At 45.2% G+C, this 72,089-nt stretch overlaps 3 protein-coding genes and 1 long non-coding RNA gene across 4 annotated transcripts; 3 read left to right on the top strand and 1 right to left on the bottom strand.

The window, feature by feature from the left end:
• Window positions 1–18,787: 18,787 nt before the first annotated feature.
• LOC141041552 (uncharacterized) lies at window positions 18,788–22,289 on the top strand. The gene is made up of 3 exons (XR_012201904.1): window positions 18,788–19,208; window positions 20,284–20,357; window positions 21,973–22,289. It is a non-coding gene; the product is annotated as an uncharacterized lncRNA (long non-coding RNA).
• A 6,066-nt stretch (window positions 22,290–28,355) lies between these two features.
• LOC109760474 (uncharacterized) lies at window positions 28,356–30,431 on the top strand. Its single transcript, XM_020319291.4, has 2 exons — window positions 28,356–28,712; window positions 28,861–30,431. The coding sequence occupies exon 2, from the start codon at window positions 28,878–28,880 to the stop codon at window positions 29,763–29,765; it is 888 nt and encodes a 295-aa protein (XP_020174880.1). The 5' UTR covers window positions 28,356–28,712; window positions 28,861–28,877; the 3' UTR covers window positions 29,766–30,431.
• Window positions 30,432–46,079: 15,648 nt separating this feature from the next.
• LOC109760468 (uncharacterized) lies at window positions 46,080–50,357 on the top strand. The gene is made up of 4 exons (XM_020319286.4): window positions 46,080–46,440; window positions 46,531–46,611; window positions 46,793–49,544; window positions 50,092–50,357. Exons 1-3 carry the CDS (start codon window positions 46,237–46,239, stop codon window positions 47,570–47,572), a joined length of 1,065 nt encoding a protein of 354 aa, XP_020174875.2. The 5' UTR covers window positions 46,080–46,236; the 3' UTR covers window positions 47,573–49,544; window positions 50,092–50,357.
• Window positions 50,358–55,028: 4,671 nt separating this feature from the next.
• LOC109760473 (putative F-box/kelch-repeat protein At5g24040) lies at window positions 55,029–57,726 on the bottom strand. The gene is made up of 2 exons (XM_020319461.4): window positions 57,495–57,726; window positions 55,029–56,362 (listed from the first exon to the last, which is right to left on the bottom strand). Exons 1-2 carry the CDS (start codon window positions 57,536–57,538, stop codon window positions 55,180–55,182), a joined length of 1,227 nt encoding a protein of 408 aa, XP_020175050.1. The 5' UTR covers window positions 57,539–57,726; the 3' UTR covers window positions 55,029–55,179.
• Window positions 57,727–72,089: the final 14,363 nt, after the last annotated feature.

Below are 72,089 nucleotides of genomic sequence, written 5' to 3'. Positions count from 1 at the left end.
CCACAAATGCGTCTAGATGAACGATCTCGTTGGTTGCTCTCGTCCGCTCTCTGGCCCACAAATCAATGACCGCATGCCTCGCTCGCTGTGACACCCTGGATTTTGCCCTTTTTCTTTTTCTTGGATTTATTTGATATTTGGATTTGCATTTAAATTTGCACTCAATTCTTTTGGACTTACCACTTGGAAATTCTTTTGGTTTTCTTCCAAGTGGGTCCTATCATCTCTAACACTCTCTTGACCTCATCCCTCTCAAAGTTATGCCATGAAATAATTTTATGTAATGGCATAATATTCATTTTCATTCTGAAAATGAAGGTTTTCTCAATCTGCTATGAAGCAACCCTCATTTTTCTTCCTCGGAATTTTCGCAATAAATTCCCAAATATTCTTTGGATCATGACTCACCTTCCCATGCAAAAATATGCCATAGTCATTTGGAGAATTTGAGCTCAAGAAATTATTTTGACTTCTGGACAGTAAGGGCACTTTGTGAAGCAAGTGCATTTTTTACTTAATCCTCTTGGGCTGAAATTTTTACCACATGACTACCTTCCTACCAGAAGCTTAACCACCCAATTTCACTATCTAACTCCCAGTAATTTTCTCTCCACTTCCATCACAAGTTTCTGCCCAGAAACTTATCTGCTTGCTCAAGTCTTGTATAGTAGCGAGGTGGAAAGCCAAGGGCACTCTGCAGCACCGCGTTGAAGGGACAACACCCTAGACACGGTTTGTCAGCCCTAGCATGCCTCATGCGCTAGTGCACGCGGTGAACGCGCATGAACGCGGTATTCGACAGTCGGTCGGCGCATGATAACCCACAAGTATAGGGGGTCGCAACAGTTTTCGAGGGTAGAGTATTCAACCCAAATTTATTGATTCGACACAAGGGGAGCCAAAGAATATTCTCAAGTATTAGCAGTTGAGTTGTCAATTCAACCACACCTGAAAGACTTAATATCTGTAGCAAAGTATTTAGTAGCAAAGTAGTATGAAAGTAACGGTAACGGTGGCAAAAGTAAGAGTAGTAGTTAGTAATTGTAACAGTGGCAACGGAAAAGTAACTAAGCAAATAGCAATATGTGAAAAGCTCGTAGGCATTGGATCAATGATGGATAATTATCTCGGATGTGATTCCTCATGCAACAGTTATAACATAGAGTGACACAGAACTAGCTCCAGTTCATCAATGTAATGTAGGCATGTATTCCGAATATAGTCATACGTGCTTATGGAAAAGAACTTGCATGACATCTTTTGTCCTACCCTCCCGTGGCAGCGGGGTCCTATTGGAAACTAAGGGATATTAAGGCCTCCTTTTAATAGAGTACCGGACCAAAGCATTAACACTTAGTGAATACATGAACTCCTCAAACTACGGTCATTGATACGTCTCCAACGTATCTATAATTTATGAAGTACTCATGCTATTATATTATCCATCTTGGATGTTTAATGGGCTTTACTATGCACTTTTATATTATTTTCGGGACTAACTTATTAACCCAGAGCCTAGTGCCAGTTTCTGTTTTTCTCCTTGTTTCAGTGTTTCGCAGAAAAGGAATATCAAACGGAGTCCAAACGGAATGAAACCTTCAGGAAAGTTATTTTTGGAACGGAAGCAATCCACATGACTTGGACTATACGTAAGGGAAGCAACGAGGAAGGCACGAGGCAGGGGGTGCGCCCTCCACCCTCGTGGGCCCCTCGTGGCTCCCCTGACCGACTTCTTTCGCCTATACATATCCATATACCCTAAAACCATCGGGGAACAGAATAGATCGGGAGTTCCGTCGCCGCAAGCCTCTGTAGCCACCAAAAACCAATCGGGACCCTGTTCCGGCACCCTGCCGGAGGGGGATCCCTCTCCGGTGGCCATCTTCATCATCCCGGCGCTCTCCATGATGAGGAGAGAGTAGTTCACCCTCGGGGCTGAGGGTATGTACCAGTAGCTATGTGTTTGATCTCTCTCTCTCTCGTGTTCTTGAGGTGGTACGATCTTGATGTATCGCGAGCTTTGCTATTATAGTTGGATCTTATGATGTTTCTCCCCCTCTACTCTATTGTAATGGATTGAGTTTTCCCTTTGAAGTGATCTTATCGGATTGAGTATTTAAGGATTTGAGAACACTTGATGTATGTCTTGTCGTGCTTATCTGTGGTGACAGTGGGATATCACGTGATCCACTTGATGTATGTTTTGGTGATCAACTTGCGGGTTCCGCCCATGAACCTGTGCATAGGGGTTGGCACACATTTTCGTCTTGACTCTCCGGTAGAAACTTTGGGGCACTCTTTGAAGTTCTTTGTGTTGGTTGAATAGATGAATCTGAGATTGTGTGATGCATATCGTATAATCATACCCACGGATACTTGAGGTGACATTGGAGTATCTAGGTGACATTAGAGTTTTGGTTGATTTGTGTCTTAAGGTGTTATTCTAGTACGAACTCTAGGATAGATTGAACGGAAAGAATAGCTTCGTGTTATTTTACTACGGACTCTTGAATAGATCGATCAGAAAGGATAACTTTGAGGTGGTTTCGTACCCTACCATAATCTCTTCGTTTGTTCTCTGCTATCAGTGACTTTGGAGTGACTCTTTGTTGTATGTTGATGGATAGTTATATGATCCAGTTATGTTATTATTGTTGAGAGAACTTGCACTAGTGAAAGTATGAACCCTAGGCCTTGTTTCCTAGCATTTCAATACCGTTTGTACTCACTTTTATCATTAGTTACCTTGCTGTTTTTATATTTTCAGATTACAAAAACCTATATCGACCATCCATATTGCACTTGTATCACTATCTCTTCGCCGAACTAGTGCACCTATACAATTTACCATTGTATTGGGTGTGTTGGGGACACAAGAGACTCTTTGTTATTTGGTTGCAGGGTTGTTCGAGAGAGACCATCTTCATCCTACGCCTCCCACGGATTGATAAACCTTAGGTCATCTACTTGAGGGAAATTTGCTACTGTCCTACAAACCTTTGCACTTGGAGGCCCAACAACGTCTACAAGAAGAAGGTTGTATAGTAGACATCAAGCTCTTTTCTGGCGCCGTTGCCGGGGAGGTGAGTGCTTGATGGTATATCTTTAGATCTTGCAATCGAATCTTTTTGTTTCTTGTTTTATCACTAGTTTAGTTTATAAAAGAAAACTACAAAAAAATGGAATTGAGTTTGTCTCATACACTTCATCTTTTTAATATCTTTCGTAAGTATGATGAAAAGGAAAATTGTGCTCGAGTGCTAGAAGAAGAAGTCTATAAAATTTTTGGCACTAAATCTTTGAATGATGAGCATGATTGCAATGTTGTTAGTAAGAACTCTTTGAATATCCATAGTACTAATGATGATTGCACTAGTCTTGATGGAAATGTCTCTTATAAGCATGTCGCTTTTTTGTGGAGTGCATAGAGTTTGCAAGTACACACCAAATAGGGAAGATAGATTTTGCAAGAGGCATAAGTACTTAGAAACTAAATGGTTGCAAGAAAGGCTAGATGTTTGTGCTGAAAATTTAAATTTTCTTAGCCGTACTTGTGAACTTTGCAATGAACGTGGTCATTTAACTATCCGATGCAAATTGTTTCATGATCTTATCATCTCCAAAAATTGTGATGACTTGATTTCCCTTGCACATCACAATGAACTTAGTTTGCTTATGGGTTATGAAGAAAAGAAACGTATAACTAACTATCTTCCAGTATTTGCCCGTGATAAACTTCTTGATTTTGATCTAGAGGAAATTTATATGTATTGTGCGGTGAATTGCATTGAAAATCCTTATATTGCCAATTACATAAAGACAAGAAAACAAATAGAAGATGAAGAGAACACTAATGAAAGGGAAGAGGCTTCCCAATATCCTCCTATTATTTCTTATGATGAATCAGGTAACGAGGAGGAGCTTTCTATTCAACCAATCTCATCAATAAGGAGCTCAAAAAAGAGGGATAACCCGCACATGATGTGAAGAAGAAAAAGAAAAAACAGAGAAGCAAAGGTAAAAAGGTATCCCTCCCAAATGATGTTGCTCTTACTACTCATTGTGATGATGATAATTGCTATACTATTGGTGCTATCCATACTATTAATGATGAGAGTGATTATGCTTATGATATGAAAAGGCCCAAGCTTGGGGATGCTATGTTTGATGAAGATGATGTTTTTGAGAATATATTTGCTGCAATTAATGTTTGTACCATGCTTGGGGATGCTACGTTTAATGAAGATGATATTTTTAGCCTCCCAAGTTTTGATATGCAAAGTTGTTATGATGATAGCATGGCTTCTACCTATGATGATTATATTGATGAAAGTGGGTTTGGAAGAGTGTCAACTTTACGAAGTAATGATCCCACTATTTTGGAGGATGTTGAATCTTATTTTGATAATTATGAAAGTGGATTTGGAGAGGTCATGACTTTATTTAGTGATGAATCCACTATCTTGGAAGAGGTTTCAATCGATTATGATGAGAACAAAGTCGACACTTATGATGATTATTGTGATGAAACTTATGCTATAAAAAGTAGTGATGATTATATTTATAAAACTTTTCATGATTATGATTACCTTTTTTCTGAACATTACTCTTTTAATGTGGAAACAATTTATAGTATTCAAGTCTCTTATGATACTCCCACTATTCCGAATAAGAAGAATTTTGCTTATGTGGAGAGTAGTAAAAATTCTATGCTTGTAGATCACGATAAGAATGCTTTATGTGCTGGTTATATTGTTGAATTCATTCATAATGCTACTGAAAATTATTATGAGAGAGGATCATATGCTTCTACATATTGCAATAATATCAAGTTTCCTCTCCATGTGTTGAAAATCTTGAAGATTTGCTTGTTTTGCCTTCCTATGCTAGTTGATTATTATTCCCATAAGTTGTTTGCTCACAAAATCCCTATGCATAGGAAGTGGGTTAGACTTAAATGTGCTAGTCATATTCTTCATGATGCTCTCTTTATGTTTTAATTCTTATCTTTTATGTGAGCATCATTGAAATCATCATGCCTAGCTAGGGGCGTTAAACGTTAGCGCTTGTTGGGAGGCAACCCAATTTTATTTTAGTTTCTTGCTTTTTGGTTCTGTTTAGGAATAAATAATCCATCTAGCTTCTGTTTAGATGTGGTTTTGTGTTTTAATTAGTGTTTGTGCCAAGTAAGACCTATAGGATCTTCTTGGATGATAATTATTTGATCTTGCTGAAAATTCCAGAAACTTTCTGTTCACGAAAACAATTGTTTAAAATCACCAGAACGTGATAAAATACTGATTCCAATTGCAGTAGATCAATAAACAAATTATCTAGGTCGTCCTATTTTTGTAGAAGTTTTTGAGTTCCAGAAGTTTGCGTTAGTTACAGATTACTACAGACTGTTCTGTTTTTGACAGATTCTGTTTTCCGCGTGTTGTTTGCTTATTTTGATGAATCTATGGCTAGTAAAAGAGTTTATAAACCATAGAGAAGTTGGAATACAGTAGGTTTAACACAAATACAAATAAAGAATTAGTTCATTACAATACCTTGAAGTGGTGTTTTGTTTTCTTTCGCTAACGGAGCTCACGAGATTTTCTGTTAAGTTTTGTGTTGTGAAGTTTTCAAGTTTTGGGTAAAGAATCGATGGGCTACGGAATAAGGAGTGGCAAGAGCCTAAGCTTGGGGATGCCCAAAGCACCCCAAGGTAATATTCAAGTACAACCAAGAGCCTAAGCTTGGAGATGCCCCGGATGGCATCCCCTCTTTCGTCTTCGTTCATCGGTAACTTTACTTGGAGCTATATTTTTATTCACCACATGATATGTGTTTTGCTTGGAGCGTCATTTTATTTTTATTTAGCTTTGCTTGCTGTTTGAATAAAGTACTTAAGATCTGAAATATTTAAATGAGAGAGAGTCCTCACAAAGCTACATAATTATTTAACTACTCATTGATCTTCACTCATATCTTTTTGGAGTAGTTTGTCATTTACTCGTGTACTTCACTTACATCCTATGAGTAAATGGTTGAATGATTTGAATGTCATAAATCTGAAATTATATATGTTTCATATGCTTATCCCATGGAGAGTAATGACTTCACATATAAGAAGTAGAGGTGGTAAATTTATTGAAGGTTAACAAACATTGTATTGGTCACTTGAACAATTCATGAAAGAATATTGAAGGAAGAGAGATTTCACATATAAATATACTATCTTGGACATCTTTTGTAATTGTGAGCACTCATTAAAATATGACATGTGAAAAGGTTGATGTTGGACAAGGAAGACAACGTAATGGGTTATGTTTTCTTATATCCGAAATAAGGTATATTGTCATGGATCGCCCAACACGTTGAGCTTGCCTTTCCCCCTCATGCTAGCCAAATTCCTTGCACCAAGTAGAGATACTACTTGTGCTTCCAAACATCCCTTAAACCAGTATTGCCATGAGAGTCCACCATACCTACCTATGGATTGATTAAGATCCTTCAAGTAAGTTGTCATCGGTGCATGCAATAAAAATTGCTCTCTAAATATGTATGATCTTTTAGTGTGGAGAAAATAAGCTTTATACGATCTTGTGATATGGAAGCAATAAAAGCGACGGACTGCATAATAAAGGTCCCTATCACAAGTGGCAATATAAAGTGACATTCCCTCGCATTAAGATTTTGTGCATCCAACTATAAAAGCGCATGGCAACCTCCGCTTCCCTTTGTGAAGGGCCTATCTTTTATTCTTGTCTTTTACCTTATGCAAGAGTCATGGTGATCTTCACCTTTCCTTTTTACATTTTATCCTTTGGCAAGCACATTGTGTTGGAAAGATTCTGATATATATATCCAATTGGATGTAAGGCATCATGAGCTATTATTGTTGACATTACCCTTGAGGTAAAAAGTTGGGAGGCAAATCTATAAGCCCCTATCTTTCTCTGTGTCTGATTAAAACTTTGAACCCATAAATATCGCGTGAGTGTTAGCAATTGTGAAAGACTAAATGATTGTTGAGTATGTGGAGTTTGCTAAATCAAAGCTCTGACATAGACTCTTCCTGAAAATAAGATGAATTGTAATTGTTTGATGACTAATAACATGGTTTGTTAGTTTTCAAGAAGGTTTATGATCTATACTTTAACATGTGAATAGCTTGTTACTTGATCATGAGAAGCTTTATGAGTTGAGCTATTGTTATGACATATGATGATGCTAGAAAAGGCGATTGAAATTATCATTGATCAAACTTGTGCACCTGCTAGCATTCACACTTCATAAATTATTTCTTTTATCATTTACCTACTCGAGGACGAGCAGGAATTAAGCTTGGGGATGCTGATACGTCTCCAACGTATCTATAATTTATGACGTATTCATGCTATTATATTATCCATCTTGGATGTTTAATGGGCTTTACTATGCACTTTCCTTATTAACCCAGAGCCCAGCGCCAGTTTCTGTTTTTCTCCTTGTTTCAGTGTTTCGCAGAAAAGGAATACCAAACGGAGTCCAAACGGAATGAAACCTTAGGGAAAGTTATTTTTGGAATGGAAGCAATCCAGATGACTTGGAGTATACGTAAGGGAAGCAACGAGGAAGGCACGAGGCAGGGGGCGCGCCCTCCACCCTCGTGGGCCCCTCGTGGCTCCCCTGGCCGACTTTTTCGCCTATATAAATCCATATACCCTAAAACCATCGGGGAACAGAATAGATCGGGAGTTTCGCCACCGCAAGCCTCTATAGCCACCAAAAACCAATCGGGACCCTGTTCCGGCACCCTTCCGGAGGGGGGATCCCTCTCCGGTGGCCATCTTCATCATCCCGGCGCTCTCCATGACGAGGAGGGAGTAGTTCACCCTCGGGGCTGAGGGTATGTACCAGTAGCTATGTGTTTGATCTGTCTCTCTCTCTCTCTCTCTCGTGTTCTTGAGGTGGTATGATCTTGATGTATCGCGAGCTTTGCTATTATAGTTGGATCTTATGATGTTTCTCCCCCTCTACTCTATTGTAATGGATTGAGTTTTCCCTTTGAAGTGATCTTATCGGATTGAGTCTTTAAGGATTTGAGAACACTTGATGTATGTCTTTCCGTGCTTATTTGTGGTGATGGGATATCACGTGATCCACTTGATGTATGTTTTGGTGATCAACTTGCGGGTTCCGCCCATGAACCTATGTATAGGGGTTGGCACACGTTTTCGTCTTGACTCTCCGGTTGAAACTTTGGGGCACTCTTTGAAGTTCTTTGTGTTGGTTGAATAGATGAATCTGAGATTGTGTGATGCATATCGTATAATCATACCCACGGATACTTGAGGTGACATTGGAGTATCTAGGTGACATTAGGGTTTTGGTTGATTTGTGTCTTAAGGTGTTATTCTAGTACGAACTCTAGGATATATTGAACGGAAAGAATAGCTTCGTGTTATTTTACTACGGACTCTTGAATAGATCGATCAGAAAGGATAACTTTGAGGTGGTTTCGTACCCTACCATAATCTCTTCGTTTGTTCTCCGCTATCAGTGACTTTGGAGTGAATCTTTGTTGCATGTTGATGGATAGTTATATGATCTAGTTATGTTATTATTGTTGAGAGAACTTGCACTAGTGAAAGTATGAACCCTATGCCTTGTTTCCTAGCATTGCAATACCGTTTGTGCTCACTTTTATCATTAGTTACCTTGCTGTTTTTATATTTTCAGATTACAAAAACCTATATCTACCATCCATATTGCACTTGTATCACTATCTCTTCGCCGAACTAGTGCACCTATACAATTTACCATTGTATTGGGTGTGTTGGGGACACAAGAGACTCTTTGTTATTTGGTTGCAGGGTTGTTTGAGAGAGACCATCTTCATCCTACGCCTCCCACGGATTGATAAACCTTAGGTCATCCACTTGAGGGAAATTTGCTACTGTCCTACAAACCTCTGCACTTGGAGGCCCAACAACGTCTACAAGAAGAAGGTTGTGTAGTAGACATCAGTCATCAGCGGGAGTGGTCCCGATTAGTGTCACTTCGGGGTTGCCGGATCATAACACATAGTAGGTGACTATTGACTTGCAAGATAGGATCAAGAACTCACATATATTCATGAAAACATAATAGGGTTAGATCTAAAATCATGGCACTCGGGCCCTAGTGACAAGCATTAAGCATAGCAAAGTCATAGCAACATCAACCTTAGAACATAATGGATACTAGGGATCAAACCCTAACATAACTAACTCGATTACATGGTAAATCTCATCCAACCCATCACCGTCCAGCAAGCCTACGATGGAATTACTCACGCACGGCGGTGAGCATCATGAAATTGGTGATGGAGGAAGGTTGTTGATGACGACGGCGACGGATTCCCCTCTCCGGAGCCCCGAACGGACTCCAGATCAGCCCTCCCGAGAGAGATTAGGGCTTGGCGGCGGCTCCGTATCGTAAAACGCGATGAATCCTTCTCTCTGATTTTTTTCTCCCCAAACGTGAATATATGGAGTTGGAGTTGAGGTCGGTGGAGTCTCAGGGGGCCCATGAGGCAGGGGGCGCGCCCCAGGGGGGATGGGCGTGCCCTGCACCCTCGTGGACAGGGTGTGGGCCCCCTAATGCTGATTCTTTCGCTAGTATTTTTTATTATTTTCAAAATGTGTCTCTGTAGATTTTCAGGTCATTCCGAGAACTTTTATTTCTGCACAAAAATAACACCATGGCAATTCTACTGAAAACAGCATCAGTCCGTGTTAGTTCCATTCAAATCATGCAAGTTAGAGTCCAAAACAAGGGCAAAAGTGTTTGGAAAAATAGATCGTATCAACTCCCCCAAGCTTAAACCTTTGCTTGTCCTCAAGCAATTCAGTTCACAAACTAAAAGTGATAAAGAAAAACTTTTACAAACTCTGTTTGCTCTTGTTGTTGCAAATATGTAAAGCCAGCATTCAAGTTTTCAGCAAAGATTATGAACTAACCATATTCACAGTAACATTTAAATCTCATGTTTACTCATATCAATGGCATAATCAACTAGCGAGCAATAATAGTAAATCTCGGATGACAACACTTTCTCAAAACAATCATAATATGATATAACAAGATGGTATCTCGCTAGCCCTTTCTGAGACCGCAAAACATAAATGCAGAGCACCTCTGAAGATCAAGAATTGACTAGACATTGTAATTCATGGTAAAAGAGATCCAGTCACAGTCATACTCAATGTAAATTAATTGTAATGCATGCAAATAACGGCGGTGCTCTCCAACTGGTGCTTTTTAATAAGAGGATGATGACTCAACATAAAAGTAAATGGATAGGCCCTTCGCAGAGGGAAGCATGGATTTGCAGAGGTGCCAGAGCTCGAGTTTTGAAATAGAGATAAATAATATTTTGGGTGGCATACTTTCATTGTCAACATAACAACCAAGAGATCTCATATCTTCCATGCTACACACATTATAGGCGGTTCCCAAACAGAATGGTAAAGTTTATACTGCCCCACCACCAACAAGCATCAATCCACGGCTTGCCCGAAACAACGGGTGCCTCCAACTAACAACAGTCCTGGGGGAGTTTTGTTTGCAATTATTTTGATTTGAGCATGGGACTGGGCATCCTAGTTACCGGCCATTTTTCTCGTGAGTGATGAGAGGAGTCCACTCATCGAGAGAATAACCCACCTAGCATGGAAGATATAGACAACCCCAGTTGATACATGAGCTATTCGAGCATACAAAACAGAATTTCATTTGAAGGTTTAGAGTTTGGCACATACAAATTTACTTGAGACGCCAGGTAAATACCGCATATAGGAAGGTATGGTGGACTCATATGGAATAACTTTGGGGTTTATGGAAGTGGATGCACAAGCAGAATTCCCGCTTAGTACAAGTGAAGCCTAGAAAGAGACTGGGAAGCGACCAACTAGAGAGCGACAACAGTCATGAACATGCATTAAAATTAATCAACACTGAGTGCAAGCTTGAGTAGGATATAATTCACCATGAACATAAATATCGTGGAGGCTATGTTGATTTTGTTTCAACTACATGCGTGAACATGTGCCAAGTCAAGCCACTCGAATCGTTCAAAGGAGGATACCACCCTATCATACCACATCACAACCATTTTAATAGCATGTTGGCACGCAACGTAAACCATTATAAACTCCTAGCTAATTAAGCATGGCATGAGCAACTATAATCTCTAATTGTCATTGCAAACATGTTTAATTCATAATAGGCTGAATCTGGAACGATGAACTAATCATATTTAGAAAAACAAGATAGGTCGAGTTCATACCAGCTTCTCTATCTCAATCAGTCCATCATATATCGTCATTATTGCCTTTCACTCGCACGACCGAACGGTGTAGATAATAATAATAGTGCACGTGCATTGGACTAAGCTGGAATGTGCAAGCATTTAATACAAAGGAGAAGACGAGGTAATATGGGCTCTTGGTTAAATCAACAATAATGCATATGAGAGTCACTCAACATTTTCATCATGGTCTTCTCCTCTCGACCACCAAAGAAAACAAAAAGAAATAAAACTATTTGCACGGGAAAGCTCCCAAAGAAGAACAAGAAATCCTTTTGGGTTTTCTTTTAATTACTACTACTACAGGCATGGAAAGTAAACTAGCTAAAAGCTACAACTAATTTTTTTGGTTTTTCTTAAGGGTTTTCAAACACACAAGAAAAAGACTTAGAAAAGAAAATAAACTAGCATGGATAATACAATGAAAAAGTATGAGCACCGACAACTAGAATGAGTGTGTGAACATGAATGTAATGCTGGTGAGAAATACGTACTCCCCCAAGCTTAGGCTTTTGGCCTAAGTTGGTCTATGGCCATGGATCGAAGCTGCTTTCTCCGGTGTACGGAGGAGTGCCCTCTGGGTGCCACTGGTTGGCGATCTCCTCCGGATCCCACTGATAAACAGACTGGCGATAGGGGTCAAGTGGTGGCTCAGGCTCAGGCTCTGGAACTTGTGTGAGGCTCCAGTATGCATAAATGGCCTCTGGCAAGATGGGGTACGTGCCTGAAAGTATATTGAACAAAGAGGGTGCAGGAAAGGTAATAATCTCACAGTGAGTTTTATCAAATATCAAATTGTACTTAAGCATCTTCTTCTTATTTTTAAAAATAAAATCATGTGCTACCATACTCTTATAATCTAGAAGAAATAGGGGGCAGCGACTTTTCCTCTTTCTCATAATGCCTAGGTATCTCAAAATGTTCAGCAAGGCGTGAAGAAAAGATGCCTCCGAAAATGGGGCCCTTTGTACGGTTCAGACTTAATCGTTTAGCAATAATAGCGCCTAAGCTAAAAGTTGTATCACGAAATAAAGCATGGCGCAAAATGACAAGATCAGGAGCACTAAGATTTCCACTGTTCCCGCGACCAATTAAGCATCCACTAGCAAATATCGCAAAGTAACGTTGAACAGGAAAATGTATACTAGTAATTCTTGCATCTGAAACTTTCCTCGTTTCCCCTACAACAATTCTATCAATAAATCCATCCACATCACTACGATGTGGTTCCTCGATGCTGCCCACGAAGGGTATCTTGCAGACCCGACAAAAATCATGAAGTGACATCTCCTTAACCTCATCATATAAGTGAAACTCCACTGAAGGTGGTGATTTCTTAGAATGGAAATAAAAATTTTGCACGAAAATATTAGTGAGTATGAGATACTGTTCGCGCGGGTCGTGGAGGAAGTTGGTGAGGCCTGGATTCTCAGCCAAGTAATAAAAGTCATCATAAATTCCGGCGGCTCTCAAGAACTCATCACAAGGCCATTCGCACGGCTGAACCTCCGCAGTGCGAGGAAGATTGTATTTGGGCTTTTTATTCTCCTCATTCTGCTTACCCTTTGAGCTTCGGCTCGAAGAGCCTCTCAACAATCTCTTCAACATTTTCTCCCTCTGAAAATTTCTGAAATTTTTAGTGACTCATAATAAAAATGAACCAAACTCAACAAAATTGATAGCAACTACTCCCACAAGTGCCTAGAGACTATATCATGCATTAGAACTACTTGGGACCATATAAATTTGACATGCAAGCTCAAGAACAGGGTCACCTAAGCAGCAAAAATTTGCAATAAATAAAGCACTAGAACAAAAACTAATTGGACCATTGGAGGAGTCACATACCGAAGAACAATCCCCCAGAACAGTTTTGTGAATGAAGCTTTGAGCAAGGAAATCGAAAATGGCAGCAAGATGAGCTAGAACATGGGATTGAGCTATGGGAGGATTTTTTCTGGAGGAAGACGAAGTGAGTGGGTGCAGGAATAAGTGGAGGGGGTCCACGTGGGGTCCACGAGGCAGGGGGCGCGCCCCAGGGGGTGGGCTCGCCCTGGACCCTCGTGGCCAGGTGGTGGCCCCCTCTGGTATGTTCTCAGTGCCAGACGTCCTTAAATATTCTACAAAAAATCATATTTAATTTTCAGGATGTTTGGAGAACTTTTATTTTCGAGGTATTTTTATTGCAAGGATAATTCAGAAAAGAGACAGAAAATACTATTTTTGCTTTATTTAAACTAAATAACAGAAAGTAAAAAGGAGGATACAGAAAGTTGTGCTTTCTAACTTCATCCATCTCATGCTCATCAAAAGGAATCCACTAACAAGGTTGATCAAGTCTTGTTAACGAACTCTTTCCGAATGACATGAAATCGGAGAATTTTCGAATAACACTAGGTTACCTCAACGGGGATATGCACGTCCCCAATAATAAGAATATCATATTTCTTCTTGACAGTAGGAAAAGGGAATTCAAAACTTCCAATAGTAATTGTTGAAATTTTCCAATAGAATTGATACTATGGACTTGAGGTAGTTTCCTCGGAAAGTGTACTGTATGCTCATTACCATTAACATGAAAAGTGACATTGCCTTTGTTGCAATCAATAACAGCCCCTGCAGTATTCAAAAAGGGTCTACCAAGGATAATCGACATACTATCGTCCTCGGGAATATCAAGAATAACAAAGTCCGTTAAAATAGTAACGTTTGCAACCACAACAGGTACATCCTCACAAATACCGACAGGTATAGCAGTTGATTTATCGGCGATTTGCAAAGATATTTCAGTAGGTGTCAACTTATTCAAATCAAGTCTACGATATAAAGAGAGAGGCATAACACTAACACCGACTCCAAGATCACATAAAGCAGTTTTAACATAGTTTCTTTTAATGGAGCATGGTATAGTTGGTACTCCGGGATCTCCTAGTTTCTTTGGTATTCCACCTTTAAAAGTATAATTAGCAAGCATGGTGGAAATTTCAGCTTCCGGTATCTTTCTTTTATTTGTAACAATATCTTTCATATACTTAGCATAAGGGTTCGTTTTAAGCATATTAGTCAAACGCATACGCAAAAAGATAGGTCTAATCATTTCAGCAAAGCGCTCAAAATCATCATCATCCTTTTTCTTGGATGGTTAGGAGGAAAAGGCATGGGTTTCTGAACCCATGGTTCTCTTTCTTTACCGTGCTTCCTAGAAACGAAGTATCTCTTATCATAACGTTGATTCTTTGATTGTGGGTTATCAAGATCAACAGCAGGTTCAATCTCTACATCATTGTTATTGCTAGGTTGAGCATAAACATGAACATCATCACTAACATTATCATTAGGTTCATGTTCATTACCAGATTGTGTTTCACCATCAGAAATAGAAATATCATTGGGATTCTGAGGTGTGTCAACAACAGGTTCACTAGACACATGCAAAGTCCTAGCATTTTTCTGTTTCTTCTTCTTAGAAGGACTAGGTGTATCAACATTAGTTCTTTGAGAATCTTGCTCAACTCTCTTAGGGTGGCCCTCAGGATACAAAGGTTCCTGAGTCATTCTACCTCCTCTAGTCATAACTCTAACAGCATTATCATTTTTCTTATTATTTAATTCATTAAGCAAATCATCTTGGGCTGTAAGAACTTGTTCTACCTGAGTGGTAACCATAGAAGCATGTTTACTAATAAGTTTAAGTTCACCTTTAACTCTAGACATATAATCACTCAAGTGTTCAATCATATAAGCATTACGTTTCAATTGTCTACCAACATAAGCATTGAAGTTTTCTTGTTTAACAATAAAATTATCAAACTCATCCAAGCATTGGCTAGCAACCTTAGTAGATGGGATTTCACCCTTATCAAATCTATAGAGAGAATTTACCTTTACCACCTGTGTCGGGTTATCAAGACCATGTATTTCTTCAATAGGTGGTAAATTCTTAACATCTTCAGCTTTAATACCTTTTTCTTTCATAGATTCTTTGCCTTTTGCATATCTTCGGGACTGAGAAATAGAATACCCCTTTTCTTCGGAGTTGGCTTAGGAGTTGGTTCAGGAAGTGTCCAATCATTATCATTACTCAATATATTATTCAATAGCAATTCAGCTTGCTCAACAGTTCTTTCCCTGAAAACACAACCAGCACAACTATCCAGGTGGTCTCTGGAAGCATCGGTTAATCCATTATAAAAGATATCAAGTATTCCATTTTTCTTGAGAGGATGATCGGGCAAAGCATTAAGTAATCGGAGAAGCCTCCCCCAAGCTTGTGGGAGACTCTCTTCTTCGATTTATACAAAATTATATATTTCCCTTAAGGCAGCTTGTTTCTTATGAGCGGGGAAATATTTAGCAGAGAAGTAATAAATCATATCCTGGGGACTATGCACACAACCAGGAGTAAGAGAATTAAACCATGTTTTAGCATCACCCTTTAATGAGAACGGAAATAGCTTAAGGATATAATAGTGGCGAATTTTTTCCTCGTGAGTGAATAGGGTGGCTATATCATTTAATTTAGTAAGATGTGCCACAACAGTTTTAGATTCATAGCCATAAAAAGGATCAGATTCAACCAAAGTTATTAACTCAGGATCGACAGAGAAATCATAATCCTTATCAGAGATACAGATAGGTGAAGTAGCAAAAGCAGGGTCATATTTCATTCTAGCATTCAAAGATTTTTCTTTCAGCTTAGCTAACAGTTTCTTAAGATCATATCTATCTTTGCAAGCAAAAAGATCTCTAGCAGTTTCTTCATCCATAACATAACCCTCAGGTACATCAGGCAATTCATATCTAGGGGGAGAATCTTCATCATCACTTTCATCAATATTATCAGTTTCAATAATTTCATTCTCTCTAACCCTAGCAAGTTGTTCATCAAGAAATTCACCTAGTGGCACAGTATTATCAAGCGTAGAAGTAGTTTCATCATAAGCATCATGCATAGCAGAAGTGGCATCATCAATAACATGCGACATATCAGATTCAATAGCAGGTGTAGGTGTCGCAAGTTTACTCAAAACAGAAGGTGAATCAAGTGCAGAGCTAGATGGCAGTTCCTTACCTCCCCTCGTAGTTGAGGGAAAAATCTTGGTTCTTTCATCTTTCAAGTTCCTCATAGTGACCAACAGATATAAAACTCAAGTGACTCAAAGAATAGAGCTATGCTCCCAGCAAAAGCGCCAGAAAATAGTCTTGATAACCCACAAGTATAGGGGATCGCAACGGTTTTCGAGGGTAGAGTATTCAACCCAAATTTATTGATTCGACACAAGGGGAGCCAAAGAATATTCTCAAGTATTAGCAGTTGAGTTGTCAATTCAACCACACCTGAAAGACTTAATATCTGCAGCAAAGTAGAAGTAACGGTAACGGTGGCAAAAGTAACAGTAGTAGTTTTTGTAGTAATTGTAACAGTGGCAACGGAAAAGTAACTAAGCAAATAGCAATATGTGAAAAGCTCGTAGGCATTGGATCAATGATGGATAATTATGTCGGATGCGATTCCTCATGCAACAGTTATAGCATAGGGTGAAACAGAACTAGCTCCAGTTCATCAATGTAATGTAGGCATGTATTCCGAATATAGTCATACGTGCTTATGGAAAAGAATTTGCATGACATCTTTTGTCCTACCCTCCCGTGGCAGCGGGGTCCTATTGGAAACTAAGGGATATTAAGGCCTCATTTTAATAGAGTACCAGACCAAAGCATTAACACTTAGTGAATACATGAACTCCTCAAACTACGGTCATCACCGGGAGTGGTCCTGATTATTGTCACTTTGGGGTTGCCGGATCATAACACATAGTAGGTGACGATTGACTTGCAAGATAGGATCAAGAACTCACATATATTCATGAAAACATAATAGGTTCAGATCTAAAATCATGGCACTCGGGCCCTAGTGACAAGCATTAAGCATAGCAAAGTCATAGCAACATCAATCTTAGAACATAATGGATACTAGGGATCAAACCCTAACAGAACTAACTCGATTACATGGTAAATCTCATCCAACCCATCACCGTCCAGCAAGCCTACGATGGAATTACTCACGCACGGTGGTGAGCATCATGAAACTGGTGATGGAGGAAGGTTGATGATGACGACGGCGACGGATTCCCCTCTCCGGAGCCCCGAACGGACTCCAGATCAGCCCTCCCGAGATAGATTAGGGCTTGGCGGCGGCTCCGTATCGTAAAACGCGATGAATCCTTCTCTCTGATTTTTTTTCTCCCCGGACGTGAATATATGGAGTTGGAGTTGAGGTCGGTGGAGTCTCAGGGGGGCCACGAGGCAGGGGGCGCGCCCTGCACCCTCGTGGACAGGGTGTGGGCCCCCTGATGTTGATTCTTTTGCCAATATTTTTTATTATTTCCAAAACATGTCTCCGTAGATTTTTAGGTCATTCCGAGAACTTTTATTTCTGCACAAAAATAACACCATGGCAATTTTGCTGAAAACATCGTCAGTCCAGGTTAGTTCCATTCAAATCATGCAAGTTAGAGTCCAAAACAAGAGCAAAAGTGTTTGGAAAAGTAGATACTTGGAGACGTATCAGCGCGCTATGAGTGTCGGGACCCCTCTGCCGCCGCCCGTTCGCCCTCCTCGCGCCACCACAACGTGTCCTTGCCACTCAGCATCCTCCTCCACTTCCACCTAGCACCTCTCTGTAGCTCCCCGACGCTGGCAGCCAACACGGCAGACGCGGACACAGCGAGTCCCGACGACACAGTGCGCCCGCGTGAGTGACTTGTCCCACCCCGAGCCCTGTAGCTTGGCCGCGCCCCTCCACTATGCTTGGCGCCATGCTTCTGCTCCTTCGCGTCGAGCCCGAGCTCCTCCTCTCTCCTTATCTTCTCTAGAAGCCTCTCCGACGGAGCTCGAGCTCAGCCACCTCGCCGCCTATAAATACAGCACGTCCCGAGTGTAACACCCTGATAGTTCAGCTACAGTAATCCCCTTCTAATGATGTCTTGTCATCATTGTTACTGTTGCTAATATCACTTTGATTCAAATCCAGTCCAAATTTTAAATTCAAATTAAAGTAAATTTCAAACTTCTCAAATATGCAAAATAAAATGTTCTCATTATACTAAAAATTCCCTTGATCATTTTTCATGTTGAAACCAACATCATTTGACTCACCAATTAATCCCTAATAAAATATAAAGCGGTCCGACAGCAACAAAATTAACCGTTTCAAAATAAACAAATGTTTATGTAGTTCCAATTGACTTTTTGTGTGCCTCTCCAAAATAATAACGAATATTTATGTACAAGTTTCATAGTCAATTGAATTTATTTGGTATGAAAATTAAATGCAAAACATTGATGAAAAAGTAAAACAGAAGTTAGAAAGTTTAAAAGAAAAAGGCCACAGTGCAGCCAGACCTTAGTGCAAAGTGGAGGCCCAGCCCACACAACCCCCCCCCCCCCCCCCCCCCCCCCCCCCAACCTCCTGCTACAGGGAGGCAGGGGGGTCGTGGCGGGCATCCACGCCATGGCCGCGCCCCCTGGACGACGTGCCGACGATCCCACGGCTTCCTAGGACGATAAGGCGTCGCCCCGTGCCCCTCCTCGAACCCTAGCTTCTTCTCCCCCTTTCCCCGCTCTCCCTCTCCCGTTACAGAAGCCGCCCGCCGCCACCATCGCCGCCGCCTCGTCGATCCGGTGGCCACCGACCTCCCCGGCACCTAAGGAGACATCCAGCAGCCTCCTCGCGGTCGTCTCCTTCCTCTCCACCGAGGAACCCGAGCCGAGACGCTCCGTACGCTCGCCATCGCTGTCGTCTTCGCCCACGGCCGCCACATCTCGTCGACGGTTGTCGCTGCTCCGATCCGTCCCCGCGGCAACCGAGCTGTCCACAAGCCCCGGGGTGAGCTCCTCGACCATTTCCCCTCGTTTTCCCCTTCGATCCGTAGTCGTAGCCTTCGCCTTGTGCTCGTTGTAGTCGCCATGGCCGTAGCTTTGCGTCCGCGTACGAGCTCTCTAGCTCATGGCCGCGCATCCGCCGGCCACACGCGCCCGCGCCGCACCCTTGGTCCTCGCGTGTGCCCACGCCCTCCCCACGTGCCTGCTGCTGTGCTGCCCTGATGCGGCTGCTGCTGCTCATGCCGGTGCTGCTTGCTGCTGCGCTGCTGCCCGGCCGTCGCTAATTGTTTCTGTCGCTCCGCTGCTTTGCTGTTGCCTGCCGCGCGCTGCTGCTGGTATTGCTTGCTTGCCGGTGCTACTACCTCATGCTGCCGCTACTTAGCTGCTGCTGTAGCCGCTAAAAATGGCCATGGCCGAGGCCATGCTATGTGCGTGTGGTGCACAACCTCACTTTGCCACCAAGCCCGCCCAAAAATCAATTAGGGACTAATCCCTCTTTAGTACTAGCCACCCCACGTCTATTACATGTGGTCCCCACTAGGTAAATTGTTTAACTAAATAATTTTAACACATGTTACACTTACATGTGGGTCCATTGACCCAGTTGACCAGTCAACTTTGACTGGTCAACTACTGCTGACTGGACCCACCGGCCCCACTGTCATACCCCCTTGCTACACAGCCCCATGTGACAAAAGTATTTAGATACTTATTCTTGAATTAAATAAATTCCAGAAAATGGTTAAAACTTTAGAAAATAATAGATAATAAACCGTATCTCGGATGAAAAAGTTTTATATATGAAAGTTGCTCAGAACGGCGAGGCGAATCCGAATACGCAGCCCCTTCTTCCGCCACACGTCCCTAGCATAGAGAACATGCAACATTCCACCTCCGTTTCATTTGTCCGAAAACGCGAAACACCGGGAATACTTCCTCGGATGTTTCCCCGATTTGTCGGTGTCACCTCCTACTGCGTTAGGTCACCCCTAGCACGGCGTATTGCCATGTTCTGCTTTGTGACGCTTTGATTGCTCTATTATTTATTGTGTTCTCCCTCTGTTACTTCTTTCCGGTAGACCCCGAGACCGCTGCCGATACCCCCGTGATCGACTACATCGACGACGCCTCTCCTTCTTGCCAAAGCAACCAGGCAAGCCCCCCCTTTGATCATCCCAATATCGCCCATTCCATTCTCTCATGCTTGCATTAGATTTTGCTACTGTTATTGTTTGCTCCTATTCTGATGCATAGCCTGCTTTTGTACCTGCTTTCATACCTTACCTGCTTAGTATAGGTTGGTTAGTGATCCATCAGTGACCCCCACCTTGTCCCTGTTGCCCCTGCTTCATCATCGAAGACCCGATCAACGGGATCGAAGACCAGGCCCCGGCACCGCACATCACTTTCCCCTTAGTTGCTCGACACTACTGGGTTACTATCGAGTGCCGAGGGTGAGACCTCTACAGCACTTCTGATGTTACCCTGTAGTGTAACTATTCGGTCGTGGTCATCGAGGGTGATTCCGCCTTAACCACTTCCGATACGACTCTGTCGTGCAACCCCTCAAGTGTGAACTTCGAGGGTGGTTCCTCTTACGTTCACCTTGATGATTACATCGAGGGGAATCCGTCAAGGGTGATTCCTCAGGTTTTCCCCTTGGTGTTAGACACACAGTTACTATGGTTACTATGACTTTACACTGAACCATGTTACTAAAGACGGGTCGGCCCTGAGGGGTACCCGCGCGAGCTTAATTGCGAGTGATGTGGAGACGGGTTGACTTGGAGGGTGCCCGCGAGATAATTACGAGGCGTGGCCGGGCATTCCTAGCCCTTGCCGCAAGTCCTCGAGCCGGGGCAACGGGGTCACATCTTTCGTGAGTCTCTGCTTGTTACCGCGTGCTCCTAATCCACTACGATTAGGATATTTGATCCAAGGGGCCTCTGGCCTGATAGCACTAACCATCACGTGGGCATAGTATGGGCGTTCTGCGTCGTATGCATCAGCCGAAGCTTAATAGACGTCAGCGACTGAGCGGCGCGCGCCGGGTTGGACTGCATAAGCACCTGCCTTTTTGAAGGAGGTATCTAGGTCTGCTCACCGGCCGCGTACGCAACGTGCAGGAGTTCCCGGGGAGATGGCCCATGACCCCTGGGGGCATAGGTTTAGTCCGGCGTGCTGACCTCTCTATTAAGCCTAGGTCGGGTTGCGGCGTATTGTTTGGCCGAGGCCGGGCATGACCCAGGAAAGTGTGTCCGACCGGAGTTAATCGAGTGTGGTGGGTAAGTTGGTGCACCCCTGCAGGGAAGAAAACATCTATCGATAGCCTGTCCTATGGTAACGGACACTTGGAGTTGTATCCCGATCGATACAACTAGAACTGGATACTTGAGATGAGACATGGATATGAGAATTGGATTATGATTGGAACTGGATAGTATGGCTCTGGGATTGCTTTCTCGCAGGGAGTCGAGAAAGGATCTCTGGCCAAGGTTGATAACACCTCTACTACTTTACTTTATGCTACTCTACTCCCTCCGGTTGCTGCAAGATGGTGGTTTCCAGAAGATGCTAGTCTTCGATAGGCTAGGCTTTCCCCTTCTCTTCTGGCATTCTGCAGTCCAGTCCACAGATACACCCATTTTCATTGATACCGATGCATATGTAGTGTAGATCCTTGCTTGCGAGCACTTTGGATGAGTACTCACGGTTGCTTTGCTTCCCCTTTTTCCCCCTTTCTTCTTCTTTCCGGTTGATGCAACCAGATGGTGGAGCCCAGGATCTAGACGACACCACCGATGACTACTACTACCCCGAGGGTGCTTCCTACTACGTGGAGACCGCCGACGGTCAGGAGTAGTTAGGAGGCTCCCAGGCAGGAGGCCTTGCCTTTTCGATCGTAGATGCTTTTGTGCTAGCCTTCTTAAGGCAAACTTGTCTAACTCATGTCTGTACTCAGATATTGTTGCTTCCGCTGACTCTTGTGTATTCGAGCTTATGTATTCGAGCCCTCGAGGCCCCTGGCTTGTAATATAAAGCTTGTATTATTTTAATTTGTGTCTAGAGTTGTGTTGTGATATCTTCCCGTGAGTCCTTGATCTTGATCGTACACATTTGCGTGTATGATTAGTGTACGATTGAATCGAGGGCGTAACACCGAGCCCTTCTAGCCATCCACATCTTCTCCTCTGGCCACAAATCGACCTTCTACCTAGTGCGGCAAGGCCGGGAGGGCCTCCTGCCATCGTACATCGCCAAAGTTGGCTGCGGATCCCCCTCGGTCGCCCTCCTGCTCCGGTGCTCTCCGACCTTGCTCTCATGTCCCATCGAGTTCGTGTTGTTCTCCTGAGCACGATGGTGCCGTTGGTTCGCCGGATTGAAGCCGGAATCGCCAACTCCGACGAGCTCTGCCGCCCACCATCTCTGGAGACGACCGTTCCGACGTTGTCATTTGGGGTACGCCCGTGCTCGCCTTGATGCGCTAGGTCCACCCCCCTCCTCTCCGACAGTCGTCGTAGCCTCCTCACTGGATAACCACCAGCGACAGCGCTGTCCCCCTCTATTTCCCTCTCTCTCCCTCAAACCTGATAGGAGGCCCCACCCGTCAGCCTCTCTCTCTCTCTCTCGCTCTCTCTCTCTCTCTCGCCCGAAGGGGTATAAGTGGAGGCGTATTTGAAAATACGCCTTCGACGTGGCCTCTTCTAGAATTTCTAATTTTCAGTTAAATTCGTATATTTTGACCACAACTTTGACCAGCAATATCTCCTAATCTATAAGTCCAAAGGAGTTGATTCTTTTTGCACTAGTTTTGTTAGTGTATTGGTAGCGCGAGAAAACGATCGGTGATCCTGTCGCCCTGCCTCGCGGACTTACGGCAAGGGTCAGGCCCATCCCCCTCCTGGGGCGGTCTGCCTGCCCGGTTGTGCCACGTAGTTATCTCGCGGGTACCCTCACGGTCAACCTGACTTCAGTAACTCTCGCGGGTACCCCTCGGGGTCGACCCGAATTAAACAAGGGACTGAGGTAAAGTCAAGGTATCCGTGTGTCCATAACATCAAGGGGGAAATCTGAGGAATCACCGTCGATGGATTCCCACTCGATGTAACCGTCAAGGTGAACTTGGAGGAATCACCCTCGATAGGTTCACACTTGAGGGGCTGCACGACAGAGGCATAATCGGAGGTGGTGAAAGAGGAATCACCCTCGGTAACCATAACTGACTAGCTATGCTACAGAGGTATCATCAGGAGTGGGATACGAGGTATCACCCTCGACACTCGATAGTAGCTCAACATAGTCGTACAACTAAGGGGAGTGCCAGTGATGTGTCTGTATCTGCTAATTGATCACATTGATCGAGTCACTGGTAACAAAGCGGGGAAACAAGGATAAGGGTGAGGGGTCACTAATGGATCACTAACCAACCTATACTAAGCATATAGGATAACAACTAAGATAACAACAGCAGGTTACAAAAGCAGGCTATGCATCAGAATAGGAACTATTGAACAACAGTAGCAAAATCTAATACAAGCATGAGATAGAAAGAGTGGGCGATATAGGAATGATCAAGGGGGCATTTCTTGCCTGGAAGCTCTGCTGAAAAGGGCTGGTTGTCATGAAAAGGGCTGGTTGTCAGGAGTGTAGTCATACTCGGGAGCATCGCCGGTATCAAGGTCTACCGGAAGAAATAGTAATTACAAAGCAAACAAATGCATCTCGATGCATGACAAGGCAATATGATGTGCTAGGGGTGACCTAATGCAGTGCTAAGCATTGTAGACGGAGCGAGAAAATATCTGTGGATATTTCCCGGTCTTAGGCACGGATAGATGAACCGGAGGGGAAGGTTCCATGTTTTCACTATTAAGGCATGTGATAGGTATGTCGAGGGCATATTCGGATTCGTCTTATTTTTCTGATCAACTTTCATACATAAATTATTTTCATCCGAGTTACAGATTATTTTATATGATTTTCCAAAATTTTGTTGATTTTTTGAGTTTTCTGGAATTATTATTAATTTCAAAAACAAATAGGAAATTGCTAAATGCACACAGAGAGTGTACACAGCAGAGTGCACCAGAGGCTGACATGTGGGGCTAGTCAACTGCCCAGTCAGCACTTGACTGGTCAGCTTTGACTAGTCAAAGGGTCTAGTGGGACCCATATGTCAGTAAGACATATGTTTTTTGATAAGTTATATTTCCATTAACCAACTTGTGCAGCAAAATCGCTAGCAACCAAATCTGAAACAAAACCTGGCATATGCTCCATCCAAACAGTGGAGGGCATAGAAACACGATAACCATGCTGCGCTAAAGCGTGAGCTACTGAATTACATGCACGGCGGCAAAACATAAACTCAAATGAATCAAAGTGAGCGATGCAATGGCTTCAAGCTTCCCGGAACAGAACTCCCAGCTCTCCTTTATCAGAGTCTCCAGAATTGAGGGGTTGCACCAGGGATAGTGAATCTGACTCGAGAATGACTCGGTGGACACCACAGCTAGCCGCACCCTCAATCGCCGCAAGACAAGCCATGGCCTCAGCTTGCAATGCACTCTTGACCCCTGCCGCACAAAACTCGCCAGTGTCCGATCGCAGAATATAGCCAAAAGCACCATCAGTGGGACATCTGTTAAACAGAGTTTTAAACGTTTTTTTGTTAACTTAATTAGCTAGTGGGACCTACTGCCATAGGTTATGGTGGTGGGTTAGCGAGGGGACTAAATTAGTCCCTAATGGGGGTGCGACGTTGGCTTAAACGGCTGTTAGCCGCCGGTAGTAAGCGGATTTACCTGCATATTTTACAGATGCGCATGCATATGCATCACGAGCGAGCGAGTACGTGTGGGCGTGGGCGTGGGCGCATGGGTGATTGGACGCGGCACCGCACGCAAGGCGTTGAAGAGTGCACTCCTTTGATTGTAATCCTGTGTGAAGTGAGTAATACAAGTTTTCCCGCAAAAAAAAAGAGTGCACCACCAAAGCTAGCGTGCGTGCGTGCGTGGGTGATGGAACAAACCTTGTTCCGAGTGCATGCAAAAGGCGTCTGCGTGTGGCGCACCGTGCAGTACCTCTTCGCTCCAGGCCAAACCGGCCGTGCGATATCCACTGATCCCGCCACTGTACCAAACCATGCATGCATGCATAGGCAATCAGGCTTGCTCCTCCATGCACATCGCCCAAGTTTTCTCCCTAATTTCTTGGTTCTTGCGTTATTACGTGTAGTGCTCATCCGATGTGCCACTGTGCGTGCATGTGACCGAGGCAACAGGAGTCCACGCACGCATATGCGCTGGCTAATTTTTTCTACTTATGGCAACTTAGCGAGGACTCAAAGGACGTTGCTGGGTACTTGTGCTGCTGGTGCGGTAATCAAACACAAACACAAACAAAGTGGCTGAGAACAGCAAGTCCGGAGATTTCTTTTTATGGTAATGTCTGGCGAACCCCATTGCATAGAGATTCTCAGGGCCCCACGTTGCCCCTGGGGCCCGGTCCGGAATGGGCCACGTAGGCCCACCACGTTTCGGGCTCTCATTGGGTGCTTCCGGCCACTGCCAGCTCGACACATGTCCCGCGGTCCGTGGGCTCCCATTGGCCGCCTCGACGACAGCAGCCGCCTGGCCACGTACAAAAGGCACGCATGGCGGCCAATAGGATCAGGTTGTGCTTTACGCTAATTGCCATCTCTTGTTAATTGGACGCGTTGGAGCAGCGGCACGGCGGCGAATCAACGAGGAGGTCCTTCGGTGGCCGGCGGCATGGACGGGGTTGATGGTGATGATTCAGAGCGGCTCCAAACGAGCAAGTGCCCGCAGTCGACGTAGACGATGACGGGGAAGCCGGTGGACACCAGTGAGGAGGTGCAGGAGGCTCGGTGGCCGCGGGATCGACGACAGCCATGGCGACCACGAGCTCGGGCGAGCTCCAAGTCCAGAGAGAGGGGATGGGGAAAGCGAGTGGGGCTAGGGTTCGACCGGGGTGAACGTGGGCGGTCTTGAAGGCGTCGGGGAGGTCCGGGATGGCCGACACGGGGCCAAGGCGCGGCCATGGCGGCCGGATGGCTGCCACACCATACCCCTGCCTCCCCTCTGTACAGAGAGGTATGGGAAAGGCCGACGTGGGCTGGGCCCCATTGCACTGTGGCACTAATTTAATGGCCGAGTAGCACAGTGGCTTCATTCCTATTTTCTTTTTCTATTTCTATTTCATTTCCAGACTCTCTCTGTTAGAGATTTATTTGAGTGACCAAATGACTTCAGTTAAATATGAAACTAGGCCCAATAATACTAGGTACTATTCCTGGACTGCACAAAAAGTTAGGGATTAGTTTGAATGAGTTTGAATTTTTCATAAATGAAAAAACATTTAAATATTCTTATTTGTCACTGATTTAATTCCTAGAGCCCAATTAAGCACACACGTGATGTTGTTTTTCTTAACCAATAATAGTTATGGAATATTTGCTAAATGATGAACTATTTTGCAACCATGTTAGTGAACTTAATTTTTCACTTGCAATTTGAATTTGAATTTGACTTTGATTTTGGACAAGTGGCAATTTGCATAATAATCATGATGACATGGCCACCATTAGGGGGGAGATTACTGTAGCATGATTCTCGGGGTGTTACACTCTGGTAGATCGCGGTTGTAGCTCCAACGGCCCCACGGTTGCAACATCCTACGCAGCCACCGTGGACCTCGTAGCACCGCCGTGCCATGGTCGTAGCATACGTGATGCCAGTTGCAGCATCGCCGGCTGTGGTTGTAGCATCCCTGTGCGGACATCGGGATTCAATCCTCGTGCCACCTCTATGCCATGGTGGTAGAAAAAAACGACGACGGTCCCAGCATCTCCAACTGACAGTTCCAGCAAAAATCGAGGGCAGTCCAAGCATACCCACTGCGGTCCCAGCATCCCGTCACATGGTTCCAGCAAAAACATCTACTTGTCGCGGGATCCTGACGTCGGTTCCAACATCGTGGGGGTTGCGGTGCAAAACATCCCCATCCACCGTCTTAGCATCACCGGTGTGTGGTTCTAGCTTCGCCGGCAGCCGTTTGTAGCTAGCCACGGTGTCGGTTGAAGCTTGCCACGGTGCCACACGGCCCGGAGTCGCTGGTGGTTTCGGTTCGGCAGTGCGTGCAGACTTGCTGATGTCAAGGCTACGATGGCAGCACCTCTACGGTGGCTAGTTGCAGCATCATTCTGACACAACATCGACGAGGATGAAGGTAGAGGCGCCTATCTCCGCCATAGCAGCAGTGTGAGGAGAGGGGTTGGAAGGAGCTGTGAGAGAGATCTGGTCGAGGGAAGCTTTGGCTTCGGTGGTCGCTGGCGAAGAAAAAGAATGGTGAGAAGATAAGGAGGGGATCGATCAAGACATTTCTGGTGTGGAGATAAGGGAAAATAAGGGGCAGTTTGTGGGTGGCGGGAGCAATGGAAGGTGCACATGCGCGACAACGGTGACCGGCCGAAATTGTGGCCGGTCAGATGGATTAAATCCTTTCCCTTATTTTATAAACTCTGACGGTCTTCTTTATCTTCTTCTTGGTGGACGCCACCGCCGCCATCGGCTTTCGAGCCCGTTTTCCTCCAGTAGGTGCGGCGGGAGGGCGGCGTGCCGTTACCGGAGACGCGGTGGCCACCTCGGACACCTTTGGCGTGGTTGGAGGCGGAGCTTGGACCCGTTGGTTCTTTGTCATCCCCAAGCTTTTTTACGGCACCGGCGACGAAAAGCCGGTGCCGGTGGCCGGCGGAGTGAAGGGGGGGGGGGGGGGTTGGCTATCCATTCTGGCCGCTCGGAGGTCATCGACGGCGGTGGCGGCGGCGGGAGGCAGTGCGGCGCGGGAGGGCGAGAGGGAGTTTTACTCGGCCGCCGCACGATGAAATATATTTAGGGAAATCTTGGGAGGAATAGAGTTGAAGTAAAAATTATACTCCATTAAAGTTTTTAGAGGACCGGCTAGGATCGCCGTAAGGGAGTAAACCGAAAATTTTACCCTTATGGCGGTATTGGGTATCGGTTAGAAATGTCCTAACCGTGCAAAATAAGCACAGTAGTGTAAATGTATTGTTTTAGATTGTGAAGCAGGAGACCAGTTGCTTCTTTTACCGTGTGCCGCTCACTGAACCAGTTGCAACTTCAGAGACACCGGACACCGGAGAGAGACAGGGGTGAAGATGCAGGTTGCAGCTGGCTCGCAGGGCTCACAGGCGGTGATGGAGAGGGGCGACCAGCAGAGCGCCAAGAAACCAAGGCTGGCTGCTGAGCCGCTCCTCCATGCCCCAGTGAAGCAGGAGATCGTCGTGCATCAACCGGCCGGAGACGCCACTGAAGATCTCCAGGACGCCGCCGAGCTGACCGCTGACGGAATGGCCGTGGACGCGCGCCGACCCGTACGTCACCCGAACCAGCGCGGGGACGTCGCCTGCCCCCGCTCGGGTGGTATACGGCCAAGGGCTTGCCCCCCGGAAGTCACGAGCCATCGCGTAAGATTGCCGCGGCCGAGTTCGATTTCAGTTCCAGTTCAGCCGGCGACAGCTGCTAATCCGCGTCCGGCAAGGATTGGAAGCTCTCCGGTAAATAAAAGGGCAGCCGCCCCAACTTGATTCCTTTGCCTCCCTCCCCGATCCCTAGATCCAGACACGGCACCGATGGCGGCGAAGGTGCTCCAGCTCCGTAGCTCCGACGGCAAGGTGCTCGTCGCTCCGGCGTGGGACTATCGCCCGGCCGCCGCCCAAGCCCTCCCGCTGGAGATGCGGGTGCCCTCGCGCGTCCTCGAGAGGGTGCTCCAGTACTGGACCAAGCACAGCCTGGCCAAGGCCACCGGTGAGTCCCGGGAGTCCCTCGCCCGCTGGGACGCCGACTTCCAGCGCCGTCTCCAGGAAGACGGCCTCGCCAAGGAGGCCGCCGCAGCCGCCCAAGAACTCCGCCGCTACGGCGTCGACCATGGAGGGCGTCCCCATCGCCACGCCGCCACGGCCGCATCTGATGTCGCTGCTCCTGCCAAGGCGGCCCGTGCTGATCCCGTCCGTGTCTGGTGTGTCAACCACGGAGAACGCAGCCATGCGCCGGCGATGCCCGGCTCCTTGGATGCCTCTGATATTGCCTCCGCCGCGCGCCCTGGGCCTGCCACCACCTTGCCGGCTGCTGCTGGTGCTGACCCCGTGGATGTCCGGTGCGCCATCCGTGCCCGTGGACGCCAGATGGCTGAAGACGAGGAGTCCGCTTGCCACCACCGCAAGCGCCCGGCTTCCAAGGCTCCACTCTGCCTGCCTGCCACTGCTGTTGCGCCCGTGAAGAAGGTCTCTCGTCCCGTCGCTTCCAAGGCTCGCTCTTTCGTCGGCTCTACACCACTGCCTGGCATTGCTGCTGCGCCCGGTGTGAAGAAGGCGACTCCAGCAGCTTCAACTCTGCGCGCTCGACGAGGGATGGGGGAGCTCAGCTGCAAGATTCCGAAGCAAAACCGTGTCACCGCTGCAGCACCAAGGAAGCAACCAATTCCTTGGCTGCGTCCAGTGGTATTACGCCCTGCTTGCTAGTCTTTTATAGCTTCCTGAACCATGCACACATGAGTTTCATTTAATCTTTGCATCTCTAGGTTCTGCACTTAATCACCAAGATTTCTAGTGTTCTTTGAATTCCTTTCAGTCATTAGTAATTTTACAAGAGTCTCAGCAGAGTCTCCATCTAGCTAGGCAGCAAAAACCTTGTTAAGATGTGTACGACATAGTTACCACTGCATCCATACCTGGTCCTAAGTTAAGGGTTTAAGTAAATAAAGGGCATCTTCAATAAATCAAAGTGAAGCAGATGAGCCAAAAAAATTGGAAACTCATGTACTGCAATTCCGGCACGAGACAGCGTAAAACGCACTCGCCGCAAAATCCAAAATGCCTGTTTGCTACCCGGCTTGTAGCAGGAAAAAGGAGTAGAATTGAACTTGTCGATACACACGTAATCATGTGAGCTGCCTAGCATTTGGAGACTATGCTGACTCTCCTGTAAAATTAATCTTGGCTGAATTGATTCTTAGGCATTGGCATCTTAGTGAGTTAAAGTAGCAGTTTCCGAAGAGTAACATTGGTTAGTGAACTCTTGTGTGTATGTGTGGGTGAAGCTTTCAGCTAAGCAAGTCCTTGATGTACTGACTATCAAGTCATACTGTAATCAATTTTGGATATGAATGAGAAAATTGTTGGCCTGAATTTTGCAGAGCATTTGAGTAATCTTTTCGTATCTATTTATTCTTGTATGCTTCTGTGGCTTCTTAAAGCATTCTGCTGCTCACTGAGGCACAGATCCAATGGGTTCATCTCTGATTTCACAATACTTCGTTTGAGTGGTGATGCACATAACCATGTTTGGGACAGTTACTGGTTAGAAGATTTTTTTGGTTTGAGATACAGCACTCTAATAGTCAAGAATGTGAAAAAGGTGGAATCATATTGCAGCCATCAGTCAAACTCACCACTGCCTGTCACTGCTGCTTCACCTAGCGTGAAGGTGACTCCAGTTTCAACTCTGCGTGCTCGAAGGGGAATGCGGGATCTCAGCTGCAAAATCCCGAAGCAAAACCGTATTGTTGTTGCTTCACCAAACAAGCAACCTTTCTTGAGTCCGTGTCGGTAAACCTTCGAGTTAAGCAAGTCCTCAATGTACCGAGTAACGAGTCATGTTATAATAAAAATTTCAGATATGAATGAAAAATTGTTGGCCTGAATTTGGGCACAGCATTTGAGTAACTTTTTGTATATATGTTTTTTAATGCTTCTGTGGCTTCTCATAACCATGTTCGGACTGTTATTATTAGTTAGAAGATTTTTTGGTGAAAAAATTTCTCAACGGAAAAGGATGAATTGAAATTCAGGGTACATTTCAGAGAACAAGGTGGTTAATTACGTTGCTTCTCCCATAGCTAGCTCTGCTGTGAAGCAGCCGCAGCTTGTTCCATGAACAGGTGCGTGCTCAGAACTGAAACCTCAACTGCTGCTGGTACTATTTCATGGTTGTTTGTTAGACTTGAATCATTGGAATCTAGTCGAGTGCTTCTGCCAATGCCACAAATTTATCAACTGAACTGCGATGCATGTTATTTCCTCAGCCAAGAAGTTATATCTTCTGGAATGATTTAGCGTTTGAGCATAAAAGAGATTCAAGAAAATGTAAACAAAGCAAGAAATTCATAGATCAAACTGTAGCCGACTAGAAAAGAAGGATAGCTTAAATAGAGGTTCAGAGTTTGCATAGGATAGCTTAAGTAGAATGGCTAATGCATACTAAGAGTCCAAAATACGAATTACTTGGATTTTGACAGATAATAATAGAAGCTCAAATTTGGCCAGGTACTTCTGAGTGTGTCTTGGATCCTTGATTGTCTGCAACTGACCCATCTTCAGTTCTGCACAGTTGCTCTTCCTCAACCAGCCCCCAATGGTGATTTTTGTTACCATGAGCGACAGAGTCTATTTATACAGTCTAGCAGAACAATTGATTTGAAGCCACTACACACTGCTCGGGGATTTGAACAAGTTTTTTTTTCTCAATCTCGGTTTTCTTCGGGAGGGACCGAAAAACCCATTTTCCGGAAAAACTTGAAGTTTTCGGCATTTTTTCTTTCAAAAATTTCAAACAAATTCCGAATTCAAAAACTGAACAAATATGTTAATGCAAACCCCCATTCCACTTTTGAATTCAAAAACCCAAAAACATTGTTGATGCAAACCGGAAGAATACGTTGAACAAAATACCAAAAATTGCAAGATTTCTAAAAACTGGGTTTTTCGGTCCTTCCCGCAAAAAGCCAAAACCGAGAGAAAAAAACATTTTCAAATTCACGTGTGTGTAGTATCTTCAAATCAAATATTTTTCTCGTATAGTGCTTCGTGCATATGGTGTGACGTCGGGAGTTCGAATCCTGTTGGGCGTGTTTATTTCTATTATCTATTTCCTTCTTTGCTACTCATAGGTAGGACCCATATGCAGGTAGTTTGCGTGGGCCAGCTGGGGGGAAATGTACTCAAACATACCCGAAACACAAGTTGTAGGGCCGATTTGTTTTATTTTCAAGTTTATGCATGAATCTGTTCATCGAGTGTAAGTTTATGTATCAAAAGTGTTTTTAACTCTATTATTAACTTCATCTAACTACCTAAGTTGTTTAATAATTAATTAACAAATAAACTTGAGTTGCAATAACCATGTCCGCTAAATGAACAAAATAACTTTCACCTCGGAAAAATGGATAAGCAGCATGGAGCTGAATGACTTTGATGTTATTTAATTCGTTTTTATGGTTGCATGCGTCAATGAATTAGACCTGGGCATTTCCGGGCCGGGCCGGGTTTCAAAAAGCCCAACCCCAAGATCCCAATCCCGCAAAAGGACTACTTTTCGTATTTTAAAATAATAAAATAACTATTTCAGGGATTAATACTCTAATACTATGCATATATTTATATAAAAAGCCTAAAAATCATGTTTTGCCGGGCTTTTCTGGCCTTCGGGCCGGGCTGTGGGCTGGAAAGTGAGGCCCGGGCCCGGCCCGTAGCCCATGAAATGGCTATTTTTTGTATTTTTAATAATAAAATAACTATTTTCGGTGATTAATACTCTAATACTATGCCTATATTTATATAAAAAAATTGGAAATCATGTTTTGACGGGCATTTCTTGGGCTTCAGGCCGGGCTGCGGGATGGAAAGTGAGGCCCGCCCGAGCCCGACCCAGACGTCAGGCTTCAGGTCGGGCCTGTCGGGCTGGGCCACCCATGCCCAGGTTTACAACGAATGCAGAGCCCCGGGGTGGTATCCCTCTTTTTTTAGAAAAAAAAAGTTAATTTCATTTTGCCGCTATCACTTTTTTTAATGTATTGCGAGCACTCTTCAACTGCTTTAAGAGCAACTCTAGCAGACCCCGCATCCCGCCCCGATCCGCAAAATAACCACCAAAATGCGGGTCGGGGCGGGAAAAGCTGCCCGATCAGACCCTGCATCCCGCCCCGGCCCGCAATTTTTTTTGAGGGGCGCAGCAAAATCTCGGCCCCAACCCACGTATTCGCGGGTTTCCCCCTCACCGTTGCGGTGCCCTGCATCACAGAGAAGCAGTTGGCGGGAGGGACCTGTTGGGGAACGTAGTAATTTCAAAAAAAAATCCTACGCACACACAGGATCATGGTGATGCATAGCAACGAGAGGGGAGAGTGTTGTCCACGTACCCTCGTAGACCGAAAGCGGAAGCGTTAGCACAACGCGGTTGATGTAGTCGTACGTCTTCACGATCCGACCGATCAAGTACCGAACGTACAACACCTCCGAGTTCAGCACACGTTCAGCTCGATGACGTCCCTCGAACTCCGATATAGCCGAGCTTTGAGGGAGAGTTCCGTCAGCACGACGGCGTGGTGACGATGATGATGTTCTACCGACGCAGGGCTTCGCCAAGCACCGCTACGATATTATCGAGGTGGATTGTGGTGGAGGGGGGGGGCACCGCACACGGCTAAGAGATCAAGAGATCAATTGTTGTGTCTGGAGGTGCCCCCTGCCCCCGTATATAAAGGAGCAAGGGGGGAGAGGCGGCCGGCCAGGAGGAGGCGCGCCAGGGAGGAGTCCTACTCCCACTCCCTCCTTTCCTAGTTGGAGTAGGAGAAGGGGGGAGGAGGAGGGAGAGAGGAAGGAAAGGGGGGCGCCCCCCTCCTTGTCCAATTCGGACTAGAGGGGGAGGGGGCGCGCAGCCTGCCCTGGCCGCCCCTCCTCTTCTCCACTAAGGCCCATCTTGGCCCATTAAACCCCCGGGGGGGGGGGGGTTCCGGTAACCCCCGGTACTCCGGTAAAATCCCGATTTCACCCGAAACACTTCCGATATCCAAATATAGGCTTCCAATATATCAATCTTTATGTCTCGACCATTTCGAGACTCCTCGTCATGTCCGTGATCACATCCGGCACTCCGAACTATCTTCGGTACATCAAAACACATAAACTCATAATATAACCGTCATCGAACTTTAAGCGTGCGGACCCTACGGGTTCGAGAACTATGTAGACATGGCTGAGACACGTCTCCGGTCAATAACCAATAGCGGAACCTGGATGCTCATATTGGCTCCTACATATTCTACGAAGATCTTTATCGGTCAAACCGCATAACAACATACGTTGTTCCCTTTGTCATCGGTATGTTACTTGCCCGAGATTCTATCGTCGGTATCTTAATACCTAGTTCAATCTCGTTACCGGCAAGTCTCTTTACTCGTTCCGTAATACATCATCCCGCAACTAACTCATTAGTTGCAATGCTTGCAAGGCTTATAGTGATGTGCATTACCGAGTGGGCCCAGAGATACCTCTCCGACAATTGGAGTGACAAATCCTAATCTCGAAATACGCCAACCCAACAAGTACCTTCGGAGACACCTGTAGACCACCTTTATAATCACCCAGTTACGTTGTGACGTTTGGTAGCACACAAAGTGTTCCTCCGGTAAACGGGAGTTGCATAATCTCATAGTCATAGGAACATGTATAAGTCATGAAGAAAGCAATAGCAGAATACTAAACGATCGAGTGCTAAGCTAACAGAATGGGTCAAGTCAATCACATCATTCTCCTAATGATGTGATCCCGTTAATCAAATGACAACTCATGTCAATGGCTAGGAAACATAACCATCTTTGATCAACGAGCTAGTCAAGTAGAGGCATACTAGTGACACTCTGTTTGTCTATGTATTCACACAAGTATTATGTTTCCGGTTAATACAATTTTAGCATGAATAATAAACATTTATCATGATATAAGGAAATAAATAATAACTTTATTATTGCCTCTAGGGCATATTTCCTTCTGTCTCCCACTTGCACTAGAGTCAATAATCTAGATTACACAATAATGATTCTAACACCCATGGAGCCTTGGTGTTGATCATGTTTTGCTCGTGGAAGAGGCTTAGTCAACGGGTCTGCAACATTCAGATCTGTATGTATCTTGCAAATTTCTATGTCTCCCACCTGGACTTGATCCCAGATGGAGTTGAAGCGTCTCTTGACGTGCTTGGTTCTATTGTGAAATCTGGATTCCTTTGCCAAGGCAATTGCACCAGTATTGCCACAAAAGATTTTCATTGGACCCGATGCACTAGGTATGACACCTAGATCGGATATGAACTCCTTCATCCAGACTCCTTCATTTGTTGCTTCCGAAGCAGCTATGTACTCCGCTTCACACGTAGATCCCGCCACAACGCTTTGTTTAGAACTGCACCAACTTACAGCTCCACCGTTCAATGTAAATACGTATCCGGTTTGCGATTTAGAATCGTCCGGATCATTGTCAAAGCTTGCATCGACGTAACCATTTACAACTAGCTCTTTGTCACCTCCATAAACGAGAAACATATCCTTAGTCCTTTTCAGGTATGTCAGGATGTTCTTGACCGCTGTTCAGTGATCCACTCCTGGATTACTTTGGTACCTCCTTGCTAAACTTATAGCAAGGCACACATCGGGTCTGGTACACAACATTGCATACATGATAGAGCCTATGGCTGGAGCATAGGGAACATCTTTCATCTTCTCTCTATCTTCTGCAGTGGTCGGGCATTGAGTCTTACTCAACTTCACACCTTGTAACACAGGCAAAAAACCTTTCTTTGCTTGATCCATTTTGAACTTCTTCAAAACTTTGTCAAGGTATGTGCTTTGTGAAAGTCCAATTAAGCGTCTTGATCTATCTCTATAAATCTTGATGCCCAATATATAAGAAGCTTCACCGAGGTCCTTCATTGAAAAACTCTTATTCAAGTATCCCTTTATGCTATCCAGAAATTCTATATCATTTCCAATCAGCAATATGTCATCCACATATAATATTAGAAATGCTACAGAGCTCCCACTCACTTTCTTGTAAATGCAGGCTTCTCCAAAAGTCTGTATAAAACCATATGCTTTGATCACACTATCAAAGCGTTTATTCCAACTCCGAGAGGCTTGCACCAGTCCATAAATGGATCACTGGAGCTTGCACACTTTGTTAGCTCCCTTTGAATCGACAAAACCTTCCGGCTGCATCATATACAACTCTTCTTCCAGAAATCCATTCAGGAATGCAGTTTTGACATCCATTTGCCAAATTTCATAATCATAAAATGCGGCAATTGCTAACATGATTCGGACAGACTTAAGCATCGCTACGGGTGAGAAAGTCTCATCGTAGTCAATCCCTTAAACTTGTCGAAAACCTTTTGCAACAAGTCGAGCTTTATAGACAGTAACATTACCGTCAGCGTCAGTCTTCTTCTTGAAGATCCATTTATTCTCAATGGTTTGCCGATCATCGGGCAAGTCAACCAAAGTCCACACTTTGTTCTCATACATGGATCCCATCTCAGATTTCATGGCCTCAAGCCATTTTGCGGAATCTAGGCTCACCATCGCTTCTTCATAGTTCATAGGTTCGTCATGGTCTAGTAACATAACTTCCAGAACAGGATTACCGTACCACTCTGGTGCGGATCTTACTCTGGTTGACCTACGAGGTTCAGTAACAACTTGATCTGAAGTTTCATGATAATCATCATTAACTTCCTCACTAATTGGTGTAGGTGTCACAGGAACCGGTTTCTGTGATGAACTACTTTCCAATAAGGGAGCAGGTACAGTTACCTCATCAAGTTCTACTTTCCTCCCACTCACTTCTTTCGAGAGAAACTCCTTCTCTAGAAAGGATCCAAATTTAGCAACAAAAGTCTTGCCTTCAGATCTGTGATAGAAGGTGTACCCAACAGTTTCCTTTGGGTATCCTATGAAGACACATTTCTCCGATTTGGGTTCTAGCTTATCAGGTTGAAGCTTTTTCACATAAGCATCGCAGCCCCAAACTTTAAGAAACGACAACTTTGGTTTCTTGCCAAACCACAGTTCATAAGGCGTCGTCTCAACGAATTTTGATGGTGCCCTATTTAACGTGAATGCAGCCGTCTCTAAAGCATAACCCCAAAACGATAGCGGTAAATCAGTAAGAGACATCATAGATCGCACCATATCTAGTAAAGTACAATTACGGCGTTCGGACACACCATTACACTGTGGTGTTCCGGGTGGCGTGAGTTGCGAAACTATTCCGCATTGTTTCAAATGAAGACCAAACTCGCAACTCAAATATTCTCCTCCACGATCAGATCGTAGAAACTCTATTTTCTTGTTACGATGATTTTCAACTTCACTCTGAAATTCTTTGAACTTTTCAAATGTTTCAGACTTATGTTTCATTAAGTAGATATACCCATGCTTAAATCATCTGTGAAGGTGAGAAAATAACAATACCCGCCGCGAGCCTCAACATTCATCGGACCACATACATCTGTATGTATGATTTCCAACAAATCTGTTGCTCGCTCCATAGTTCCGGAGAACGGCGTTTTAGTCATCTTGCCCATGAGGCACGGTTCGCAAGTACCAAGTGATTCATAATCAAGTGGTTCCAAAAGTCCATCAGTATGTAGTTTCTTCATGCGCTTTACACCAATATGACCTAAACGGCAGTGCCACAAATAAGATGCACTATCATATCAACTCTGCATCTTTTGGCTTCAATATTATGAATATGTGTATCACTACTATCGAGATTCAATAAAAATAGACCACTCTTCAAGGGTGCATGACCATAAAAGATATTACTCATATAAATAGAACAACCATTATTCTCTGATTTAAATGAATAACCGTCTCACATCAAACAAGATCCAGATATAATGTTCATGTTCAACGCTGGCACCAAATAACAATTATTTAGGTCTAAAAATAATCCCGAAGGTAGATATAGAGGTAGCGTGCCGACCGCGATCACATCGACTTTGGAACCATTTCCCACGCGCATCGTCACCTCGTCCTTAGCCAATCTTCGCTTACTCCGTAGTCCCTGTTTCGAGTTGCAAATATTAGCAACAGAATCAGTATCAAATACCCAGGTGCTACTGCGAGCATTAGTAAGGTACACATCAATAACATGTATATCACATATACCTTTATTCACCTTGCCATCCTTCTTATCCGCCAAATACTTGGGGCAGTTCCGCTTCCAGTGACCAGTCTGTTTGCAGTAGAAGCACTCAGTCTCAGGCTTAGGTCCAGACTTGGGTTTCTTCTCCTGAGCAGCAACTTGTTTGCTGTTCTTCTTGAAGTTCCCCTTCTTCTTCCCTTTGCCCTTTTTCTTGAAACTGGTGGTCTTGTTGACCATCAACACTTGATGCTCCTTCTTGATTTCTACCACCGCATCCTTTAGCATTGCGAAGAGCTCGGGAATCGTCTTATCCATCCCTTGCATGTTATAGTTCATCATGAAGCTCTTGTAGCTTGGTGCCAGTGATTGAAGAATTTTGTGAGTGACGCTATCATCCGGAAGATTAACTCCCAGTTGAATCAAGTGATTGTTATACCCAGACATTCTGAGTATATGCTCACTGACAGAACTATTCTCCTTCATCTTACAGCTGTAGAACTTATTGGAGACTTCATATCTCTCAATCCGGGCATTTGCTTGAAATATTAACTTCAACTCCTAGAACATCTCATATGCTCCATGACGTTCAAAACGTCGTTGAAGTCCTGGTTCTAAGTCGTAAAGCATGGCACACTGAACTATCGAGTAGTCATCAGTTTTGCTCTGCCAGACGTTCATAACATCTGGTGTTGCTCCTGTAGCAGGTCTGGCACCTAGCGGTGCTTCCAGGACGTAATTCTTCTGTGCAGCAATGAGGATAATCCTCAAGTTACGGACCCAGTCCATGTAATTGCTACCATCATCTTCAACTTTGCTTTCTCAAGGAACGCATTAAAATTCAACGGAACAACATCATGGGCCATCTATCTACAATCAACATAGACAAGCAAAATACTATCAGGTACAAAGTTCATGATAAATTTAAGTTCAATTAATCATATTACTTAAGAACTCTCACTTAGACAGACATCCCTCTAATCCTCTAAGTGATCACGTGATTCAAATCAACTAAACCATGTCCGATCATCACGTGAGATGGAGTAGTTTCAATGGTGAACATCACTATGTTGATCATATCTATTATATGATTCACTCGACCTTTCGGTCTCAATGTTCCGAGGCCATATCTGCATATGCTAGGCTCGTCAAGTTTAACCTGAGTATTCCGCGTGTGCAACTGTTTTGCACCCGTTGTATTTGAACGTAGAGCCTATCACACCCGATCATCACGTGGTGTCTCAGCACGAAGAACTTTCGCAACGGTGCATACTCAAGGAGAACACTTATACCTTGATAATTTAGTGAGAGATCATCTTATAATGCTACCGTCAATCAAAGCAAGATAAGATGCATAAAATATAAACATCACATGCAATCAATATAAGTGATATGATATGGCCATCATCATCTTGTGCTTGTGATCTCCATCTCCGAAGCACCGTCATGATCACCATCGTCACCGGCGCGACACCTTGATCTCCATCGTAGCATCGTTGTCGTCTCGCCAACTTATGCTTCTACGACTATCGCTACCGCTTAGTGATAAAGTAAAGCATTACAGGGCGTTTGCATTGCATACAATAAAGGGACAACCATATGGCTCCTGCCAGTTGCCGATAACTCGGTTACAAAACATGATCATCTCATACAATAAAATATAGCATCATGCCTTGACCATATCACATCACAACATGCCCTGCAAAAACAAGTTAGACGTCCTCTACTTTGTTGTTGCAAGTTTTACGTGGCTGCTATGGGCTGAGCAAGAACCGTTCTTACCTACGCATCAAAACCACAACGATAGTTCGTCAAGTTAGTGCTATTTTAACCTTCTCAAGGACCGGGCGTAGCCACACTCGGTTCAACTAAAGTTGGAGAAACTGACACCCGCCAGCCACCTATGTGTAAAGCACGTCGGTAGAACCAGTCTCGCGTAAGCGTACGCGTAATGTCGGTCCGGGCCGCTTCATCCAACAATACTGCCGAACCAAAGTATGACATGCTGGTAAGCAGTATGACTTGTATCGCCCACAACTCACTTGTGTTCTACTCGTGCATATGACATCTACGCATAAAACCAGGCTCGGATGCCACTGTTGGGGAACGTAGTAATTTCAAAAAAATTCCTATGCACACACAGGATCATGGTGATGCATAGCAACGAGAGGGGAGAGTGTTGTCCACGTACCCTCGTAGACCGAAAGCGGAAGCATTAGCACAACGCGGTTGATGTAGTCGTATGTCTTCACGATCCGACCGATCAAGTACCGAACGTACGGCACCTCCGAGTTCAGCACACGTTCAGCTCGATGACGTCCCTCGAACTCTGATCCAGCCGAGCTTTGAGGGAGAGTTCCGTCAGCACGACGGCATGGTGACGATGATGATGTTCTACCGATGCAGGGCTTCGCCTAAGCACCGCTACGATATTATTGAGGTGGATTGTGGTGGAGGGGGGCACCGCACACGGCTAAGAGATCAAGAGATCAATTGTTGTGTCTAGAGGTGCCCTCTGCCCCTGTATATAAAGGAGCAAGGGGGCGAGAGGCGGCCGGCCAGGAGGAGGCGCGCCAGGGAGGAGTCCTACTCCCACCAGGAGTAGGACTCCCTTCTTTCCTAGTTGGAGTAGGAGAAGGGGGAAGGAGGAGGGAGAGAGGAAGGAAAGGAGGGCGCCGCCCCCCTCCTCCTTGTCCAATTCGGACTAGAGGGGGAGGGGGCGCGCGGCCTGCCCTGGCCGCCCCTCCTCTTCTCCACTAAGGCCCATCTTGGCCCATTAAACCCCCGGGGGGGTTCCGGTAACCCCCGGTACTCCGGTAAAATCCCGATTTCACCCGGAACACTTCCGATATCCAAATATAGGCTTCCAATATATCAATCTTTATGTCTCGACCATTTCGAGACTCCTCGTCATGTCCGTGATCACATCCGGGGCTCCGAACTATCTTCGGTACATCAAAACACATAAACTCATAATATAACCGTCATCAAACTTTAAGCGTGCGGACCCTACGGGTTCGAGAACTATGTAGACATGACCAAGACACGTCTCCGGTCAATAACCAATAGCGGAACCTGGATGCTCATATTGGCTCCTACATATTCTACGAAGATCTTTATCGGCCAAACCGCATAACAACATACGTTGTTCCCTTTGTCATCGGTATGTTACTTGCCCGAGATTCGATCGTCGGTATCTTAATACCTAGTTCAATCTCGTTACCGACAAGTCTCTTTACTCGTTCCGTAATACATCATCCCGCAACTAACTCATTAGTTGCAATGCTTGCAAGGCTTATAGTGATGTGCATTACCGAGTGGGCCCAGAGATACCTCTCCGATAATTGGAGTGACAAATCCTAATCTCGAAATACGCCAACCCAACAAGTACCTTCGGAGACACCTGTAGGGCACCTTTATAATCACCCAGTTACGTTGTGACGTTTGGTAGCACACAAAGTGTTCCTCCGGTAAACGGGAGTTGCATAATCTCATAGTCATAGGAACATGTATAAGTCATGAAGCAAGCAATAGCAGAATACTAAACGATCGAGTGCTAAGCTAACGGAATGGGTCAAGTCAATCACATCATTCTCCTAATGATGTGATCCCGTTAATCAAATGGCAACTCATGTCAATGGCTAGGAAACATAACTATCTTTGATCAACGAGCTAGTCAAGTAGAGGCATACTAGTGACACTCTGTTTGTGTATGTATTCACACAAGTATTATGTTTCCGGTTAATACAATTCTAGCATGAATAATAAACATTTATCATGATATAAGGAAATAAATAATAACTTTATTATTGCCTCTAGGGCATATTTCCTTCAGGACATTTCAGCCCGCGCTCCTTTCCCCACCTCCTTCTGCCGCCGACCGCCCTTGCTTCCGCCCGTCCGCCGCCGGCAATTCCGGCCAAATCCGCGGGCGGAATCGCGCCGCGGGGCCATCCCCCACCCGACCCTTCCGGATCCAGTGAGAAGAGCCGCCCCTCACCGCTATCGCCGCCAGGGTTCGACCGTCGTCGAGCCCGCCCCTCGTCGCCGCCCGGGATCACCTGCCCCTCGTCGCTGCCCGGTTAGTGGTTGCTTTGTGATATTTGCGAGCGGTATGCCTAGTTGATTGACGTGGCGTGCGATTCTTGTCCATGTAGATGGAGTTGAGCCCGTGCAGGAAGTTCTTGCTCTCCGATTTGTCCGATTCGGACGACTCGGATGTTGAGACCATGCATGCGAACTTTCGGCAGCTGACATTAGTCATGGCGCTTGCCGTGAAGGAGCACGAAGACGAGAACCGGAAGAGGAGGCGAGGATCGACCGTCGGGCGTCTTTGCATTCCTCGGAATCGCCATCTTGGGAACGAGATGTTGATGCAAGACTACTTCGCGGAGAATCCAACATATCCACCGCACCTCTTCCGGAGAAGGTACCGAATGTGCCGATCCCTCTTTGCGAAAATTGTTCAAGCTTGTGAGGTAAATTGCCGGTATTTTACTCAAAGAAGAAATGCTGCGGGCTTAAAGGGATTTAGTGCATATCAAAAAATCTCCGCAGCTATGCGGGTGATTGCATATGGCGTTCCGGCTGACTATGCCGATGAGTATCTTCGCATTGGTGAAGATACTACAATTGAGTCAGTGCGTAGATTTGCAAAAGTGATCATCCGTGTCTTTGGTCCTGAGTATCTTCGGGCACCCAACGAGGATGACACAAAGAAATTGATGGCATCTAATGAGAGGAGAGGTTGGTCTGGCATGCGAGGTAGCATTGATTGCATGCATTGGACTTGGAAAAATTGCCCAAAGGCATGGCAAGGAATGTATTGTGGCAAGTCTCGTGATGCAACAATTGTACTAGAGGCCGTAGCATCGGAGGATTTATGGATTTGGCATTGCTTCTTTGGTATGCTGGTCACTCTCAATGATATCAGTGTGTTGCAACGGCCTCATTTGTTTGCTAGGCTTGCTAGTGGTGATGCTCCTGCTTGCAACTACACTATCAATGGGCATGAATACATAAAAGGGTACTATCTTGCAGATGGTATATACCCTCCTTGGTGCACATTTTTCAAGAGCATCAAAGAGCCCAAAACTAAAAAACAGCGTGAATTTGCAAGGGTGCAAGAGGCAGCCCGAAAAGACATTGAAAGAGCATTCGGTGTTTTGCAATCTAGATTTGCCATTGTCCGTGGTCCTGCTCGTTTTCGGGATAAGAGAATCTTGAAAAATATCATGACATGTTGTGTTATCTTTCACAATATGATTCTTGAAGATGAGAGAGGAATGAACTTGGAATTCTTCTACGACAATGTGGGTAGCCGTGTCAAACCAGCTAGAGACCCTAACCATATTAGAGCTTTTCTTCAAACATACAAGGAGATTGAAAATGCAAATACATACTTTCAACTTCAGGAGGATCTCATTGAGCACCATTGGCAAAGGGCTGGACAGTGACTCATTTTTGTATTCATCACAAGTTTTGTATTGCATTATTTAAGTTTGATTCGGTCATTTGAATAATTATTTGTAATATGGATGATTGTTGTATTATGTTGGATTTGAATAATTATTTAGTTTGCTTCTGTTTGTGGTATTATGTTGGATTTGATATTTGCGGGCCGATGGGATGCGGTATGCGGCGGTGCAAGAATAGACACCGCAAAGCCGACCCGTATAAAAGCATATTCGACGAATATACTTTTATACGGGTCCGTTTGGGGGGTCTGCATCTGCGGCCGTCCTTGCCGGCCCGCAAAGGCCGTTTTCCGCAAACTGCAAACGCGTTTTGCGGGCCGGCGAGATGCGGGGTCTGCTAGAGTTGCTCTAACATCAGCGATGACTTCCCTGGAGAACTTGCCTTGCTGCACGCGATGGTGGCGCCCCAACGGCCTCGACCCGGCGCCCTTCAGCCAACGCCTATGGCTGGTTATTGGGCTGCTGCGGATGGCAGATGTGGTGCTCCCCGGTGAGACGGAGCGGGGTGGCGGCCCCTCCTCCTGCACGAGCTGGATCTGATCAACCACGCGTTTGGGGGCCCAGTGTGCGGCGCTGAGGTGGCTGGGCGCTGGTTACGGCTGGTGTTGGCCGGAGCTGGCTCGCCGGCCTGCCGACGGCGAGGTGGAAGGCCCCGGCGTGGTGGTGGCGCCGCCACAACGCTGGGGTGTACGGGCCAGTGGGTGGCGGACCAGCTGTGTGGCTGGTCGCATGAGGATGTGGAGGCGGGTTGTTTCGGGCGATGGCCTATGTGGCTCTGGCCAATGCCGATGACGCGACGCTAGTGGGCGTCGTTCTTCCTTCCTGGAGGGTCGTCGTGGTACTCTCCGGCCTTGTCCATCCCGGGGGTTCGTCTTCGGGTGAAAGCCTTTGGCACTGCAGCAACAGGGCTAGGCGACGGCGTCGTTCCGCGTCGCTTCCCCCTTGGGGCGTCGTCTTGAAGACTAGTTCCCCTCCGCGCTTTCCCTGGGCTGGACGTGCACGACATCAAGGTTGGCTGGTGCACAACGGGTGATGCGAGTGGTTGACGTTGCGACTCGTGTGGCAATGACGATGGTGGTGTGCAGAACTGGGTCGCGGCTAGTCCTCCTGATGTCGACGGCCCGGTGCATCAATGGGTGTGTCTATGTTTGTTTCTCACTGTGACGGAGAAGTCGGAGTTGTGCGTGGCAGGGCCCTTGCGGAAACGATGACTCCATGAAGGCGATTTCAGCGGACGGTGCTCTCCGGAGATTGCGATGGGCTAGGTCAGTGCGAGGCTTGCAACTTTCTCCTTTGATGCACATCAACAAAATCGGAGCTGCCGGTCCTCGACGCTCAGTCGATTGTTTGGCTTTGGCTGGCAAGGTCCTCGGGTGTCGTTCGTTTGAAGGGGTCTTGACGAGTCGTCAGCGGCGAAGTCGGAGTCCCTGCTCGGGGAGAGGTGATGATGACGAGATTGCGGGCAGCCCTGGCGGTGTCCTCTCCTCGGCGGTGTGTGTGATCTTGCGGGTGCCATGTCGGCTGGTGTGCCCTTTTCTATGGGCGTGTTGTATCGGTTTTCGCCCAGGTTTCCATTAATTAACCGGGCAACTCTCTTCTTCTTAATCAATAAAAATGGCAAATCTTTTGCCTCATTTCAAAAAGAAAAGATAACTAGTACTGTAGGACTTTCGCGTTGTGGAGTCGTACCTTTTTTTAAGGTAGTGCACATCGTACCCTTACTCAGGAGGATATGTGTTCGCGGGGTGTTTGGAATTTTGTATCCATGACAATGATAGGAAAATAAATAACATATTTTAGGGGCAGGAAAATCCACCTTTTTTTTGCGGGTTCATCCACCGTTTTTGTTAAAGTGGTGCCTTGGATTACATGATTATATTACGACATTAATGATCTTCCATTGTACTCCTTCAGTTCCAATTAGTTGAAGTTCCATTTTTTCCTAAATCAATCTTATTCAATTTTGTACCAAGTATATGGAGAAATTTAAGAGTAAAACCCATATTCATTTGAGAGGTTTGAAAGAAAAGAAAAGGTTTTTCAAGAATAGTGATATTGTACTTTTTCTCACTATTCATTGCCCCTGTTCAAGAATTCGTCCGATTAACTTGCTAATTAATCCCTACTCGTAGGGTCACCGGGTAGTTGAGAAACTGATAAATCATTCGATTAACAGATTAATTTATTAATTAGCCTATTAATCCCCTACTCGCAAGCCAACAGTGTAGCTACCAATTAGCGATTTCCTCAACAATGTTCATTGCTGGAAAAAAAAATCAAAATTCCCAAATGATTTTGATTTTTGAACTTTTTTTTACTTGTGTTCCACTTTAACATGGTTTCATCACCTTTTTTTAGAAGAGCGTGATTTTCATCACCTTATTTTTTCTCTGTTTCTTACGAGTTTTTTTCTTTAGAACTTCTTGCGAGTTTTCTTGAGGAGAGTGGATTCTTTTCTTTCTCTGTGGGGATGAGAGCCCAACAGCAAATGGAAATGAAATGCAGCCGGCACAACCGCGAGCGGCCCGTCAACAAGAAAAATGGAGGGAAAAGCCGCAGAAGCGACGGAAAACTCTCTTCCTGTTCCCCAAATGCGCGCACAAAAAAAGATGGAAACCTACTCCGACCTCGGCACCGACGGCGGCAAACCTGCTCCGACGAAGCCGGCGATGGAGGAACCACGCGCCGCCACCACTGGAGGTCCGTCCATAGTTGGCCCCGACGCTCCCCCCGCCCCCCAGCCGGTACACTCTCGTCGCCGCCCTCCGGCCGGGTACCCCTCGATGGATTCGCTCCACCCATTTTGTTGAAATCTGTGTGTTCTGATTTCGCAGGGTACCGCCGCCGGCGCGAGGAAGCGGAAGGCCCCGACGACGGCGACAGCAAAGGCCGCCAGGAAGCCTCGCATGCCGCAGGTCTGTAGCTTTCACTGTACCCATCAGCCCCCTCTCCTCGGCAATCTATCTAGCTTGATGTTTTTTTTTGTGTGATATGTGTTCTTGTTTGCGAATAATCTTGCTTGGTAGTTTTTTTTTGCGGGGTAATCTTGCTTGGTAGTTTGATGCGCGTGAATGCATTTCATCTTTGGTACTGTAGGTTGAAGAACCAATTCAGATGCATGTGTACTATGGACTTAGAGAAATGTTTGACAGCGTTCAGGGCGATGATTTAGTTGCAGATTCGTTAGACACTTTTGTAGAGAACAACTGTGCACACGTCATCGGTGAGCTACCGCTGCAGCCGCAGTCGATGTCATTGGTGGATCTACAGCTCTGGATCTTCAAGTTGTTCTGGCTCCATCCAGAAACACAAGATCTCGCTATTAAGGGGTTCCGCAAACAACACAAAAGTGACTCCTACGACGACTCCTCTGAACTGGACAGTTATTTGGAGTACTACCCGTGGGACATACATTACTTTAAGACTGACAAGTGTTGGAGTTCCTTTGCCAATAAATTGAAGAGAAAAAGAAATGTGACACAGAAGTTCATGTTGTATGTGCAATCTTCTGAGATAGAGCATTATGACATTCTGCTCAAAGCTGTAAATGATGATTATTATCAACTGGCGACGGTTGTGTTGCCTGGGACAAAAAGCCTGTCAAGTGGCTTCTCCTTTGGTGCCCTTGTGGAAGACTTGACAATGACAGCAAAGGAAATTGGAGATTATCTCACTGGTCAGTTTGGTGAGCAGATTAGTCCTGGTGAGGCGTGGAGAGCAAAACAGTTTGCTCTGGAGAGGAAATTTGGTACATTTTATGATTCACACAACTTTGCCCCGAGGTTACTTAAGGATATAGCACGTAAAAACCCTGGTAGTTTTGTTGACATCAAGGATGCAGAGGTTGCAGGGTGTAAAGATTTCCGAGTCCTCTAGCGTATGTTTTGGGCATTTGGACAGTGCTTACAGGCCTTCCGTACTTGTCGCCCTGTGCTATGCATCAAGGGCACACCTCTATGCGGGAAATATCAAGGGATGCTGCTTACTGCTGTAGCATCAGATGCTAATGGTTTCTCCTTTCCAGTAGCATGTGCTGTCGTTGAGGGCGAGACCAAGGAAAGCTGGTTGTGGTTTCTTAGGAATTTGGAGCGAGCAGTGGTGCATCAGTCTGTCGTGTGCATTATACACGACTACAAAAGGGATTTGATCAATGCTGTGAAGGACCTTCTGAATTCCCGTGAACGACAGTGGTGTAGAGCAGAAAGTCGGTGGTGCATGGAAGACTTTGCTGAAAACTTCTTTGCGTATTTTGGTGACAAGAAGCTTGTGATGATGTTCAAGAAACTTTGCCAGCAGAAGTGACGCCATAAATTTGGTAAAATCTGGAAGGAGCTAGACGAGTTGACGTCCACATATATGGCGGAGAAAGAACATGGTGCTAGTGAGGAAATGCAGCAGGAATCAGTCGAGCATGATGTGGCGGAGCTTGAGGCGCAAAGCCCATGCAACCAACATGATTCAGTGGGGAATATGAAGGAAGGAGATCACGCCGATGACAGCAACAGAAAGATAGCAAAGTTCTCTGACTGGATAGATCAGAAACCAAAGGAGAAGTGGTCACTGGCATATGACAGCGATGGAGCAAGGTATGGCATCATGGGCAGTGATATAGCTGATGTATATAAGAACGACCATGTATTGAAAGGGATAGCATGCCTTCCGCTCAGTGCGATAGTGGAGGTGACATTCCTGCGCTTGGTAAAGTACTTTGAAAACACAAGTGCTGCAGCAAACAAAGCAATCGGCAACCCAGCAATTAACTTCCCGGAACGTGTCCAGGTTGACATGAATTCGAAAATGCAGAAATCCGAGACGCACAGACTTATGTACACGTATGCCGATGAAAAAAATTATCTCGGTAAGGTTGTGGATCGAAAATTTACAGTTAAGGGAAGGAAGAGGGAGGTGACTGTTCACCTGAAGACGGACTATACCCTCAGCATGAATAAGTCTGAAGGATCCACAATTCGAAAAACTGCCACCTGTTCATGCAGCAAGCCGCAGGTACTTCACAAGCCCTGCTCTCATGTTATTGCCGTCTGTTGTGAGATTGGGGTTAGCACTGCTGCATACATGTCCCCATACTACAGCCTGCCCTATCTAGTTCGCACCTCGAGGCAAAAATTCAGTAAGTTCTCACACGACTACAGAGATACGGTACCACGCTACTTCAGAGATACTGTACTATTTGGAGGCCAAGCACCAATTTGGATCCCAGACAAAAGACTGGAGTGTGGCCTTCCTGTTTGTCTACTGCCGGACTGCATGCAAACTGCCGTGATCGAGGAAGAACAATAGTGCAGAACTGAAGATGGATCAGTTGCAGAAAATCAAGGATCTAAGACACGCTCAGAAGAACTTTGCCAGATTTGAGCTTCTATTATTGTCTGTCAAACTCCTAGCTGTTAATATTTTGGATGCTTAAATGCGGTTAGCTGTTGTAGTTAAGCTACCCTATGCAAACTCTAAACCTCTATTATTATTTGCAGTGCTTCCTTGTTGTACTGGAAACCAAAGCTCTTATTTCTTTGCTAGTCGGTTGCAGTTTGATATCTGCAACTCCTGTTTGCTCAAATGCTAAATCGTTGCAGAAGACATCACTTCTTGGCTGATGGTGTGACGGGCATACCAGCTCAGTTGACAAAATTGTGACGGGTGCTACATGTCCCTCATGATCGTCTGCCAGTAATGGTTAATTATCAACACTTTTAGTGTTCTTTGAATCTCTTTCAGTCAGCGGTCCATCCTGAACTGGACTCTTGGGCACCTCTATGTCTCGCTTACAGCGAGACGTAGTGAAGTCTCGCGTCAGGGGAGCGCCAGATAAGCAGGCCCAGGCATGCGGGAGGTCATGGCATCTTTTTTTTTCACGTTTTTGTTATCGTTTTTTCTTTCTTTTCTTATTTCCGTATATACTTCCAGATATTGTAAGTAAAACATTTGAAAAATGTAAAATGTGTACAAAGAAATGTATATGATAAAAATGTTAACCAAGCATTTAAAAAATGTAATTGTGTATAGAGAAAACGTTTCTCATGTATACGAAAAATGTAGACAAAAAATATACAATGTGTGTGAAAAAGTTATTTAAAAAATGTTAATCAAGCATTTGAAAAAAAATGTTAAACAAATATCTAAAAAATATTATTAATCAAGCATTTGAAAAATATTAAATGTGTATAAAAAATGTTGACCATGTATTAAAAAAATGTTTAACATGTATTTGAAAAATGCTAATCAAGCATTTGAAAAATATTAAATGTGCATAGAAAAATGTTCATCATGTATTAAAAAAAATCTTGTATAGTATTAAAAAAATGTTAATCAAGCATTTGAAAATATTAAATGTATATAGAAAAATATTGACATGTATTAAAAAAATGTTAATCTTGCAGAAGAAGAGCAATAGTGCAGAACTGAAGATGGATCAGTTGCAGAAAATCAAGGATCTAGGACACGTTCGGAAGAACTTTGCCAGATTTGAGCTTCTATTATTGTCTGTCAAACTCCTAGCTGTTAATATTTTGGATGCTTAAATGCGTTTAGCTGTTGTAGTTAAGCTATCCTATGCAAACTCTAAACCTCTATTATTATTTGCAGTGCTTCCTTGTTGTACTGGAAACCAAAGCTCTTATTTCTTTGCTAGTCGGTTGCACTTTGATATCTGCAACTCCTGTTTGCTCAAATGCTAAATCGTTGCAGAAGACATCACTTCTTGGCTGATGGTGTGACGGGCATACTAGCTCAGTTGACAAAATTGTGACGGGTGCTACATGTCCCTCATGATCGTCTGCCAGTAATGGTTAATTATCAACACTTTTAGTGTTCTTTGAATCTTTTTCAGTCAGCGGTCCATCCGGAACTGGACTCTTGGACACCCCTATGTCTCACTTATAACGAGACGTAGTGAAGTCTCGGGTCAGGGGAGCACCAGATGGGCAGTGCCAGGCGTGCGGGAGGTCATGGCATCAGGTTTTCTTTCTTCACGTTTTTATTATCGGTTTTTCTTTCTTTTCGTACTTCCGTTTATACTTCCAGATATTGTAAGTAAAACATTTGAAAAATGTAAAATGAGTATAGAGAAACGTATATGACAAAAATGTTAACCAAGCATTTGAAAAATGTAAATGTGTATAGCGAAAATGTGTCTCATGTATACGAAAAATGGTGTCTCATGTATACGAAAAATGTAGACAAAAAATATACAATGTGTGTGAAAAAGTTGACCATGTATTAAAAAAATGTGAAATCAAGCATTTGAAAATAATAATGTAAACAAGTATCTGACAAATGTTAATCAAGTATTTGTAAATTGTTAAATCTGTATAGAAAAATGTTGACCATGTATTCAAAAAAATGTTTAACATGTATTTGAAAAATATTAATCAAGCATTTTAAAAATATTAAATGTGCATTAAAAAAAGTTCATGATGTATTAAACAAATCTTGTATAGTATTAAAAAATATTAATCAAGCATTAGAAAAATATGAAATGTATATAAAAATGTTGACCATGTATTTAAAAAATGTTAATCTTGCATTTGAAGAAATATTAAACAAGCATTTGAAAAATGTTTAAGATGTGTTTTGAAAAATGTCGACCATCCGTCTGGCCCGAGTAAATCTTTGCACGCCTTCGTTACCTTGGGAGGCCTATGCCCCATAGAAACTGTGTTGGGAGGCCTATGCCCCATAGAAACTGTCTATCTGAGACGCCCCTTGGCCTGCATGTCTGACACAAGGTTAGAGTTCGAACTCATCCAGAGTGGTATCTCACTGATGGCTCAGGTCCGCCGAAAGGGCCTTCTTCGCCTTCCACCTAAGCTGCACAGGAAAGGCCCAAATTCGCCTTGCGTCTAAGCTGCACAGGAAAGGCCTAAATCCAATTCCAGGGAACAGTAAAGCTTCATAAGGTCTCTCTGTCCAGGTGCAGGTAGTCTGCATCTTTACAAACATGTCTATTTCACCCAGCCTCTCTCCAAGACCGTGCCTAGATCGTTACGTCTTTCGTGCGGGTCGGAAGTTACCCGGCAAGAAATTTTGCTACCTTCGACCTCAATCGAATTATTTGGGCCTACTCGTTATCAATGGGATCAAGGATACTTCCAGCAAAAAATATATCGGACAGTTAGCACTATTAAAAATGTTAATCTTGTACTTAAAAAATGTTAATCAATTATTGGAAAAAGTAAAAAATATGTATAGAAGAAATGTTGACCATATATTAAAAAAAATCAAACTTGCATTTGAAAAATATTGAATGTGTGTTAGGAAAATGTTAAAATGTTCTTGACGTATACGAAAAATGTAGAATGAGAACCAAAGGAAATAAAGAAAACTAAAAAACAATGAAAATCGAAAAGGAAAAGAAAGAAATGAAAAAAAAATGAAGACACAATTGCAAAAAGAATGGAAAAACAATGAAGACCGATAAAGAAACAAAGGAAAATAGAAAAACCAATGAAAATCAAGAAACAAACAAATAAAGACGAAGAAGAAAAACCAACATAAACCAAGAAAGAAACGAAAAAAACAAATGAATTAGCAAAGAAAATGGAAAAACCAAAGAAAACTAGTAGGATCGCGAGGCCAACCACACCTGAGAAGTCTGTCCGCAGTCCACGGTCTGTTCCTGAAACAGCAACCAAAGGTGGAACTTGATTTTTCCTTCAGTTTTGACCTTCCAAACACCATTCAACAGAACCAAGTGCAGCCGCCCAATGAATTGGGCACGACACGCCGATTTGGCCGAATAACAGCCATCAGCCGAGAAGCGGCAAGAGATGCAATCAGGAATAATGTAGAGCTGCACGGTCTGAATCTTTTCCCAAAGCTGAGAAAACTGATGCAGCTCCTCCTCCGAGTTCATACGCAAGAGGCCCCGCATCCAGCAGCCATTCATCAGAGCCTCTTTCACCAAGATGTTTTTCTTCCTCGTTCGCTTGAAGAGAAGTGGCGCAAGTCTGGCCGGTTCCGTTCCCTCTAGCCATCTGTCCTTCCAAAACTTGGTCAAGCATCTCCAACCGTGATCCTAGTGCAGGCCTGAAACAACATCACATCAGTGGAATCACAGGGCACCAAAAGTCCTTTTCCACGGTCTATTAACATTGTCCCACTCCATCCAAAGCCAGCAAAGGCGCAGAGCTCGACCAAAGCAAGATAAATTTTTAATATCAAGCCCCCAGCCACCTTCGGAGAGCACACTTTTTCCACATCACCATGCATTTCCCATCTTCCTCTCCGGTCCACAGAATAATAATCATAGCACTCACCCAGTCTAAAATATCCCATTTTCATTATTGATGAGGTTTTTAGTTCTTTCTTTCTCGCCACTTTTTTTCCTTTTTCTTTCGCTTTTTGTCTTTTCGACGTTTTCCCTTTTTGCATACATAACCTTTAGTGTATCATACAGGCAGAACATTTTCGAAAAAGAAGCGGTGATACCTTTTCAGTTACGAGAATGAACATTTTTTATCAACATACAAATATGCGATGAATATTATTTTTATAAATACAGGATGGGCATTTTTATTAATTATGCTACTTCCAGTATTTTAAATACATAATGAACATTTTTTAAATATGTGAATGAAAATTTTTAATCACGGGAAAACAGTATTTTTTTACAGGATAAATATTAAAGATATGTGAGAACATTTTCCTTTAATTCTCGAAAAAAGTTTTTATTCTTTAATTCGTGAAACTGAATCCCTTAAACCCTTATTTCTGCTTCAAGACTCTGATATGCACCTATGCCTACTACTACTTGAGTGATGTGTTTCAGTGGAATAGTAATTGTACTACTCACCCATTCTAAAATCTCCCATTTTCATGACTAACAAAGGGATTCAGTTTATACCTCCTGGTCATAAGATAAGGTGTTTTTTCCCCGCAAAAAAAAAAGAAAAGAAAAGAAGATAAGGTGTTTTGCTTCCCCAACCAATTCCAGTTCAGTAAACAGTGTTGTAATGGGCATGAATGATGATGATTGTGAAACCACACCCCTGCATACCTTTGAACAGTCTCAAGAAATATAAGATAAAACTCATTCCAGTTCTGAGTGATGATGAGAGGGGCATCAGTGAAAGGATCAACCTCCGAATTACAGAAATCAAGGAGCGGCAATGTTGTACACATATGAGCGTAGATGAATCACGTCTTGCATCTACTGGACTCATGTGTATTGCGGCGGAGGCCAACATCATGTCTGAGTTGACTCACCACAACGACGAAAGCGACAAGGTTTACCTTGGATCTTATGGTCAGCAATGGGGCTGGACGCGCCGCGGTTTCTGCCGCCTTGTTGGGTATAGCCGTATAGCGAAGGAGGCTATGTTGATGCTTTGCTACATGAAAGGAGACGAAGGAGATATCCCTTACATCCATTCAGAGTTTAGCACGTGTTCGACGGTCCGGACTAGAACACTGGAAGTTTTCACCATCATCTAAAACTCATATGTGCTTGATGCTGCTGGTGTACATGGTAGAGATGTGCCTTCTTCAGCTGAGATCTCTACAAGGGACGTTGCTGCTGAGATTGGTGCTGGAAAACCGAAGGGTGTTGATAAATCTGATGCAGATCAGGAGAGGACAGAGAAGAGAGAAACTATCTCAGCGTCTGCTGAAAAAAGAGATAATGAGGACACAGTGGGTGATGAATCTGCTTTAGATAGACACAATGGAAAGATCAAGGAGAGCAAAAAATATCAGCGGCACTGGAAAGGCCAAGGCATCGATTAAATCACTACGGCCCAAGTGTGTGAAGGGAAGTCTGCCCAGATTGTAGTATGATCTTTCTTCTTAACAATTTTTTTTTTGCGACTGATTCTTATTAACAAAATAACACGCTGCCGAGCTCATAGCAGCAAGAGAAAAAAAATGGATGCTACATTTCAGTCGCAATAAGCTGCATCAAAGCTAACACCATGATTTTCTATACAATACAGCAGTAGACTAGCTAGTAAACCTTCATAATTTTTGAGATTTCCTTGTGAGTTGGTATGTCCTTAAATGTTAGGACCTTTCATCCGTGGTAACAAAGATTACAAACATCACTCTAAAGGTTTTGGGGGAATACCAGCCTAATATTCTTAGGCAAGTTTTCTCAAACTCTGGCCTACAGATCAAAAGAAACAATGCTGCGAATTTACATTACCTTGCCGCGACATGAATGTAGAACCACGTGTTCTGTTTATCAACAAGAACAAGCAATCCAAGAGGACTACTAACCAGTAGTCGATTGCATCTAGCAATGCATGCTAACAGTAGGTGCAATTTCAGGACCATCGTTTTTTTTCTGAACTAAGCTAAGGAGAGGCACATGGTCTGCAGATCAAGGAACACAGGTGCATGAATAATCATAAATAAAGTACTTTCTTATTCACTACACCACTGGCTTGAGCTCAATATAATATACTTGTAAAAGCAGCAGTCGAATGGGCATATGCAAGAGTAAAAAACACGCGACAAGCAAACATGATCGTTCACTGGCGAACACCATAGACCAAACTGGGGAGCACCCAGAGGCTCTCAAGCTGATTGCTTCTGCCTCCTAGGATGTATGAATTGGAGCGACTTGTGCTGTAAACTGCCTGACCAAGCTCTACAGCAATCCAAGGTTCATCAGAGTCTTTGGACACACTCGGAAGGTAAATGCAGTTACTCTTTCCACCCCATCTTTCAGGGTTCATGCAAGAAAATGTAGGGCTCATCCTATCAAGGCTGAGAAAGAGAGCCCAGTTTTCCAACTTCTCCATCTTGGTCCACTTAGTTGGTTCGGCTGAAGAATCAAAGCAGAATACTTGAAAGGTGCCATTGCTTATCAAGTCATCAACAAGATCAACCATGAGAAGCATGTCACCACAGACCACCAACCATGGATCATAATTCAAGCCAACAACGATGTCCTCTCCCCATACAACATCAACTTCCTGCACGCTGGGATGAGGTGCCAAGGATATGGTTTTGAGCGTGTGGGGAAAGTCTATGGCAAACATCTGACCTTTGAACAAAACAATCTGAATAAAGAATTGTTCAGAAACAAGAGGGTACTCTGTCCAGGAATTTGTTCCAACCTGCCACTGGAACACGGATGATTTCGAGAAAAGGAGGAGGCACGAGCTGGATGAACTGAGTGGAGCCATAAGAATGCCACAATAGATCGCACAACCGCTGTTGGCTTGGAGTTTGGGCAGCTTCACCTTAGTACCTGTGTAAACGTCGACAAGGAGAAGGTGCTCCAAACAGGAGAAAATAAGATGCCCATATGAGCAGCCCAAATAGCGCATGTAATTTGGAGCATTACGGGGAGCTAAGCGGCGAAGAGATAAGTCTGTCCTCACAGGATCACAAAGACGCCATTTGTAGTTCGATAAAAGATAATACCATGTGCCGTAATCCCGATTAGCCTTACGCAAACCTGCTTTGAGATGGAGAGGTGGGAAGACGAAGGCATATATGGATGATGGGAAGGAAAAGACCGCAGCACGCCAAGAGTGACAGGTGCCAGTAAAAGCAAGGAGATCATGGAATGAGCTTAAGAGAGCAATGATTAGGTGAAGCAGGCTGTCCGGTAGGTCTGCCCAAACACGGTGTTCAGATGAGGCTGAGGTAGAGACCAAGCAGTGGCAGATTTTCTTAGATGGCCACTCTGCGACGACCACTTCTCTGTCATACAAAACATTCAAGAACGATGTATCAGCATTGAGGAATCAGATATCATAGAAAAAAGGTTGGAAATGTGGTAGTACTTAGGCTCTTACTGCAGTGCTACACATTAAGGAGAAACACAAATTTCCATGTCATTAAACATTAATGCTTTACATAGTAAGATGTATATCAAGATGGCACACTACAATTAAAATAAGCTACCCCAGAACAGCCAACAGCTTGATGCTCAGTACGACAGAATAAAGATAACCTTATTTAGTGAGCTAAAATTGGTACATCTCCGAATCATGCATTAGGGGGTGATATTTGGGAGCAGCTAGGCGCCACTCGCGTGAAAATCTGAAAACGGTCAGCCAATTCTCCCCCTCCTATCTCAACCATCGGATCAAGATCCAACGGACAATGCTTCATCTTCAACCTCAAATCGGTAAGTGTACTGTTTCTCTTCCCTCACCGATTCAGCACAGGCCTAACCGCCTGCCTCCGCCGCTCACGGCCAACGGCGCTCCCTGAACCGCCGCCCACCGCCGTGCTTCCGCCGCCCGGCGATGACCAGTTTTTTTCCGGCGAACCTGCACCATGCCCCACACCCCTAAGATAGATAATGAGGTCGTCTGCCAGCCTAAGATAGATACCGGGGTCGCCTGCCGGCTGCCACCCTAAGATAGACCCAGAGGGCTCCCCAGGAGAGCTCCTTCCTTCCCTCCAGCTGTTCCTTCCTTCACGCGAAATTCGATTGACCCAAATTAATAAATTCAGGCGACCACAAGTAGCTAAACTGGTGATGTTTGTACTTTGTAGAGTATTCTCGAAACAAATAACAAATCAAGTGCCACCAATCTCGCAAGACTCTCACCTGTTTATCCGGACAACATTTGTGCAATCTCGCAGTACGCTCACCTTACGCAACCAAAGCATTTCTCAGGGGCGGGCGTGCATCTCGGCAGGGGAGCATCATTCATTCGTGGCCGCGACAAGGAAACTGGCAAAATTACCAAGATGCACGACGGCTACTGACCAATAGCTGCTGTTCTTGGCTGATTCTAGTTTGGATCTAATCCACCCAACAAATTTGCACTAGGAAGAGGACGGGAAAAGTGAGGGAGGGAGAGGTAACAGGTGTGCAGACCTAGGGGCGGGTGCCGGCGGCGAGAGCTCGAGCGATGGCTGCATGGTCGCCGCACGCCAGTCTGCGTGCCTACCGCTACCGGTGCGCCGCCGTCAACGAAGAGGCGGTCAGGCGGAGGAAGCCACCGATCGCTGCCACATTAAAAAGGAATCGATGGGCTCCTTCGTCTGCGTGTTTTCTTACGCCGATGGGCATCGGTCAACCGATGGAAGGCACCGATCGATCGCCTCGCTAGTCATCGTACCTACGCGAGCCGTTCGATCTCGCTGTTTGTATCACTCGTCTTTCTTCTACCATAAGTACACAGGGAGAAGCGAAATAAATTTTTCTTTTTATCTAGTATATAAATAAACGGCGCAAACTCATTTTCAATGATTAAGAAGAAGAGTGTTGCCCAGTTAATTAGAGAAAAACCAGATGATAAACTATACAACTCACTGCACATACCCCGCAAAAAAAAACTCACTGCACATGACACAATATAAACCACACACTGCTACGAAGGAAATATTGACGAGTTTGTACCTTAGTGGCATAGTCGCCAATTCTCCCCAAGCAAGTGTTTTGACTTAAAGGAAGCAACCAATGACTGAGTACACATCGAAGTGGCAGAAGGGGCCACATGAAGATCCAAGCCAAATGAACAACACACATGCCAGCAATGGGGCCAACAATGGAACCAGGAATAAACGAGCGACAAAGCACTATGCAAGGTTGGCGCTGCGAAGAATCATCGAGATGGGCCATCCACCGCTTGTCGTCGTTGCCACAAGGACCCGCCACACAGTTTTGACTCCACTACAACAAAGGGACCACAACGAGCCCGCAAACATCTAGAGAGCCGACTACCACAGTCTCGCCGCAGCCTCGACCTCGCACACCCACATTGTCGCTGCCACACGAGCCATCGACGACCACCATGCCAACCACGGGTCTTTCCTGCCAAATCAATGTCCAGGATGGTGCCACTAAGAGTGAACACGACATCATAGATGTCATCATCGTCCGGACCCAAGGAGCTCGGACCTAGGGTTTCCCCTTAGAAACAAGGTTAGAGGGATGAGAACAACAACAATGACACCTTCATCAAGGAAATGACGTCTGTATGGGCGTCGTCTTAGTCGGGCCAGGACGCGCTGAGCACTACTTTCACCGGTTGTCTCGCCATCCAAACCCATAGTTGGCTAGCCACCGACACCACCACAAGCGCCATCCAACTCATCGCAGCCCGTCGCATGCCCATTGACCCACCATCGTCCAATCCGGAATCCCAGATCGGGGATGGCATAACGCCCCGTGCTTCGCCATGACGTGGTCCAGGGTCAACCGAGACCATCGCTGGAAGATCCATCGACGACCGCGACATCGCTGAGCCGCACAACCGGAAGACGAAGACTCACTCAAAGCAGCCACGAACGTTGAGCCCAGACGCCTCGTCGGGTGATCCACAACGTGGCCGCTCCCGGGAGGAGCACGACCCATATCGCGCAACAAACTAGACAAGGCTTTTACACCTAACTAGCGGGCAGAGGTGCGGCGGCACACCGGGCCAATTGGGAAGTCTGTGTGTGTGCCTTTGTTGTTTGTTTTGCATGAGAAAAAGACATGGTGGCTTTTAAAGGGAGCTAACGGAGTTATGCCTTTTGTTTACTTAGCCGAGTCATGCAAGTCATTGCATTTTTTTGCGTGGTACATACAGGTCCTTGTTGCCATTTTTGGCATTTTTTTAGTATGTTTAGCTTATTGTCTTGTGTTTCAGTTTTGACCGACTTGGCGGTCGCGCCGCTCATACTACTATGACGGTCTTGCCTCACACCCTAGACCGAGAGATTATGGGCACTGACGGGAGGAATTTGGGAGAGAGAGAAGGGCGCCATTGATTGGGACTAAGGAGGGGGGAGGGAGTAGGTGGGCAATATCTTGCGTCGGTTGAGGCTTCTCCAGGAAACCGAGAAGCGGAATGTGTCCCTCCATCCACCACGGGTCTCCACCATAGCAACTCCACGTGTCGTCCGCATCTCCTCTAGTGATCGTTGTCGATGGCGGACCCACTAGAATTTGGGGGAGAGGACGGGGAGGGGAGACTGGAGAGGTCACGGTGTTGTTGCTACGCTGCCTCTCTGAGCACATTGTCGCTGCTCTGTCCTCGTCGCTACCGACGATGACGCAGTTTTTTCTTTTTTCTCGACCGGCCGAGAATTGACATAGGATCTGAGAGAGCATTTTCTAGAGGATAATTTTTTAGAGAGGAGTTGGGAAGCAGTAGATGCTTCGGGAAGGCCTTCATATCAGTAAAACAAAGAAACACCCTCTACATCCATGTAAACCTGCCACATAAATCATCACAAAGCAATAAAAGTAGTCAAAACGAGAGAAAAAAGCTAGATACGGAGCATAGGCCCAAATCATGCTTCCATAACAAAAGTGCATTTGATTTTATACAAATTCCTCTCGTATTGGAAAATTTCACCAAGAACCACATCAATCCAAACACTCCAACTACATCAAAGTAAGCTATATTTCCTTGGACACACAAAGCAGGGGGGAAATAGCCTAACCTGGGGCTAATGGAGCAATGCTCTCCCCTGAATCACTAAATCGACAAAGAAGAAGTTATCATCACGTAGCCATGTAGAAGTAATTTATAGTCATAAAGATATTAAATTTATTGCAGACTAAGTTTTGCATATATCTTTGGAAAAACAGAGGGTTGGCGTTTTTTACCATGCAATTGGGCGAGGAAGGTAACACTAGTTCTTGGTCTACCTGGATGCATAGATCAAAGAAGAGAAACAATAGATAACAACCTCTAATTGTTCTCATAAATTTAACAGATGAGACAAAGCAATTCAAGCAAGCAACACAACCGTTTCAAATAGAAATATATGAAAGTAAGACCATATAATCAATGTTGGCATGCATGACAATTCCTGGCTAAGCCACGTTCAAAATTCTCAAAGTAAAATAATAATAATAAAATGGTGGTTTAATTGGTGTTGAACTCTTGATAATTTTTTCTTACTTCCAATCATCTCTCACTAGTACGCGTCGGTGCTATACAAACGGGTTTTAACCCCTTTCCGTGACAGCACTTGGAACCGTCGCCAAGTGAGTGTGGGCGATAGTGTTGGGGAACGCAGTAATTTCAAAAAATTTCCTACGATCACGCAAGATTTATCTTAGTGATGCATAGCAACGAGCGGGGAGAGTGTGTCCACGTACCCTCGTAGACCGAAAGCGGAAGCGTTTTATCAACGCGGTTGATGTAGTTGTACGTCTTCACGATCCGACCGATCCTAGCACCGAACGTACGGCACCTCCGTGTTCAGCACACGTTCAGCTCGATGACGTCCCTCGTACTCTTGATCCAGCTGAGGCCAAGGGAGAGTTCTGTCAGCACGACGGTGTGGCGACGGTGATGATGAAGTTACCGGCGCAGGGCTTCGCCTAAGCACTACGACGATATGAGCGAGGTGTGTAATTGTGGAGGGGGGCACCGCACATGGCTAAAAGATCAACTTGTGTGTCTATGGGGTGCCCCCCTCCCCCGTATATAAAGGAGGGAGGGAGGAGGCCGGCCGGCCCTAGGGGGCGCGCCCAAGGAGAGGAGTCCTACTAGGACTCCAAGTCCTAGTAGGATTCCACTTGGTGGAAGGGGGAAGAAGGAAGGAGAGGGAGAGGGAGAGGGAAAGAGGGGCCGCGCCCCCTCCCCTAGTCCTATTCGGACTCCCCTTGGGGGGTGGGGGGCGCCACCTCCTGGCTGCTGCCCTCTCTCTCCCCTAAGGCCCATTACTTCCCCCGGGGGTTCCAGTAACCCCTCCAGCACTCCGGTTTTACCCGAAACTATCCGGAACACTTCCGGTGTCGGAATAACATGGTCCAATCTATCAATCTTTATGTCTCGACCATTTTGAGACTCCTCGTCATGTCCGTGATCTCATCCGGGACTCCGAACAACCTTCGGTACATCAAATCACATAACTTATAATACAAATCGTCATCGAACGTTAAGTGTGCGGACCCTACGGGTTCGAGAACTATGTAGACATGACCGAGACACATCTCCGGTTAATAACCAATAGCGGAACCTGGATGCTCATATTGGTTCCTACATATTCTACGAAGATATTTATCGGTCAAACCGCATAACAACATACGCTGTTCCTTTTGTCATCGGTATGTTACTTGCCTGAGATTCGATCGTTTGTATCCACATACCTAGTTCAATCTTGTTACCGGCAAGTCTCTTTACTCGTTCCGTAATGCATCATCCCGCAACTAACTCATTAGTCACATTGCTTGCATGGCTTATAGTGATGATCATTACCGAGAGGGCCCAGAGATACCTCTCCGATACACGGAGTGACAAATCCTAATCTCGATCTATGCCAACTCAACAAACACCATTGGAGACACCTGTAGAGCATCTTTATAATCACCCAGTTACATTGTGACGTTTGATAGAACACTAAGTGTTCCTCCGGTATTCGGGAGTTGCATAATCTCATAGTCATAGGAACATGTATAAGTCCTGAAGAAAGAAATAGCAATAAACTAAACGATCATAGTGCTAAGCTAACGGATGGGTCTTGTTCATCACATCATTCTCTAATGATGTGATCCCGTTCATCAAATGACGACACATGTCTATGGCTAGGAAACTTAACCATCTTTGATAAACGAGCTAGTCAAGTAGAGGCATACTAGGGACACTCTGTTTGTCTACGTATTCACACATGTACTAAGTTTCCGGTTAATACAATTCTAGCATGAATAATAAACATTTATCATGATATAAGGAAATATAAATAAGAACTTTATTATTGCCTCTAGGGCATATTTCCTTCAGTCTCCCACTTGCACTAGAGTCAATAATCTAGATTACATAGTAATGATTATAACACCCATGGAGTCTTGGTGCTGATCATGTTTTGCTCGTGAGAGAGGCTTAGTCAATGGGTCTGCAATATTCAGATCCGTATGTATCTTGCAAATCTCTATGTCTCCCTCCTTGACTTGATCACGGATGGAATTGAAGTGTCTCTTGATGTGTTTGGTTCTCTTGTGAAATCTGGATTCCTTCGGCAAGGCTATTGCTCCAGTATTGTCACAAAAGATTTTCATTGGACCCGATGCACTAGGTATGACACCTAGATCGGATATGAACTCCTTCATCCAGACTCCTTCATTTGCTGCTTCCGAAGCAGCTATGTACTCCGCTTCACACGTAGATCCCGCCACGACGCTTTGCTTGGAACTGCACCAACTGACAGCTCCACCGTTCAATATAAATACCTATCCGGTTTGTGACTTAGAGTCATCCGGATCAGTGTCAAAGCTTGCATCGACGTAACCATTTACGACGAGCTCTTTGTCAACTCCATAAACGAGAAACATATCCTTAGTCCTCTTCAGGTATTTCAGGATGTTCTTGACCGTTGTCCAGTGATCCACTCCTGGATTACTTTGGTACCTCCCTACTAAACTAATAGCAAGGCACACATCAGGTCTGGTACACAACATTGCATACATGATAGAACCTATGGCTGATGTTGGAGAACGTAGTATTTAAAAAAAAATTGCCTACGATCACGCAAGATCTATCTAGGAGAAGCATAGCAACGAGCGGGAGAGTGTGTCCACGTACCCTCGTAGACCGAAAGTGGAAGCGTTTAGTAATGCGGTTGATGTAGTCGAACGTCTTCGCGATCCAACCGATCAAGTACCGAATGCACGGCACCTCCGCAATCTGCACACGTTCAGCTCGGTGACGTCCCTCGAACTCTTGATCCAGTTGAGGCCGAGGGAGAGTTCCGTCAGCACGACGGCGTGGCGACGGTGATAATGAAGTTACCGGCGCAGGGCTTCGCCTAAGCAGTACGACGATATGACCGAGGTGTGTAACTGTGGAGGAGGGCACCGCACATGGCTAAGAGATTGTCTGTTGTGCCTTTGGGGTGCCCCCTGCCCCCGTATATAAAGGAGGGGAGGAGAAGGCCGGCCAACAAGGGGCGTGTCAGGGAGAGGGGAGTCCTACTAGGAGTCCAGTCCTAGTAGGATTTGGCCCCACCCTTTTTTCCTTCTACCGGAGGGGGAAAAGGGGAAGGAGAGGGAGTAGGAGAAGGAAAGGGGGGTGGCGCCCCCTTCCCAAGTCCAATTCGGCCTCCTCCCTTGTGGGGGGCGCACTAGCCCCTTCTGGGCTAGTTAGCCTCCCTCATATGGCCCATAAGGCCCATATCTTTCCCCGGGGGGTTCCGGTAACCTCCCGGTACTCCGGAAAAATGCCCGAATCACTCGGAACCATTCTGATGTCCGAATGCAACCTTCCAATATATGAATCTTTACCTCTCGACCATTTCGAGACTCCTCGTCATGTCTATGATATCATCCGGGACTCCGAACAAACTTCGGTGCATCAAATCACATAACTCATAATACAAATCGTCATCGAATGTTAAGCGTGCGGACCCTACGGGTTCGAGAACTACGTATACATGACCGAGACACATCTCCGGTCAATAACCAATAAGGGAAATTGGATTCTCATATTGCCTCCTACATATTCTACGAAGATCTTTATCGGTCAAACCGCATAACAACATACGTTGTTCCCTTTGTCATCGGTATGTTACTTGCCCGAGATTCGATCGTCGGTATCATCATACCTAGTTCAATCTCGTTACCGGCAAGTCTCTTTACTCGTTCCGTAATGCATCATCCCACAACTAACTCATTAGTCACATTGCTTGCAAGGCTTATAGTGATGATCATTACCGAGAGGGCCCAGAGATACCTCTGCGATACTCGGAGTCAAATGCTAATCTCGATCTATGCCAACTCAACAAACACCATCGGAGACACGTGTAGAGCATCTTTATAATCACCCAGTTACATTGTGACGTTTGATAGCACACAAGGTGTTCCTCCGGTATTCGGGAGTTGCATAATCTCATAGTCAGAGGAACATCTATAAGTCATGAAGAAAGCAATAGCAATAAAACTAAACGATTATTATGCTAAGCTAACGGATGGGTCTTGTCCATCACATCATTCTCTAATGATGTGATCCCATTCATCAAATGACAACACTGTTGGGAATCGTAGCATAATTTTAAAATTTTCCTACGTTCACCAAGATGCATCTATGGAGTGTACTAGCAACGAGGGGAAGGGAGTGCATCTACATACCCTTGTAGATCGCGAGCGGAAGCGTTCCAATGAACGTGGATGACGGAGTCGTACTCGCCGTGATCCAAATCACCGATGACCGAGTGCCGAACGGACGGCACCTCCGCGTTCAACACACGTACGGTGCAGCGACGTCTCCTCCTTCTTGATCTAGCAAGGGGAAAGGAGAGGTTGATGGAGATCCAGCAGCACGACGGCGTGGTGGTGGATGTAGCGGGTCTCGGCAGGGCTTCGCTAAGCTTCTGCGAGAGAGAGAGAGGTGTTGCAGGGGAGTAGGGAGGCGCCCAAGGCTGTTGTGTGCTGCCCTCCCTCCCCCCTTTATATAGGCCCCCTGGGGGGGGGGGGCGCCGGCCCTGGAGATCAGATCCAGGGGGGGGGGGGGGCGGCGGCCAAGTGGGGGGGAAGGGGTGCCTTGCCCCCCAAGGCAAGGGGGAACTCCCCCCTAGGGTTCCCAACCCTAGGCGCATGGGGGAGGCCCAAGGGGGGGCGCCCCAGCCCACTAGGGGCTGGTTCCCTTCCACTTTCAGCCCACGGGGCCCTCCGGGACAGGTGGCCCCACCCGGTGGACCCTCGGGACCCTTCCGGTGGTCCCGGTACAATACCGATAACCCCCGAAACTTTCCCGGTGGCCGAAACTGGACTTCCTATATATAACTCTTCACCTCCGGACCATTCCGGAACCTCTCGTGACGTCCGGGATCTCATCCGGGACTCCGAACAACTTTCGGGTTTCCGCATATATATATCTCTACAACCCTAGCGTCACCGGACCTTAAGTGTGTAGACCCTACGGGTTCGGGAGACATGCAGACATGACCGAGACGCCTCTCCGGTCAATAACCAACAGCGGGATCTGGATACCCATGTTGGCTCCCACATGTTCCACGATGATCTCATCGGATGAACCACGGTGTCGAGGATTCAATCAATCCCGTATACAATTCCCTTTGTCAATCGGTATGTTACTTGCCCGAGATTCGATCGTCGGTATCCCAATACCTTGTTCAATCTCGTTACCGGCAAGTCTCTTTACTCGTACCGCAATGCATGATCCCGTGACTAACGCCTTAGTCACATTGAGCTCATTATGATGATGCATTACCGAGTGGGCCCAGAGATAGCTCTCCGTCATACGGAGTGACAAATCCCAGTCTCGATCCGTGCCAACCCAACAGACACTTTCGGAGATACCCGTAGTGCACCTTTATAGTCACCCAGTTACGTTGTGACGTTTGGCACACCCAAAGCACTCCTACGGTATCCGGGAGTTGCACGATCTCATGGTCTAAGGAAAAGATACTTGACATTGGAAAAGCTCTAGCAAACGAAACTACACGATCTTTTATGCTATGCTTAGGATTGGGTCTTGTCCATCACATCAATCTCCTAATGATGTGATCCCGTTATCAATGACATCCAATGTCCATAGTCAGGAAACCGTGACTATCTTTTGATCAACGAGCTAGTCAACTAGAGGCTTACTAGGGACAGGTTGTGGTCTATGTATTCACACATGTATCATGATTTCCAGACAACACAATTATAGCATGAATAATAGACAATTACCATGAACAAAGAAATATAATAATAATCATTTATTATTGCCTCTAGGGCATATTTCCAACAGTCTCCCACTTGCACTAGAGTCAATAATCTAGTTACATTGTGATGAATCGAACACCCATTGCGTCCTGGTGTTGATCATGTTTTGCCCTAGGGAGAGGTTTAGTCAACGGATCTGCTACATCCAGGTCCGTGTGTACTTTACAAATATCTATGTCTCCATTTTGAACACTTTCACGAATGGAGTTGAAGCGACGCTTGATATGCCTGGTCTTCCTTTGAAACCTGGGCTCCTTCGCAAGGGCAATAGCTCCAGTGTTGTCACAGAAGAGAGTCATTGGGCCCGACGCATTGGGAATCACCCCTAGGTCGGTAATGAACTCCTTCATCCAGACTGCTTCCTGTGCTGCCTCTGAGGCTGCCATGTACTCCGCTTCACATGTAGATCCCGCCACGACGCTTTGCTTGCAACTGCACCAGCTTACTGCTCCTCTATTCAAAATATACACGTATCCGGTCTGTGACTTCGAGTCATCCAGATCTGTGTCGAAGCTAGCGTCGACGTAACCCTTTACGACGAGCTCTTCGTCACCTCCATAAACGAGAAACATATCCTTAGTCCTCTTCAGGTACTTCAGGATATTCTTGACCGCTGTCCAGTGTTCCTTGCCGGGATTACTTTGGTACCTTCCTACCAAACTTACGGCAAGGTTTATATCAGGTCTAGTACACAGCATGGCATACATAATAGACCCTATGGCCGAGGCATAGGGGATGACACTCATCTGTTCTATATCTTCTGCCGTGGTCGGGCATTGAGCCGTGCTCAATTGCACACCTTGCAATACAGGCAAGAACCCCTTCTTGGACTGATCCATACTGAACTTCTTCAATATCTTGTCAAGGTATGTACTCTGTGAAAGACCAATGAGGCGTCTTGATCTATCTCTATAGATCTTGATGCCTAATATATAAGCAGCTTCTCCAAGGTCCTTCATTGAAAAACACTTATTCAAATAGGCCTTTATACTTTCCAAGAATTCTATATCATTTCCCATCAATAATATGTCATCCACATATAATATGAGAAATGCTACAGAGCTCCCACTCACTTTCTTGTAAACACAGGCTTCTCCATAAGTCTGTGTAAACCCAAACGCTTTGATCATCTCATCAAAGCGAATGTTCCAACTCCGAGATGCTTGCACCAGCCCATAGATTGAGCGCTGGAGCTTGCACACTTTGTTAGCATTCTTAGGATCGACAAAACCTTCCGGCTGCATCATACACAACTCTTCCTTAAGGAAGCCATTAAGGAATGCCGTTTTGACGTCCATCTGCCATATCTCATAATCATAGTATGCGGCAATTGCTAACATGATTCGGACGGACTTCAGCTTCGCTACGGGTGAGAAAGTCTCATCATAGTCAACCCCTTGAACTTGTCGATAACCCTTAGCGACAAGTCGAGCTTTGTAGATGGTCACATTACCATCTGCGTCCGTCTTCTTCTTAAAGATCCATTTGTTTTCTATGGCTCGCCGCTCATCGGGCAAGTCAGTCAAAGTCCATACTTTGTTTTCATACATGGATTCTATCTCGGATTTCATGGCTTCTAGCCATTTGTCGGAATCCGGGCCCGCCATCGCTTCTTCATAGTTCGAAGGTTCACCGTTGTCTAACAACATGATTTCCAGGACAGGGTTGCCGTACCACTCTGGTGCGGAACATGTCCTTGTGGACCTACGAAGTTCAGCAACTTGATCTGAAGCTTCATGATCATCATCATTAACTTCCTCCCCAGTCGGTGTAGGCACCACAGGAACATTTTCCCGCGCTGCGCTACTTTCCGGTTCGGAAGGGGTGACTATCACCTCATCAAGTTCCACTTTCCTCCCACTCAATTCTTTCGAGAGAAACTCCTTCTCCAGAAAGGACCCGTTCTTGGCAACGAAGATCTTGCCTTCGGATCTGAGGTAGAAGGTATACCCAATAGTTTCCTTAGGGTATCCTATGAAGACGCATTTTTCCGATTTGGGTTCGAGCTTTTCAGGTTGAAGTTTCTTGACATAAGCATCGCATCCCCAAACTTTTAGAAACGACAGCTTAGGTTTCTTCCCAAACCATAATTCATACGGTGTCGTCTCAACGGATTTAGACGGTGCCCTATTTAAAGTGAATGCGGCAGTCTCTAAAGCATAGCCCCAAAATGAGAGCGGTAAATCGGTAAGAGACATCATAGATCGCACCATATCCAATAGAGTGCGATTACGACGTTCGGACACACCATTTCTCTGAGGTGTTCCAGGCGGCGTGAGTTGTGAAACTATTCCACATTTCCTTAAGTGTGCACCAAACTCGTGACTTAAATATTCTCCACCACGATCTGATCGTAAGAATTTTATTTTCCTGTCACGTTGATTCTCGACTTCACTCTGAAATTCCTTGAACTTTTCAAAGGTTTCAGACTTGTGTTTCATTAGGTAGACATATCCATATCTACTTAAATCATCAGTGAGAGTGAGAACATAACGATATCCTCCGCGAGCCTCAACACTCATTGGACCGCACACATCGGTATGTATGATTTCCAATAAGTTGGTTGCTCGCTCCATTGTTCCGGAGAACGGAGTCTTGGTCATCTTACCCATGAGGCATGGTTCGCACGTGTCAAATGATTCGTAATCAAGAGACTCCAAAAGTCCATCTGCATGGAGCTTCTTCATGCGCTTGACACCAATGTGACCAAGGCGGCAGTGCCACAAGTATGTGGGACTATCGTCATCAACTTTACATCTTTTGGTATTCACACTATGAACATGTGTAACATCACGTTCGAGATTCATCAAAAATAAACCATTGACCAGCGGGGCATGACCATAAAACATATCTCTCAAATAAATAGAACAACCATTATTCTCGGATTTAAATGAGTAGCCATCTCGAATTAAACGAGATCTAGATACAATGTTCATGCTCAAAGCTGGCACTAAATAACAATTATTGAGGTTTAAAACTAATCCCGTAGGGAGATGCAGAGGTAGTGTGCGGCGATCACATCGACCTTGGAACCATTCCCGACGCGCATCGTCACCTCGTCCTTCGCCAGTCTCCGTTTATTCCGTAGTTCCTGTTTTGAGTTACAAATATGAGCAACCGCACCGGTATCAAATACCCAGGAGCTACTACGAGTACTGGTAAGGTACACATCAATTACTAGTATATCACATATACCTTGGGTGTTGCCGGCCTTCTTCTTGTCCGCTAAGTATTTGGGGCAGTTCCGCTTCCAGTGACCACTTCCCCTGCAATAAAGCACTCAATCTCGGGCTTGGGTCCATTCTTTGACTTCTTCCCGGTAACTGGCTTACCGGGCGCGGCAACTCCCTTGCCGTCCTTCTTGAAGTTCTTCTTACCCTTGCCCTTCTTGAACTTAGTGGTTTTATTCACCATCAACACTTGATGTTCTTTTCTGATCTCTACCTCAGCTGATTTCAGCATTGAATATACCTCGGGAATGGTCTTTTCCATCCCATGCATATTGTAGTTCATCACAAAGCTCTTGTAGCTTGGTGGAAGCGACTGGAGGATTCTGTCAATGACCGTGTCATCCGGGAGATTAACTCCCAGCTGAGACAAGCGGTTGTGCAACCCAGACATTCTGAGTATGTGCTCACTAACAGAACTGTTCTCCTCCATTTTACAGCTGAAGAACTTGTCGGAGACATCATATCTCTCGACCCGGGCATGAGCTTGAAAAACCAGTTTCAGCTCCTCGAACATCTCATATGCTCCATGTTTCTCAAAACGCTTTTGGAGACCCGGTTCTAAGCTGTAAAGCATGCTGCACTGAACGAGGGAGTAATCATCAGCACGCTGCTGCCAAGCGTTCATAACGTCTTGGTTCTCAGGGATTGGTGCTTCACCTAGCGGTGCTTCTAAGCCATAATCTTTCTTGGCTGCTATGAGGATGATCCTCAGGTTCCGGACCCAGTCCGTATAGTTGCTGCCATCATCTTTCAGCTTGGTTTTCTCTAGGAACGCGTTGAAATTGAGGACAACGTGGGCCATTTGATCTACAATACATAGTGTAAAGATTTAGACTAAGTTCATGATAATTAAGTTCATATAATCAAATTATTTAATGTACTCCCACTCAGATAGACATCCCTCTAGTCATCTAAGTGAAACATGATCCGAATTCGACTAGGCCGTGTCCGATCATCACGTGAGACGGACTAGTCAAGATCGGTGAACATCTCCATGTTGATCGTATCTTCTATACGACTCATGCTCGACCTTTCGGTCCTCCGTGTTCCGAGGCCATGTCTGTACATGCTAGGCTCGTCAAGTGAACCTAAGTGTATTGCGTGTGTTCCGAGGCCATGTCTGTACATGCTAGGCTCGTCAGCACCCGTTGTATTCGAACGTTAGAATCTATCACACCCGATCATCACGTGGTGCTTCGAAACAACGAACCTTCGCAACGGTGCACAGTTAGGGTGAACACTTTCTTGAAATTATTATAAGGGATCATCCTACTTGCTACCGTCGTTCTAAGCAAATAAGATGCAAAAACATGATAAACATCACATGCAATCAAATAGTGACATGATATGGCCAATATCATCATGCTCCTTTGATCTCCATCTTCGGGGCACCATGATCATCTTTGTCACCGGCATGACACCATGATCTCCATCATCATGATCTCCATCATTGTGTCTTCATGAAGTCGTCACGCCAACGATTACTTCTACTTCTATGGCTAACGCGTTTAGCAATAAAGTAAAGTAATTTACATGGCGTTTATTTAATGACACGCAGGTCATACAAAATAATAAAGACAACTCCTATGGCTCCTGCCGGTTGTCATACTCATCGACATGCAAGTCGTGATTCCTATTACAAGAATATGATCAATCTCATACATCACATATATCATTCATCACATCTTCTGGCCATATCACATCACATAGCACTTGCTGCAAAAACAAGTTAGACGTCCTCTAATTGTTGTTGCAAGTTTTTACGTGGTTTGTAGGTTTCTAGCAAGAACGTTTCTTACCTACGTATGACCACAACGTGATTTGCCAATTTCTATTTACCCTTCATAAGGACCCTTTTTATCGAATCCGTTCCGACTAAAGTAGGAGAGACAGACACCCGCTAGCCACCTTATGCAACTTGTGCATGTCAGTCGGTGGAACCAGTCTCACGTAAGCGTACGTGTAAGGTCGGTCCGGGCCGCTTCATCCTACAATGCCGCCGAAACAAGAAACGACTAGTAGCGGCAAGAAGAATTGGCAAACTCAACGCCCACAACTGCTTTGTGTTCTACTCGTGCATAGTAACTACGCATAAACCTGGCTCTGATACCACTGTTGGGAATCGTAGCATAATTTTAAAATTTTCCTACGTTCACCAAGATGCATCTATGGAGTGTACTAGCAACGAGGGGAAGGGAGTGCATCTACATACCCTTGTAGATCGCGAGCGGAAGCGTTCCAATGAACGTGGATGACGGAGTCGTACTCGCCGTGATCCAAATCACCGATGACCGAGTGCCGAACGGACGGCACCTCCACGTTCAACACACGTACGGTGCAGCGACGTCTCCTCCTTCTTGATCCAGCAAGGGGAAAGGAGAGGTTGATGGAGATCCAGCAGCACGACGGCGTGGTGGTGGATGTAGCGGGTCTCGGCAGGGCTTCGCTAAGCTTCTGCGAGAGAGAGAGAGGTGTTGCAGGGGAGTAGGGAGGCGCCCAAGGCTGTTGTGTGCTGCCCTCCCTCCCCCCTTTATATAGGCCCCCTGGGGGGCGCCGGCCCTGGAGATCAGATCCA

Source organism: Aegilops tauschii, chromosome 2 (assembly GCF_002575655.3).
Source record: "Aegilops tauschii subsp. strangulata cultivar AL8/78 chromosome 2, Aet v6.0, whole genome shotgun sequence".
In the NCBI taxonomy this organism is placed as follows: domain Eukaryota; kingdom Viridiplantae; phylum Streptophyta; class Magnoliopsida; order Poales; family Poaceae; genus Aegilops; species Aegilops tauschii.
This window is presented reverse-complemented; position numbering and strand designations above follow the sequence as displayed.

What these genes read in the sequence shown, in the direction of transcription:
- LOC109760474 (XM_020319291.4), top strand. Translation starts at nt 28,878, where the DNA reads ATGGCGGCGAAGGTGCTCCAGCTCCGTAGCTCCGACGGCAAGGTGCTC.
- LOC109760468 (XM_020319286.4), top strand. Translation starts at nt 46,237, where the DNA reads ATGGAGGGAAAAGCCGCAGAAGCGACGGAAAACTCTCTTCCTGTTCCC. An exon ending in CTCCCCCCGCCCCCCAGCCG is followed by an intron (nt 46,441 to 46,530) that starts GTACACTCTCGT and finishes CTGATTTCGCAG; the next exon opens with GGTACCGCCGCCGGCGCGAG. An exon ending in GGAAGCCTCGCATGCCGCAG is followed by an intron (nt 46,612 to 46,792) that starts GTCTGTAGCTTT and finishes TTGGTACTGTAG; the next exon opens with GTTGAAGAACCAATTCAGAT.
- LOC109760473 (XM_020319461.4), bottom strand. Translation starts at nt 57,538, where the DNA reads ATGCAGCCATCGCTCGAGCTCTCGCCGCCGGCACCCGCCCCTAG. An exon ending in CCGCCGGCACCCGCCCCTAG is followed by an intron (nt 56,363 to 57,494) that starts GTCTGCACACCT and finishes TTTGTATGACAG; the next exon opens with AGAAGTGGTCGTCGCAGAGT.